A 72,089-nucleotide genomic window follows, 5' to 3' on the forward strand; every position below is an offset into this window, starting at 1 on the left:
ATTTGCTGAATGCATAAATGAATAAATGTCCTCTGGAGAGATGTACAGCATGTCTGACACATCTGTGATTTTTCTTCATCTTTTCTTCAACCATTTCCTTCAACTATTTCCAACAGGAGAGTGTTTGGCATTTCTCAGTATCCTTATTGTCCTTCTTTGCACTTTCTCAACTTCAACCCATCTAAGTGAACTGCTAAAGCATGAACTTGGAGAATAGTCTGACTAATGCTGGCTCCAGTGTGCCTTTTTCCATTCCCCACAGTATATGCTCAATGTCCAGCACTCTTATAGGAGCCCACTCCTGCCCCTGAACCAGTTTTTATTTTGGCCTGGGCAGGTTCTTGACTATTAAACCAAGTATCCAAGGTGAACCTTAGGCCTTTCCTAGTGGTCTAGCCAGGTAAAAGGCACCCATTAAACTTTTTCTGTCTTCCCTTCTTTTCTGGGAGAAGGAAAGAGATTACCTAAAGTCTTAGTGAAAGAAAACGGGGTTATAGTTGATGGGGGAGTTGGTGCAGGCAACTGGATCTTTCAATCTATAAACCAGCGTCTTTGTCAGTTTTGTTTCATGTCATGACTTCAGTGAATTTTCTTTCTTTGGCATGTTTACCACCAAAGTCAAATGTCGTTTTATCATTATTTATCCATTTACCCTCTTCTACCTCCCGGCACCCCACCCTGCCCCCTCTTTCCCTCTAGTAATGATCCTACTGTTGTCCATGTCTATGAGGTTCGGTTTTCTGTTTGTTTGTTTTGTTTTTGGCTTAATCCCTTTACTTTTTTACAGTGAGTTTTCTTGTAAGAACCCAAAAGTATCAGCATCGTTGCCCTCACATATTGGACCATATGTAAGGGGATAATGGGACAAGATGCTTGAATCTGGACGTGCTTTGAAAAATTCTGTATTATAGTGGACAAAAATGTTTGCAGAGTGTTCGTCAGGCTCCTCAGATGGGGGAAGTCAGACCCTGGCTCTCAGCACAAACTAAAAAACTGACAAAAAGCGGGATTCGATTGTTAAGATGCCAATCAGACACACAATTAGTTCTCTATTGCAACCTGGGTCTTCATTTTCTGTTGTTTTGGTTAGAGATTACTTCGATGAACTATGTGCGCCACTGGACACTCCGAACTCTGCTCGCTGAGTCAGGGTTATCACCTTGGCAGGTCCTCGAGACACTTGCTGGGCTGCATGGCCGCGCGGCGGGAGCGCGCTGTGGAGGCGTCCTCAGCGAGTGAAGAGGAGGAAGAAGGCGGCTTGGGAGAGTGCGAGGCATCACGGACGCGCGCCCGTGCGCCCGCGCGTCCCCGCACCCACACACCGCCCGTACTCCCGGGAAGTCTCGCGAGGCTGTAGCCGGCTGCTCCCGCTGCGGGTGGCTCTGGCTGTTGCTGTGGTTGCCTGAGTCGCTGCTGCTGCTGCTGCTGCTGCTGCTGCTGTGGCGGCGGCGGTACCGGTGGAGGTGTCGGTCCTTGGGCTGGTGTTGACATTGTGTTGTTACTGCTGACGGTAATGGCGGCGACCGCGAGGGCCGGGATCCCATCTCCTCTGTAGCCTGTGTCGAGACAGCCAAGAGCCAACTCCGCGGCCTCTGAGCCCACGGCAGCGACTCCCCTCAGCCTCCGCAGCCTCGCTGCCCGCATCCCGCCGCAGCCCCTAGAGTCAGGCCCCTTTGGGCAGGGGTCTCGGAGGTTCAGGATGGCGGATTTCGACGAGATCTATGAGGAGGAGGAGGACGAGGAGCGGGCCCTGGAGGAGCAGCTGCTCAAGTACTCGCCGGACCCAGTGGTCGTCCGCGGCTCCGGTCACGTCACCGTGTAAGGCCCGGAGGAGGGCGAGGGCGAGGACGGGAGGTGCAGGGCTCGGGGCGGGGTGGAGGGGGGTACATTACTCCTCGGGAGCCCCATTTTCCCGGTGTCCGTCTTGTGTCCGGGGCCTTCGGGAAAGTAGGCGACCAGGAAGTGAGAACTTGCTTTATTTTCACTTGTTTTGGCCTCCAAAGTGGGGACCTTCCTCCCCCACACCCCTTTCCGTGGGCCCTACAGGCCTGGGGCGGTGTGACGGGTCCCAGAAGGGAAGGTTTTTCGTTAGGGTCAGTCCTTCGGGACACCCCTTGAGCTTCGGGGTGGAAGTACACATTCACGAGGCCCCTCCCCCTTGTTTTCTCGTCCAGTTACCCTGTGCTTCTCTCTCCTCGTCTGGGCCTTTGAGCCTAGTGACATATGGCTTAGAGGCTAGGTCTGGGCCGTCGGAGACCCTTGTGACAATCGGTAATGACTGGTTCACTGTCATTGGGTCTGTGTATTTCACACAGACGCACAGGTCTTCCCAGTTTCTTGCAGAGTCAATTTCTGCAGAACTCCATAGTGCAAGTTCCCGTAACTGTGTACGGTGAAAATCTAGAGATGAACATAACATTTAAGATACACAGAACGATGTATGTGTGCAAATAATTAAAAAAAAATTTGTGTGATGGACGTATCGCTCAGGTCACTGAGAGTTCTCTGTCATGTTAAGTCCCTCTTTTGGGCATGAACTCTGGGATGGTTTCTTCATCGATAAGGATTCTTGTAAGTCTGATCAGCAGCATTTAAAAGTCCAGTATTATTTAGGCAGTAAGGAGTGAGAGCTTTCCGAATGGTCATGACTAGAAAGGAATGTGAGGACTTGAATCAAATAATGAGCTGGCCGGAAGCAGGAAGTTTTGTAATGTTTCTCAGAGAAGTCCAGAGTTTTATACAACGTGAACTGTTTATGCCCTTTTTTCTTTTTAGCTCTCTTGTTCAAATCATAGGTCAAACTTCTATGCTTGTCAGATATCTCCACCCTTCACATTTTCAATAAAATAAACGGGCTCGCAAATCTGAGACTAACAGTCTTCATTACATTTTGGGATAGGGCGACTGGGATGTGCAATGAATAACTTTTAGTGAAACGGTAAGACTTCCAATATAAGATTGCGGCAAAATCCTTGCATTTGTCAGTACATGATATGACTAGCCATATTGCTGTTTGGGTATGCTTATATAATGCTTTCATTTGTTTAGCCCCTGTTAGTTTATATAAAGGTGACTTAATAGGGTAAAAACACTGCACAGTCGCTCTCACAGCGCCATGAAAGACAATGGAATTTATCACCTGGATAACAGTTAGTGTTTTAACTGTCATCACCAACAGAATTAAGAACTATAACCAAATATCATGGATATGAAATCCTTATATTATTTCACAGAACTCTTTAGTCTGATAACCAGCCATTTAATTTTTATGTTGACTCGTAGGACATTTTTACATTGTTTTAAACCTAAGGAGTATGTGGGTCCTTAAAGAAGGGATTTTCAAACTTTTTCATGTCATCTGCCTACCCTTCCCCTGCATTACTCATGTAAAAAAAAAAGCTGGCAGAATTTTGTTATTTAAAAAGGTGCAGCCCTGGCTGGTGTTGCTTAGTGGATTGAGCACCAGCCTGCAAACCGAAGGGTTGGTGGTTCGATTCCCAGTCAGGGCACATGCCTGGGTTGTGAGCCAAGTTCCCAGTTGGGGGCGCACAAGAGGCAACCACACATTGGTGTTTCTCTCCCTCTCTTTCTCCCTCCCTTCCCCTTTCTAAAAATAAATAAATAAAATCTTTTAAAAAATGCAGCTGTAGTTATAATGTTTTCTCTTTAAATTTGTTTTTTATTTATTGATTTTAGGGGGAGGGGGAGAGAGAGACAGACAGACATAGGTTTGTTATTCCACTTATTTATGCAGTACACCCTTGGTGTTTTGAGACGATGCTTTAACCAACTGAGCTACCTGGCCAGGGCTGTTTTCTCTTTTAAAGGAAAAGAAAAACTAAGCACTTTGTTGGGTAAATGGAAAATACAATAGGCAAAGTGTTTAGAATCAAATAGATGACCAGTTAATTTGATTGTAGTTGGCTACTTAGAGACGTCAGCAAGGTGAGAGAGAATTACTAGTGGTTCTCGATCTTAGCTGCCCATTAGAGTCACCTACTGAGATTTTTTAAAAAATCCTACTTTTGCCCCAGGCTAGCCCAACTGAAAGCCAAGTATCAGAGTAAGGGCCCCAGACCTGGATAGTTTTTTTTTTTTAATTTCCACCAGTGATTTTTATGTGTAGTTAGGATTGCAAACCACTATTTCAGAGTAATATAAGGAGGAACTATCTGCCACCAGTACACAGTATTTCTTCCTACATTGGGAGTTCATATTTCTGTGATTTCCCTCAACCATTTCCTTCTCTTTCCTGTTACCTTGGTTTTAGGTTCTAGGTTGAAATCTAAAGTCTGCCAATTCTTGGGTAAATTATATATCTGCCTCTTCAGTTAAGTTAGGGATAGTTATAGTCTCTAACTTTTAAGATTATTAAGGATTAAATGAGTCAGTACTTGCAAATAATTCATCACATTGTGTGGTACTGTGCTCAGTAAACATTAACCTTTATTAATTCTCCACACATGCAGTGATCCACTTTGAGAAGCAAAAGTGTAAAACACAGTGCGAAGAAATCTGAACTGCCATTTTCAAGCCAACAGTGATTCACTTTAGTCTTATTTTTCCATTTCTAAAAATTTGTATGAGGTTAAATTAAGTGAAGTATTTTGATGCGATTTATTAAGAATATTCTGTGTTGAAAACCTAAGCTTGTTTTGTGGTGACATAGGTAAGTATAGTAATAATAATACAAAACTTTTTTTTACATCACTCTGTCTTGCATAATTCACAAGCACACTATGCCAACAGGTAGCCCAGATAGTACCTGTAAAGGTTTTTGAAATTAGTGCTTAAGGGCTAATATAACTGTTGAGCACATTCAGTTTTTCTTGCCTTTAAATATAAATGGGAAGAGCTATTAAACGTTATAGTAAGACTGGTTGAAATTATCACTGCCACTGGTCCCACCCCCTTCTGTAAAACTAAGGAGCAATCTTTTCTTATCAATTTGAAAGTAAATGATAGTGTTTACTGAATCTTCTGTAATCCAGATTAGTTGGAAAATCATTATGAGTTTTTCACAGACTTTTGAGTAGATCTTTATAGTTGAATATTTCTATTCTTCTTTAACATAATATTATAGCATTTTATTTTATTTATGGAGTCACTGTATTCTTAAAATACATGATTTGGTATATTATTATAGTGATGTGCAAAACTAAATTACTTTCCATTCTCTACTACACAGGCAGGTCTTGGTTAATTTTGGGACATAATCAGATTTTTGGGACATAAGAATATAAATAGTATAACTTGCCTGACAAAGTCTACTTTAATGTGGTTTTTACTACTGATATTATCATATTGACCCAAGTCAAGCTTATGCTTTGTAATTCCGTCATCATAACTGTTCTTTCTCAACTTTCTTCTGGATGAGTATAATAATTTTCTTCATTGTTAGAATTGCATGTAGCAATATGGAACAACATGGCAGTTCCAATAGGAAGAAATTTTGTGCAGAAGCATATTTTGAAAAAAATTATGTTTGAAGGAAGAGAGGGGAACGATAAGTTCCTGTTATTTTATAATATTTATATACATGTGATTTAAAAGGCTTGAGTTCTCACTTTACCTAAAGTAGGTTTCGTGTGTGTGTGTGTGTGTGTGTGTGTGTGTGTGTGGCACGAGAGGTATTTCTTATTATGAAATGAAGATGAGGAAAAAAGTGGTTAACTTATTAGGTAGTATTGGCAGGTAGATTAATATTTTAAAATTATGGAGTTCTTTACCACTCAAAATAAATTTGTATGAAACATAGTGATCATTTGTTGAAGACTTTGATTTTTCACAGTGATGATAGTGCTAAAGGATGTGTTATTCTAAAAATTAGAACTTAAAACTAGTTTTGGACCAGTATTTCCTAGCTAATCTGCAATTGTAATTGATACTATTTGCTCCTTTTTACTTCATGACCTCCTGTATCAGAATCATACTTGGAGCTTTTCTAATGTTTGATTTCTAACTTACGCCCTTTATAGAGCCATGTTATTTTGCTGAGGTTTGTTTCTAATGTTATTCTTTCCTAATTTCACTAAATTATCATGTCTTTTTATACTCAGTTCTGAGGTATAATCTTCCTACCCTTGCCACAGATAATTCCTCAGCCTTCACCGGTTTTTATCAATGGCTGTGGGACATCACTCTGTTTGCTTGTCTTCATCTCAGGTATGCTGTGGAAAATTGAAAGATTTAGAAATGTGACTTGAAATAAAAAGAAAAAATTGGGAACTATGTTGAAGTACGGTAGGATCTTTGCATAGGAGACATTACAAGAACACCTTAGTATTTATTGAGCTTTCTAATGGTAGAGTCAATAAAAAATTGTCTTGAAGTGTATCAGTATTTCAAGACTGCTACTAGATGCTATGAGTAGCACTGAGACCTGAATATGATTTTCCCAAATAACAGAATCACTTCAATTAAACAATTTTAGCTTCATAACTCCCACCTTCTTTGTCCCAACCAGCATAATATATAAGGCATATCTACTTTTTAAATATTAACCTTTTTGTTTTCAGATTTTTGAAGACCTTATATTTTTCCACAAGGCTGTGAAGTTGTTTGAGGTCAGGGATTGTACTTAATTGGTTTTTATTTCTTCACTACTTAATATGCTGTCTGCAGTACTATAGGTCCTGAAATGTTCTTTAAATATATGAAATGATTCCATACATCTTTGGATCTTGTCAGAATTGCCAAAGGAATAACTATTTCTTTGCTTCCTAATGAAGGCAAACAATATTTTACGTTAGAACTCTTATAAAATCACATTCAAAAGATAAATGGCTCCTCTTTTTTTTTTATAGTGGTAATTGTGCGGAAATTGTCAAATTAAGATAGACTTTATTTACTTAGAATTTTTCTTTGTTCTTATAATTTGAAAGGAAATTAGTTTGATTTGTAATATAGCATTGACTATACCTTTGATAATACAAAGAAAAAAATGCTAAACATTTTATTGGACCAACTACTAAAACTTCTTGAAAAAATGAATTATAGTAGTAAATTGTAGTTTCAAAATTTTGCTGTACATATTTGAATTTGAAATTTGCATGGTGTTAAGTGCAAACTCTTCATTGTTGGATTCCTGGCTACCAACAGATGTGAAGTTGACTAGTACTTAAAATTTTATGTGCCTAGCTAAGTGGAACACAGAGACTAAATGCTAAATTATATGAAATTAATTATGATAGTAAATAATCAAATACTACTATTATTCTAAAAAACACTACTTAAGTAATATTACTCCAGAGAATAATATTTTTAATTTGAGAGCTGCCCTTGAATTCTAATTTGAGTTTATATTCCTAACAGGTTAAAGGCTAGGATATTAAATCAATTATATACCCAGAATGGTATCTTAAGACTCTATGGTATCTTGTGTTTGGTTTAGCTTTTTAATCTATAAAACTAAGATTTCATTCTCAATAAAATTAAACTTTAACCATAGCAACAGATGCTCTTAGATAGCCTTACTCTATATCTTCTGTATAACATTTTTTGGTGACTTTTCATTATTTATTTTAGAACCCATTTATAAAATCAGATCTTATGCTAGTGTTTTCATGTTCATTCAGTCTAGCTTAATCCCAGTGCAGAATTTCTTAAAGTTGCCTGACTATCAGAATCACTAGGGCATTTAAAAAAATACACCTTTTAGGTTCTTATCCCAGATGTCCTCAGTGAGACTCTTTACAAGAGGAGCCTAGGAATTTTTATTATTAATAAGATCTTAAGTGATTCTCATATCAGACACATTTGGAAAGCAATGGACGGTCTTATGGAAAGAGCGCGGTCTTTGATATCAAGCAGATTGGTTTCAGTCTCAGATACTTCTTAACTGTAACCTAAGTATAACTACTAGCTTCTCTAAACATTAATTTTTTCTTTTGCAAAAGGGATAATATCTACCTCAGAGATTAAGTATGAAAGTAAGAAATAATTTATGTAATGATCTGGACCTGTAATAGGCATTTAGCAAATTTTATCACTTATTTTGATGTTTGTCCCTTCATGCATATTTTTTGGTTAATCTTTACTATTTTCTTGGAAATCAGTCCAAAAGGCGACAAACTCTCCTGCTTCAAAACAAGATTTTGAGCATAAATCAGAATTAACTGATTGAGTATAGGAAACATTTAATCAAAAGCAGATATTATCAGGTTGGTACTCTGTGATATTCTTAAGGTATTTTGGGGTTTGAGGATCTTCTGTAAATGTCACTTTCTTTTGAATTTTATATTTGTGGGCTTTTGCTTTCTGTTTACCTTCTTTTCTTTCTATATAATTCATCAGCTTTAGGTTGGAAATGAGGCAGCTACCCTTATTAGAACTATATATAAAGAGAAGTTGGTTCTGAGTGCTGAATTTAGGTGTTTGAATTTTAATACTTGGGTTTTAAGATATTTGTTTCCTAAGAGTACATTTTATTTAATCCTTCATTATCAGCCATCTTATCGATGTTTTCTGATAAGTAATTTAACAAATAATCATTAAATTTTATTGTAGGTAAATATGAGTATATAGTTATGAATGAAAGACACGTAATTCCTCTGCCCTCATGGAGTTTACCCTTAACAAACTGTGTCTGAGAAAATTGCTGTGAAGGAGACCAATAGAGTGCTGTGATTGAAAGTAATGTGATTAGGGAGAATGTCTCTGAGGAGGTAACGTTTAGAAAGAAGGTTAGACTCCTGGAGGACAGCAACATAAGCTTTGCTTGCCTGAGAAACTGAAAGGCTATGTCTGTACTGTGGCTAGAATATAGTGAACAAAAGGGATAGTGCCTTGAAATGAAGTTGGCAAGCTCAGTAGTGGCCAGAAAAGTTTATAGAGGATTTAGACTGAAACTGGGGAGAGTAGTTAGGCTATTGAAGCAGCCTAGATTGAGACATGATCGTGACCAGGTCTAGGGTGATGGTCTTTTTATTTACTTATTTTATTTTTTTTGTTTTTCAATTACAGTTGTCCCATTTTTTCCCCCACTGCTCCCCCCCACCCAGGGGGTGATGGTCTTTACATGAAGGGGGTATTAAAGTTTTGGCTATAAAGCCATGAAATGTCACAATGTCTCTCTATGAGGTATGGAAAAACATAGCAATGGCTACTTTTGCCATCTCATTCTTTAGTTGTGGTTATATTTGTTTGTTTGTTTTATTTTTGTTTTTGTTTTGGCTTTTTGGAGGGTGAGGTCAAAGAACTGTGGCTGCCCTCACTGTTGACTAAAGCCTGTCTTGATGACAAACCTGCATTTCCTGTTCTGCTGCTGCTGCAGGGCAGCTAGCATGCCTAGGAACCACATGTCCCTGAAGTGGAGAGGGGCTTTCCCACAACATCATAGATTTTGGAGTAAGGACCTTTGTAAAGTGGTACCCTTTAGCTACAAGATATGTGTTGTTTGACAGTGATGTGTTCATTAGATTCAGGGAAGATTGTGGGTTTTTTTTTTTACATCTTTACACTTAAAACTGAATTGCATACACTAGGGCTAAACTTTTCTCACAAAACCGAGGATGAAATTATTTTTTCCTAAGCTGTTTTTCATCCTACCATATAAAGTTTACTTAGGGTAGAGTTGGTTGGACTTTGGGGTAACCTATCATTGTTTTTGATTGATAAGAAGTGAATGTGTGTATTTAATTTGACAAGCGTGTATATATATACATGCTTCCTGCAAGAAGAGCTCCTTGTTTATTCTCTTTAATCTTGCATTGTGGTTACAACAGAGTCCTTGTTCAGTCCAATGAATGAGTTCCTATGTACCCAGCCTTTTTCTGTCCTTTCTAAACTATTCCATTATAAATGTTACTTAAAATTAATATTTTTGGTAGTCTATACTAGAAACCAGTTCAACTATATGTTACTTCATAAATAAACATAATTTATCATTGCTGGTAAGATTTATATGAATTTGAAGAATATTCTAAAATATATGTAAGTTAGATATACAAATTTTTTTTTTTTTTTTTAAGTCTGGTATAGATAATTTAAAATAGTTGACTTGGCCCAAGTGCTCATCAATAGATGAGTGGGTAAAAAGTTGTACATACATACAATGGAATGTTACTCAGCCATAAAAAAGAATAAAATCTTTCTATTTATGACAACATGGATGGACCTATAGGGTATTATGCTAAGTGAAATAAGTCAGACAGAGAAAGACAAATACCATATGATTTCACTTATCTGTGAAATCTAAAAAACAAAATAAAGGAACAAAATAGAAACAGACTCATGGATGTAGAAAACAAGCTGCTTTCTAGAGAGAAGGGGGTTGGGGGCCTGGGTAAAAAAGGTGAAGAGATTAAGAAGTAAAGACTGGTAGTTAGAAAGTCATCACAGGGATGTAAAGCACAGCATAGAGAATATAGTCAGTAGTAATACTGTAATAACTATATATGGTGTCAGGTGGGTACTTGAAATATCAAGGGAACCACTTTGTAAATTATGTAATTGTCTAACCATAATGCTATACACCTGAAACTATTATAAAATATTAAATGTCAACTGTAATTGAAAAATAAAGTAGTTGAGTTGGTTTCATTGAATCCCCATTATCAGAAGTAAATACTATAAAGTTTAATCAGTATACAGTTATATAACTTCACTGTTTAACAACGTATATAATCTATTAATACTTGAAAATACAATCTTAAGCATTGCTATTAATCTAACGCTAGTATATTATATTTAGAACTGTATAGTGATGAGGTTTATGATAGTGTGAATATACTACATGATTTAAATAATTAAGTCTGATTTCACTAGTTTATGAATGAGAGTATATTTTCACAGAGCCAGATGAACCCAAATGTTTGAGAATCTGGTCACACAGTTAAAATTTTTAGACTTATTCTGAGACTAATATGTATGTCTCTAACTCAAGGGGTTCTGTTTCTTCTGGGAAACACAGTACACTTTCAGTTCTAGCCTTTTCTCCTTGAGCTACCTTGATATTCAAATATATATTAAGGTAGCCTGATTTATTTAAAGCATGATTTCTGTGCATTAAAATTTTTAATTCTGTAGTTATAACTTCATGTCCTAAAATAGCTAAAAAGCTGATTCCATTGAGCTCATAGTTCAGCATTAGGAAATAAGTAGTTACCATCTGTAAAACCCATGTGTTCAGTGTGAGTCTGAAATTTCTAGTTTATGTATTCATAGTCTTGTCATATCTTAAGGAAGATAAAATTTTGTGAGTCTGTGGATTTATACAGGTTGAATGTCTCAGAATCCAAAATATCCACAACTGACTTCAAAATCTTCCCCCCAAATTGGTTTCAAAAGTAGCCTTCCCATTCTCAGGTGACAGCAGATCTGGCATCCTACTTGCTTAGATTAAAAAATATTTAACACAACCTTGATGTCCCCTCTTTCTCTTTCACTACATTCAGTCTGTCAAGAAATTAATCCATTGGCTCTATCTTGAAAATACATTCAAAATTCAACCACTTTTTACCATCTCCACTGCTGGTGTGAGTTGTCATTGTCTCTTTTGTGCCTCCCACTTAATATGATACTTTTCTTTTCCCTGCTTCCACCTTTTCTCAACCTTTACAGTACAACTGTCACAATGATCTTTTTAATATATAAGTCAGACCATGTTTCCCCAAAGCTCCCTGTCTTCAGAGTTAAAGTCCCCTTTGGTGGCCTGTAAGAGCCTAACTGATCTGGCCCATCATTACTTCTGACTTCTTTTCTACTCTTCCTTCATCTGTTTACCAGACTAACCACAGTAGCCTCCTTTCCATTTCCTGAATTCTTCTAGGCACACTCCTAGCTTTGGGCCTCTGCACTGGCTGGTTCTACTTTCTGGAGTATTCCTACCAGATTTTCCGATGACTGGCTTCTTCACCACTTTCTTCAAATCTTTCACAATTATTCTTCTTAATGAGTCCTACCCTTCTCTATTTAAAGTTAAAACTCGCTTACCTACTCCTTATTCTGTGCTTTTTTTCCATAGTGCTTCCTCTATCAGAATGTGAGATGTACCAAACTTGATAAAGGACACAAACTTCTGACTGCCTTCTCTTGCAAAGAGAAAAACTCAAATTTTTTTGACAAGAAGAAAGTTTTAAAACTTTCCTCCTGTTTTATAGCAGCTGCCTCACCTGTAAAATGTGAACACAGTGTACCCTTACTAATTTTTTTTTTCCTTAAAAACTTTGGGATGGTATTTTACCTTTGGGTCATATATGACCCTGAGAGGCCGGTTTTCTTACCTGAGGCAAATAAAAGCAGAGGGAGATTTGCTTTTCTAAGATAACATACCTAGTTGACACTGAACCATCATTAGAATTCGGGCATCCTATTTCTCCCTCGTGCTGCTCTTCCATCTCACCACAGTAACTGCTTTGTGCTTTTCAGCCTTTGTCTCACCTGCCTGGATTCGTGACCCAAATTGCTTGCCCATATAAGCTACAAACTCAAATATTATATGGCTTTCCTGAGCCCAGCACCTCTTTGTATAGCTTGTTTCCTTAATACCACCCCCTGACATTGAAGAGTTTGGCAAATCTTTGAGAGTTACCATTAGCCCATTTGATCATTGGCTGTTCTATTTGCTAAGCTGTTTCAAGATGGTATTTATGAAGTCATTGAAATCCAGACATTCTCTAATTTGTCAAGTTAATATTCCACATGATAATGCCCACTTTATTAGAAGTATAATAACCATAATAAAAACACAGCAGACATTTATGTTGTTTTATAATAATCAAAGCAGTTACAACATACGGGGTTTATGCCATGCACTGTTGGTGTTTTATGTGTATCAACTTACTTAATGAATTATGCCAGTTATTATCCCTGGTGTATAAGATAGGGAAACTGAGGCTCAGAAAAGGTAACTAACTTGCTCAAAGTGACATGTCTAGTAGATTGCAGTGTCAAGATTACATTCCAAGCAATCTGGCTCTAGAATATGCTTGCTTAATTGTTTCTTTTAAAAATACAAGAACCAAAAGCAACAAACTCAAGGAGAAAAACATTTTCATGCTTACAGAGAAAGTTATTAGAGGCATTGTTTTATAGTAGAATTGCCATGGGCTTGGTCATAAGAGAGTAAGGCCCAAGCCTGGATCCTACCTATACATTAGCTATCAGACCCAAGTTACTTGCCTTTTATGCATCGATTTCTTCATTTGTAAAATGAAATGTTTGGACCAAGGACCCCTTCTAGCGCTCAGATTCTGAGATTCTACTGTGATGGAATTGGAATTTTTTTCTCTTTAAAAATTTTTAAATAAATTATTAAAATTTTAATAATTAATTTTTAGAGAGGGGGAAGAGAGAGAAAGAGAAGAAGAGAAACATTGATGTGAGAGAGAACATAGATTGGTTGCCTCTCATGTGCACCTCAATCTGGGACTGAACCCTCAACCCAAGCATGTGCCCTGACTGGAATCAACCAACTGAGTCAGGGATTTTCTCTTTAATTTCTAAATTCTTTACAAAATATACTTAATATATACTTAAACTTTAAAAATCCTTAAAAATACTCTAAAATATACTTTGTTAGAATTATCTTGAAACCTAGACATGTCAATAGCACATATATTTCCTTGACCTGACTTACATATAAAAAGAAAACCCCTTTAATCATCTTTTTTTTTTTCAGGTTTAATCTTTTTCTTAATTATAATGAAAAACATAAAGATTATTAAAAATTTGGAAGTAGTACTTTCCAGTAAAGCAGAAAATAAACTATCTATAATCACCAATAGGTGATGGTCATTTAATATTTGTAATCCTAGTCCTTATTAAAATATTTTTCTAGAAATATTTAGCTTACAATAGTAATATATGTTATAGAAATTTTAGAAAACATGAAAATGTAAAAAATGAAGTATCACCCATATTGGCTGGGGTTAACATTTTGATGAATTAACTTTTTGATTTTCTTGATATGTATATGTTTTTATTAAAACGATTGAGACTATACTTACACAATATTCTGTATCCTACCTTTTTTGTTTAACATATTGGGAATATATGCCAATATCATTGTGGGTTCTTAGAAAGTATGAAATATTAGGCTCTTATTAGATTTCAAACAACAGAACCACCAAGGGAGCCTTAAGCAGTGGGAGTTTATTATAACAATGCGTAGATACTAAGAAGACGGGAAGCTTTGCCATTGTACAGCCAGGATTCAGGGAGACTGATGATGAAATTATCCTGTCAGTTTTCTTAGCAGTATGTGTCCTTTGCTCCCTGGTCTAGTATTCTGTCACAGTGACTTACCTACTTTCAATTCCAGCTTCTGTTGCAGTGTGAACTGGCGGACCACTTTTTCTTTCTATTTTTCTGCCTACCATTGGCTTCAGCTTAGTCTTGATTGCTACTTATTTATGGCTTTACTGTATCTTGGCTTCGGTTAAATTTCATGTTACCAACTGTTCTTATTTTATACCTCAAAAAAGAGTGTCAGGTTGAATTAGTTAATGTCCAAGTTGCGTAGGGCTTTTGGCCCCTGCCATCCCATATGCTGCTGTTCTTGAGCAGATGCCCATTTGTGTTCTGATTTGCCAGAGCATAAAGAGCTACTGGTCAGGCACTCAGAGTAGCAGGTTATTCTATACTACACGTTGTTTTGAGCTATGTAGTATCCTTTTAGATTGATGTATTATGATTAATTGAATACAAGTGTAGGACATTTTTAAACTTTCAATGCTAAAAATAGCATTGAAACTCAGAAGCAAAGAAAATAATCACAGAGCAAAACATGTTGAAACAGTCAAGATTCTTGCAGGTCGGCATTTAAAGGGCAAAATTCACCGTGGGCTCAAAATACATTTTAATTTAAAATGATAATGCATTAGTGAATTCTAAGAGATATTAATATGAGGCATACAAGGAACATAGAAGAAATAAAAATGGAAGTAAAAAGGACTGGGCTTGAACTATAGAAAAGGTTGAAATGTGGTCAGGAAAACTATTGATTGGTGAATCCAAATCTCCCTGTTATGATAAAACACCTAGTTAATACTAAATAAAAGATACAAATGGGAAAAAATTATGATGATGTGTATTAATAAAAATACATTTAAAGTATTCACTTAGCAACTACTTACTATAAATCTGCTGATAAAAGATCCTATTTTAAGAAACAACAAATGAAATGAACTATTTTTAATATTCCCTTGCCAAAATTGCACTGCAGAATACTTGATCCTTCATTAACATATCTGTGGCACTGTAATTTTTTTCTTTGGATACCTTTCTAGAAGTAAAATTATGGGGTCAAAGGGTATGAATTTTTTTTAAGACTATATACTATTGAATTATACCCTTGAAGACTATCATTTTGTAAGTTTTTTTCTTTACTGTTAAGATAATGGTATATGTACTCTTTTGTATTATCTTTTTACTTAACAATACATGTACTTTTCATGTTACTTACAAACTTCATTTTTAATGATTGTCTAATATTCTGTTATACAGAGATACTATAATTTACTGAATAGTCAAATAATGTTTTTTATTTTTCTATCATTTCAGGGAACTTGTTTATGCATATATTTTTATTTACATTTGAGATTATTTTTTAGGGTAGATTACTAAAAGAAAATTAGTGACAAAGGTATAAATATTATTAATGTCAAGTTGATTTTTGGAATAGTAATAATTTATAGTTTCACTGACAGTACATAATATTTTTCATCTTAAGATGTTATTATCAACATAAAGTAAGTGTTTTATTTTACTTAGTCTTTGTAGATAACAATTATAATATCACCCACCTCGAATCATATTGTTACAGAAACAGGGGAGTCCAAAAACAAACCCCAGAGTTTTCGGCTGGGAGATAGGCAGCAGGAAGCAGCTTTCAGGATGCCCTTGCATGCCTGGAGCTAGTGGCTGGATACATTGTTGGAAAGATCCTCTTCACTTCCAAGACTCAGGAAGATGGGAGGGATCTTGGACTGTAGGCTGGTACGGAAGAAGCAGACAGAGCCTACATAGGGTTCTGGGAATGGTCAGAACTGTTTGCAACACCCACTGCGTGAGAGGATGCAGGGGAGAGAGGAGGCAGGAAGGAAGAGAGAAGGAGCTGCGGACATTTTGGGCTGGCTCTGGCTCTAGGAGGCTCTCTCTCTCAGGCTCTCTCTAGCCCTCACGCCCTCACTCTCTGGCTCTTGTGGGCTCCCTCCATCTGGCTTGGAGCAGGGGTCTCCAGGCTGCTTTAAGAAGAGGCTCTTGCCAGGCTGCTTGGAGAAGGAGAGGAGATCCATGCGGTTTGCAGGAAGAAGGCAGTTTACAAGGAGGCTGAGAATCCAGGCGGTCCTGCATTGAGAGCTGGAGGGCACCACAGCACAGAAAAGACCTCTCCAATCAGACCTGAGTGATTGGCAGCTACTGGTAAAGCTGAACTGTGCCTAGGAAGTAGGGAAACGGTGCTTCTGACTTTCTTAAGACTGGCCAGGGCTGGGAGGGGGAGGCAGGACTTTGTGTAAATAAACAATTCTTTTCCTTTTCACCAAACTCTGGTATTCAGAGTTATAATTCTGGCGGCGGGCAATCGAACCCGTAACTAAACAGCCCGTGGGTTCTGTTTCAATCGGAGCAGCCCAGGGGTTCTGTTACAATATCTGTTAAAATTAAGTGCTACTTTCAACTATGTGGATTAAATAATGTTAGGCTATTAGGTTTGAAAAGAGTTCACTTTCCTATCCTGTTGCTCTTCTTTCAAGCATATCAAATCATCATTTTATAAAATGAAACTTGGCCTTTCTAGTACTGTCCAGGGCTAATTGTAATTTGACTTAGAAAAAAGTAAATTATTTTTATTAGATTTTGTTACTTTAAACTTTAAAGTTCTTAATGGATAAAGAGAGTATAATGTTCCTAAGTTAAACTGAAACATGTATCTCCCCAAATGGAACTAAGTAGTATCAAAACTAAATAACTAATGTCATATTAAAACCATTAAAGGTAACATTTTGTAGTTAATTTTAACAAACTTATGGCTTTTCTTGTCCATTTAATGATATAAGATGGTCTTATAAAACTTTTATCTGGCAGTATTGCTTTGGTTGACGTAGAATTTTTTTCAAAAGGCTTTAGCAGAAATGAAAGACATGGCAAAGGAGCTATTTGCTATGTCTATAAGACATTCCCCACTTTGCTACTTAATCTCTTTGCTAGGAAAAAGCATGGTGTATGGAGGAGAACTTGCTGAAAAGAACTGTTTTCCATTATTGCTGAGAGCAGTCTAATCAGTATAGAAATGTTGATTAAAGTAGTAGTAGTTTGACTAATGAATGGGAGGTGAGATTAAAGATAGTGAGTTTAGAAGACTCTTTGAAGACATTGGATGAGGAAGGAAAAGAGATGGATGCCATCTCAGGCTTGGTAGACTTAGGGAGGTTTGTAGGCTATGTTAAGGAGCCAGAAGAGAGGGGGAGAGTACAATGGATTGCAAAAGAAACTGGAGGATTTGCAACCAGGAGTAAATGGCTAGCTTTGGGAAGCTTGCCTTCATTGAAGAAGATGGTAAAGATGCTGAAGACATGGGTAAATCTAAAAATGAAAGGGAGAAAAGGCCCACGGTTATGTTCAGTGTTTTTTTCCCCTTCACTCTGGTTGGAATGAAAGACTTTGGTTATCTGCAAAAAATGTGGGTTGTGAGGATAAGGTTGAGCACATAAAAGAGCGACAACTATGGAGTATGGACATGGAGCTGACTAAGAATGATAAAGATGAGTATAATGTTAATCTAAATGAAGTTAGATAATATATTTATTATAGGTGATTTTTCTGTTGTGGCCCCAGGAAGTGGGAATTGAAGAAAGTCAACATTTCAATTGAATTGGAATGACAAGAGACATCCCAGAGATGCAGAAAATAAAGGGTGTTTGTTGGAGTATGGTCAACTATTGACTGTGTAGTTCTGACACATAGGAAGGGAGTCTTAGGGAGTTGATACAGAGTGGAAAAGCAAGGAGTAGTGGTAAGCAGTGGGAAACAAGCAGAGATGAAGAAACCAGTTTGGTAAGGGTGGGAGATGTGAAATGAATGATGGTAGTGGTGAGAGGGGGAATTTTACAGTTAAGAATTTTAGAGGTGTTACAGTTCCCAGTGATGGCAATACCAGACTGTTTCACAGTGAATGGGTTGCCTAATTAAATAGAGGTGAATTTCCTCAGAATAGATGAAGTCAAGTGACCACTTAGGTTCTGCTGCTGAGTACTGAACTAGTTGGGATGAAGACAAGAATCACGGTAGAGAGAAAAACTGACGTGTCTGTGACCTTAGAGTATGAAGGTGTGCAGAAAAGAGTTAATAGCAGGCTTGAGATGACTATTCTTAGAAAGGCTTACTTGCAGTATTGGCTCTTGGTTGGTGTCTGGGAACTTGGAATTTGGGAGGGTTCTCAGTATTCCAGAGTTGATAAGAATAGCTCACTGTGCCTAAACTCTACAATGTGGTTTATGCTGAGCACCTGCTTTCCTTCCGGGAGTCTGGAATTTTGGTATACAGTATGCTAAGTGGAGGGCGCCTATGTGACCAAAGCCTTGGACACTGAGTAATGAGCTTTCTGGTTAGACAGCATTGTATACATGTCTTCAAAACTAATTACTGGAGAAATTAAGCACATCCTGTGTGTCTTCACTGAGAAGAGACCCTTGCAAGCTTGCTTCTGGTTTCTTCTGGACTTTGCCCTATGTTTCTTTTTTCTTTTGCTGCTTTTGCTTTGTTTCCTTCTGCTGTAATAAATCTAGCTGTGAGTACAACAGTATGTTGAATCCTGTAAGTCCTCCTAGTCAATTGTAGAACCTGAGGTTGGTCTTGTGGACCCCCAGCCCAGAGGGAGTGACCTGTAAGGCTAAAAATAACAGCTGGGACTTGGGGAAATGTGGTCTAATCAGAATTCATGGACATCAGAGGAAGAGAGAACAAGGAAGAGTTAGTGAAATTAAACACTTTTTCTGGTTTGGAAATTGATTAATTTATTCAGCAAATTTCTTTTTAGTATTTATATTTGGTATTGGGCCAGATATTTGAGGTATAAAGATAATTATGATGCCATACCTACCCATAAGCCACTCACTGTTTGTCAGGGTAGGGAGTTAGACTTGTTAACATAATTATAATAAGATACGATAAAGACTGTACAAGAGTGAATATAATCAAGTATTATGGGAACATGGAAGATGGACTTCAGGGAATGAACTATAATTGAGGGTTTATAAGGAAAGAGTGTCATTTCAACAGAATTTTTGGTTAAAGTGAAAAAATTTTTAAGAGATATAAAGAGGTATCTAATTAACAGATAAATAGGTTAAGGGGTCCACAGTTAAATATTAAAAGGGGTTTGGCAGGGGAAGGATCCTGTTAGGAAAGGGAGATTCTGAATTGGATGAAGGTGAGAGTGCAGGGTGACGGATTAGAGTGGCGTACACTTTGAGTTATGGTTATAGATTGCAGGAAGGAGGTGGCAGTGAAAAGGCAATAGGTAGGATATGAGTAAAACAAGCCTCTTTTCAAGGTGCCACTTAGATTTAGGTGTAAAGTTACAGTCCCTTTGCAAAGCTCTGCCACATATATAACATGAATTTTTTTTCCCATTACCATTTATCCCCCTTATACTACAACCCCATCCCCACAGTCACCACACTGTTGTCCATGTGTCCTTCCTTTTTTGCTCCATCTCGCCCCCCTTCATGAACTTTGAAATTACCTCAAGTTATATAAAAATAAAAATTTGTCTTGTACATGCTTTCTTTAAAAAAATTATCAAGGTGATGTAAGACTTTTTTTGTAGGGCCTTGTGGTCATGAAGTTTTACATAGAAGGCGCTTAATAGTCATGATGTGAAAGACTTCTCTTTTCTGCAAATACCAGTACACTTGTAACCTTGTATTAATAATCTGTAAGAGCAAAATATATTAAGTTTAATGCATTTTATCTTTTTGTCATATTTGCCATTCTTCGAAAATAGTTTATATATTTTATCAATTCTAAAACCATGAATATTTTAACCATGATTCAAGAAAAGCTCTTTTAGGTAATAAGAACAGATGTAGATATAGCACATGTTTACATTTTCTTTTATACTATCTAATGGATTGGGAATTAATGGATATTGAATAATAAATAAAACAGTTGTTGGTAGCACTTTGCCAATCCAAAGTTTCTTTTTTAATTTATCTCCCTCTTCTACTTCCCCTTTCCCACACTCCCCTGTATTTTCCCTTCTTCACCTTTATTACTTTTATATACAAAGATACCTATTATAATTCATAGCCTTTGCTTATGTCTACTCAAAGCTAGGGAAAAAAGCTGTCTATTAAAATAATATGCTTTGGAGTTAGTTTTTAAAGTATAGGTAGTAGCTCAAATTAAATGAACCATTTTTTCCTTTTGTTTATATAGTGCTGGTTAATATTCAGCCATATTTATTTATTTGTTTATTTATTTAGAACTAAGGCTTATTTCAAGGAGAACAACATACAGCGTCTATTGTCAATAATATAATTCCAGCTCTCAGAGGAAAATTAGAATTTTGAAAAATTTGTATCTGCTATGGTGAACTTGAGAGCTTCTAAAACTTAAAGACCTTTTGATGAGATCAGTGATTATATTAATGAATATGATAATTCCTATATCATAAAAAGAAGTGTGTCAGCATTCGACAAATGTACGAAGTTACAAAATCAGGTCTGGGTAAAAACAATTCATTCAAAATAAAGAGATGCCAATGAATTTTAATTTAGCAGAGTATTAAAAGTTCATCAATAGAGTTTCAGTTTCCTTCTTGCAAAGAACCGTAAGAGACTTCCACTTGTCAAGTTTTGGTATAGTGTCAAAGAAAAATATAGACAATTTTTCAACTATATATCTGGCAAGGCCCAATTTTGTTCATAAATATCAACCAAAAGGAACATATCACAGATAGAATGCAGGAAGAGATGTGAGAATTCATCTGTGTTCCATTGTTAGACATTAAAAAGATATGTGAAAATGTAAAATACTTTCCTTAGTGTAGATTTTTGATGAAAAATAGGTATTTTGCATAAAAATGTTATGTTTGTAAGCATATAATGTGCTTTATGAATAAAATTTTAAAATGTTTTAGATGTCTTAGTTCTCATGTCTAACCCAAACCAGTTGGTCAATATAAACCACATAAACTTAAAAGGTCATTGAGGTCCTCAAGGATTTAAAGAGTCAAGAGGTCCTGACACCAAATGCTTAAACACTCCTGCAGGAGAGTACTATATTCCAAATGGAGGTGAGGAAAGGGTGCCTGGTTCTCATTGCCCATTCTGCTTGTAGTCATGAAGTACTTCATTTGAATATTAAGTCTTGTTTAGAGATTTTTAAAAGAGAAAGCAAAGTTGTTGTTGGAGTTCATTCCTGTGGACTGGAGAGACTTCAAGGCCTTCAAGAGCAGCATCTTCTTGACCCCTCTTCCAGGGATTCTGTGTAGCTGGTGGGGAACAGAAGCAAGGGGGAATGGAAATATCATAAGCACCAAACCAAGTTAGTGGTTGCTGGAAAAGCTGAGCACTCCTGTCTAGTGTGAATCATGTTACTGGTAATTTTTCCTGGGACATTATTTTGGGGGTGAGATGAAGGAAGAGGAAGAATTACTATTTGTTCCCAAGACACAACTTAACAAAATGTATTACTGAAGGGGAACTGTCAGAAGAATGTTCTTGGAACCAGTTCTTACTTGGAGAAATAACTAACTACTAGCCTGACTTAAAAGCTCTGCCTACGGGAACAGCAGGGCAGTTAGCTCGTAGTGCTCCCTGGGCAAAGCATCAACACGCAGCCCCTCAGCCAATAAGGAAGTATCCAGGCTGTGAAAAGAAAGGAAATTAGGGTTTAAACTCATACTGGACTGCTCTTTCCACCTTAACATATTACCTAGCAAACTATAGGTATTTGATAAAATAATTTAATCTATTTTCAATATTTAATCCTGGGGCTCTAAGGAACACATTTCTCTTTGGGAGACTTGGAAGTATCTGATTGTTGCTTTTCTAAACAAATTTTAAAAACCAGTTGGAAGGAGGTTAATTGCAATAGCAAACCTGGTTGAAATGGAAACTATGAATTGAAGGAGAAAACCTCCAGACAGGGAGATAAGGTGAAAAAAGGAAATTTATAATTCAGGAGGCTGAATTCTCAAACATTTGTTGAATGGCATCTAAAGACCTCATTGAATGCTATCAGCAAGCACCTCATACCTCTTCCTCATGGGGGGACCTTTAATGTTGGAGGTGAGTTATCTGTAGGAGCTTTATCGAGTACAACCACATTGCTCTGAGGCCCCCGCATAGACAGAAAATAGATTTAGCTCAGTCTCCCAATCTTAGAAAGAGTGCATTAAACAATACTGGTTGCCATTTGACAAGGATGTTTAGTGTGAAAAGAACTTGGGCTTGGACCTAGGTAGTTGTTTTGTACTCTTCCATAAATAGTATTCATTGTTTTTGAAGATAGATTAATGTTATTTCAATGTTGCTGTCAAATATTATATCATAGTACTTAAAATGATTATGAAATGGTCCCAGATGGCCATCACTGCATGTAGGAAGTCTACATCATGATACAAACAACAATAACCTGAAGTGGTTTTTTTAATTTGTTTTTTTAATTGTTAGCTTTTTAAAAATTTATTTGTTTATTTACTTATTTATTTTTAGAGAGAGGGGAAAGGAGAAAGAGAGGGAGAGAAACATCACTGTGTGGTTGCCTCTCACTCGCGCCCCCAACTGGGGATCTGACATGCAACCTAGTCATGTGCCCTGACTGGGAATCGAACCAGCGACACTTGGCTCGCAGGCCGACGCTCAATCCACTGAGCCACAGCAGCCAGGGTTAACCTAAAGTGTTTTATTTGACTTGTACAGTGTTTTAAAATAGGAAATATTGCCTAGAAATCTCCTCTTGGAAAAAGAAAATTTTACGATCTGTCACAGGTGAGTCTGCATTCTAGATTGACAGTAATCAACTGGATCTGATGTCTCCAGGACTCAACAAAAGTCATCATATCTAAGAATCTCAATTTTTATTTCCAGGGTGATCTGCTATTGTCAAGGTGTCTGAGTATGTTATTCTTTCCTAATAACTTAGGTAAAGAAATAGTCATATGCCCAAGCAATTCTCATGATCTTAGCAGACATTTAAACCCTTAAAGATATTAAAATGCACTACCTTGGTTTCACTTCTTTGGGGGCATATATAGCAAATGTCTTAAAATTTGAAAGTTTAAGTACCCAGGTCAGCTACCACATTGTTCCAGGTATTTTTAGCATTCTCTGACTGTAACAGCATGCAGATTTCAGAAAGTACTAATTAATCAGTTTGCATTTTTAGACATGTTACTGGTATATTGAGTGTTAACAAACGCTCTTAACCTAATGAGTAATTGAATAGAGATTTTAGCTTTCTGTTATTTAGTTGGAAGAACCTTAATTTTGACCAAATTGAACAATGTATTGTTTTTATTAATATTTGGCTTGCAGAGAAATCCCAAAGAAGTCATTCTCAGCCTCTTATTATAGAATTTCTGATTCATTTGCTAAAACTGCTTGTTACTTTTCATAAATTGTTGATAGCTGTGTTTTTGTGTCTCAGACTTCCATTGTTATTCTGTATATGAAGTTGCTGTCCATTTACTTGACCCTTGATTAATTTAAATGGTCTATTTTGTACTGCAATGACATGCAATAACATATTTTTCTCCTTTTTAAAATAGATTTGGACTGAGCAACAAATTTGAATCAGAATTCCCTTCTTCATTAACTGGAAAAGTGAGTGTCTGTTAATTATTTATACAACTCAAAACTAAACTTTTCCTAACAAATTAGGAAAAAATTTATGCTAATGATATGTTTATTGACATTAATATTACAATGTTGTTTTTTTCTTACACTTTTTTCTTTAGGTAGCTCCTGAAGAATTTAAAGCCAGCATCAACAGAGTTAACAGTTGTCTTAAGAAGAACCTTCCTGTTAATGTACGTTGGCTACTTTGTGGCTGCCTTTGTTGCTGCTGCACGTTAGGTTGCAGTATGTGGCCAGTTATTTGTCTCAGTAAAAGAGTAAGTTGAATTATATATTTTAATTTAAATTTAGAAGTTGACAAGCAAGTCTTGCATTTATCTATTTTATTTTCTGTATTGAATGAGTGACATTATCCTGAACACTACAAAAATAATCAGATCTAATAGAAGAGTGATTAGTTAAATTCTGTTATGTTTATATGTTGTTTTTATTAAATAGCCATCTAATTATACTTACCATTTTTATGTCATACCTGAGAGTAGACTAGAATACAGCATTCTCTATACACATATATACATATTCATGGTGGTATAGGATAGTGATCTAGTGCTGGGTTTAGCTGTACCACTTATCTCTGTGACCTTAGGCATGTTTCCTAACCTCTTTAAACACTTGTTGACATGTCTGTAAAATGGCAGTATTCATCTGCCTATTTAAATAGGATTGTTGCAAGAATAAAATAAAATAGCATTTGTAAAGCTCTTAGCTAAATAGGTCAAACTAAGTGTCTTTTCTTTTTTTTAAGTGTATTTTATTATGTTGTTACAGTAGTCTCAATTATTTTTCCCTTTGCTTCCGTCCACCCAATACCCACCCCCCTTCCCTCCAGCAATCCCACCTGCCTTATTTCATGTCCATGGGTCCTGCATATAAGTTCTTTGGCTTCACCCTTTCCTGTATTATTCTTAACTTCCCCCTGTCTATTTTGTACCAACCAATTATGCTTCTTAATCCCTGCACCTTTTCCTCATTTCTGCCCCTCCCCCCTTCCAGCTGATAACCCTCGAAATGATCCCCATGCTAATGACTCTGTTCCTATTCTCGTTTGCTTAGTTGGATTTTGTTTTTATTTTTTAGATTCAGTTGTTGATAGTTGTGATTTTGTTGTCATTTTAATGTTCATAGTTTTGACCTCCTTTTTCTTAAGTAAGTTCCTTTGAAATTGCATATAATAGTGGCTTGGTGATGATGAACTCCTTTAGCTTTACCTTGTCTGGGAAGCCCTTCATCTGCCCTTCCATTCTAAATGATAGCATTGCTGGATAGAGTAATCTTGGTTGTAGGTCCTTGCTTTTCATCACCTTGAATACTTATTGCCAGTCCCTTCTTGCCTGCAAAGTTTCTTTTGAGAAGTCAGCTGATAGTTTTATAGGCACCCCTTTATAGGTAACTCTCTGTTTTTTTCTTTTGCTGCTTTTAAGATTCTCTCTTAATCTTGAACCTTTGGCATTTTAATTATGCTGTGTCTTGGTGTGGTCCTCCTTGGGTCTAGCTTGTTTGGGACTCTGTGCGTTCGGGACTTGTGTCCATTTCCTTTGCCAAATTTGGGGAGTTTTCCTTCATTATTTTTTTACATAAGTTTTCAGTTTCTTGCTCTTCCTCTTCTCTTTTTGGCACCCCTATGATTTGGATGTTGGCACATTTAAAGTTGTTCCAGAGCTTCCTAAGCCTCTCCTCATTTTTTTCAATTCTTGTTTTCTCATTCTGTACTAGTTGACTGTTTTTTTCTTCGTTGTGTTCGAAATCATTGATTTGAACCCCGGTTTCCTTCCCTTCACCATTGGTTTTGTGTGGATTTTCCCTCATTTCATTTAGCATAGCCTTCACTTTTTCTCTTATGCGTCTGCCATACTTAAGCATATCTGTCAAGCACATCTGTGAGCATCTTTATCACCAGTGTTTTGAACTCTACATCTGTTAGGTTGCCTAGCTCCTCATTGCTTAGTTCTCCCACTGGAACCTTGATCTGCTCCCTCTTTTGGGCCATACTTCTCTCTCCTTATCTTGACAGGCTCCTGTGTTTGTTTGCCTCTGTGTCTTAGGTAGAGCTCTCTCACCTGTTACGTAGTAAGGGGCAGAGCCTTAGGTATTCGTCAGTACAGGGCAATCTGTTTCACCATGTTGTGGCACTGTGTGGGGGGGAGGGGTCTGAGAGGGAACAATGCCTCTTGCTCAGTACTTGCCCCTTTTCCAGGCACTTCTCCCACTTTGTATGGGACTGGCGCCTCTCTAGCTGTTGCGCTGGCTGTCGTTCCCAGAGTGGGTGGGTCTGCAGATATTCTAGGACCATGGTGGCCCCTTAAACAAGCAGACTCTGCTGAGAGGCCAGCAGTTTCTGCCTCCTCCCCAACCCTCATTGGTTGCACAGTCAGGAGCAGTGAGGCTTTTATTTTCCCAGGCGCTAGGACTGTGAGCTGTGCGGTCTGGTCTGGTGCTGGGTGTCCCCAGGTGTCCCTCTTGACTTTTTTAAATGTGTGCTTTCTGCCAGTCTGCTGCTGCCGCCACCACACCCTCTCCTTTCTGCCCTGGCTCCACCCCTCCTACCTGTCTGGATGAGTATTTCTTCTTTATATCTTTATTTGTTGGACTTCTATACAGCTCGATTTTCTGGAACTTCTGGTTGTCTCTAGTTTTGAGGTAGTTGTATTCCTTCTTACTTGTGGAGGGAGATGCAGCGTGTCTGTCTATGCCTCCATCTTGGCTGGAAGTCACATATATTTGTTTTAATAGAAACTTTAAAATGAGTAAAGTTATACTCTTGTAGGCTGATCATAATTGGCTTATGAAAGTACCAGTTTTTGATGCCATTTCTTTTTCTTTTTAAATCATCACTTGAGGGTATATTTATTAATTTTAGAGAGAGGAAAGTGGTGGGAGGGAGGAGCGGCAGAGAGAAGAGGGAGACAGAAACATCAATGTGAGAGAGAAATCTCAATTTATTGCCTCTCATACCTGCCTTGACCAGGGATTGAACCTGCAACCTAGATATGTGCCCTGACCGGGAATTGAATTCACAACTTTCTTGGTATATTGGATGATGTTCCAACTAACCGAGCAAGCCAGTCAGGGTTTAGCTGCCATTTCTTTATGTTGTGAGTGTTCCATTTGCTGGAAGTTACTTACTCATTAATTTATTTGATATTTCTGAAGCTGCAATGTGGACTTGGTACTGCTTTAGATGCCATTTAGAAGACAGATGCTGTTTAGAGGTTATGAGGTTCCTATTATGGACTTAAAAGATTCATAAAAAGCATTGATATCTTTACAAATAGTGTTAAGTGCTTGGAAGACAGTAAAACAGGAAACCTCAGCCTTTGAGTAGATTCTTTTTAAGAGCCTCAGGAGCTTACAAGTGAATAAAATGAATCAGCTTCATAAACAGATTTTGACATTTATTTTTGTATACCTTTGTGTATATTTTGCTTCTTGAATGTGCCTTAATTGTAGTATTATAGTTTAAAAAATTGATGTCCAAGTAAGTGAATTCTCTATGACTTGTATGTGCTTTCAGCCTGGCTCATTTTTTGAGAAAACAAGTGTTATAATTTTACTATATGCTGTGTTAGTATTTTGTTTCATTTTGGTTTGTTTTGGTTTCCATCCTAAAGTAACTATTAGTTTTAGTCATCTGAGATTTTGCACATATATATTATATCCCAACATTAGTGACCTTATAGACTTTGTTTCTATATGCTCTCAGGCATATCCCTTCTCACTGAAGAACCCTAAATTTTAGACCCATATACCAACTTCTTAATCTTATTAGTTGTTTTATGTCCTTTTTAGTGCTTTAATCTCTCCTTTACATATGATGATTAGTGTTGTGTAGCCTTCTAAAAGTGCTCTTTATGTGGATTTTTAATAAATAGTGTATATTTCTATTCCCCATAGACTCATTCACTTAGGTGTGGTAAGTATAGGTAAATAGGCTACAACATGTGGTCGCTGGGACCTGCACTTTGGTGCTGAAAAGACCTGGTTTGGAAAGGAGCAGTTACTCTGAGTGATTGATCAATTCATTCTCTCTAAACCTCAGTTTTTACTTCTCTGAAATGGAATGAATATCTTCCTTGCAGTGTTGTCTTAAGACTTAGAACAAGTGCATGTAGAATACTTAGTATATATTTTGCCTATAGTAGGTGCTTAGTTAATGGCAGTTGCTATTATTATAATTTTAGTATTATTCTTCCCAGTATCTGTCTTACTAACTACTTTATCCCCAGTGTCTCTCACAGTGCCTTGCATCTACTTTGTGTTCACTAAATATTTGTTGAATGAATTGTACTCTTTAGCTTTTGAAATCCTTGAGTAGTAAGATGGTAACATTTCAGAAGATGTAGCCCTTACTATTCAAAACAGGATTCCTAAGTAAATAAAAGCATCTTGTCTTTTAGAGCAGCAGTTTTCAACTGATGTACTACAAGAATTTATAAAACATGCAGTACCTGACTATTTAGTCAGGGACACTGACCTCTTTTCCCTTAGATTGTCAAGTTAAAAAAATGACAACAGCTAACACAACAGTAGTCATTTGATGTGAATCAAAATTATACCCCCCTTTTTTTTTTGTCAGATTGGCAAAAAATATAATATTTTTGGTATGCCACAAAATTTTAGTAATTAGCTTTTGTGCCATGAGATGAAAAAGGTTGAAAATTGCTGTTTTGGGGTAAGTGGGAAACTTTTTTTTCTGCAGGGGCAATGTGATAGAGTAAAAGTATAGTAAATCACTATTTGAAGCTGGGCGATCTCGAGAGAGTCACTAAAACCCCCCTGAGCCTAGAGACTTCTTCCCCTACCCTTTTCTTTTTCTTTTAATCTGAGAAAAGGAGAGGCTGACTGACATCTCAGGCAGTTAGTTTCCAGCTCTGAAAATCTCTAATCCTTTGAAAACTGAGCTGTGTAGGTACACAAAACATCTCTATTTCCAAACTTTAGGTAAAGAAGTTCTCAATGTTGATTTTAATGCCAAACCTAAAGAATTAACATTTTAATAATGTGTTTTCATGTAGGTATTTTAGTTGTTTTGGGGGCTTCTCTGAGGGTTTTTTTCTTAAAGGTAATTGCTATTTAACTTTTGAAACTTGGATGAAAAGGGCCTATATCCAGTCTGACTGCATTTCTTTTGCTTTTTAGTTATAGTTTGCTTAGATTTTTTTCCTGGATCTCTCTTCTCTCAATCTCAAGTTTAGTTATTCAATAATTGTGAATTAGTTTGTTTGGGGTATAGTAGAATCCAAATGAGAGAGGTCAGTAGTAGAGTGTTTTTTCCTAATATTTTTACTCTTTCTTGTAACTTGTGTATTTCCTCTTAAGAGAGATTGAGAATGCTGTGTAATGCGTTAATGCAATGTGGGAGGGAGTGGGATTCTCATTGAAGGTAGAGTTGGGTTTTCTAAATCTAATCCCAGGTATTTAGGTTGTGGTTTCTTGCCCCTTCCTCAGTATCTCCCATATTATAAAATGTAGGGTAAAGAAATAGGTTTAACCTCTTTGAAATCTTATTTCAATTGCTTTATAAAAGGGGTCTCTTGTAAAAGATTTCTCATAACCAGAGTAACATATTTATTACTATTTCATTTTAACCCTTTGAGTGCCACATGTAATTCGAAATTTGGATCAACATGAGAAAAAATGAGGTACATGAGGTATAAAAAAGAAGAGAACAAAACATAAAATACAAATTATTCCATTGTTATTTACATTTATAGCTATCTAAAAAAGAGTCGCTGGGAGCGCGACACTGGCACTTCTGGGAAAATTTGTCAGCGTCACTCACAGCAACGTTGGCACTTGAAGGGTTAAAGAATATTTGAGGCTTGAAATTTAGAAAATTGATTCTTACACAAATGAAATAAATTACAGTGATTAGTGTGAATGACACTGATAATTTGTTTTTTTGTTGTTGTTGTTTTATTTTATTTTATTAATGTATTTTTTTATCCTTACCTGAGGACATGCTTATTGATTTTAGAGAGAGGGAAAGGGTTGGAGGGAGAGAGGGAGAGAAACATCAATCAGTTGACTCTTGGACGTGCCCCAATTGGGGACCTAACCCACAACCCAGGCATGTGCCCTGACCGGGAACTGAACCCACGACCTTCTGGTTTATGGGATGATGCTCCAACCAGCTGAGCCACACCAGCCAGGGCCTGACAAATTTGTTTTTGGTTGGAAAAAAATGTTACTAAATTCTCACCATAAAAGAAGATAGTCAAAAGGATATATACACTTTGAGCCTTAAATGTGCAGAGGTGGCACTGGGACTTGAAACATATGTCAGACTCCTTTGAAAATGTGCTTTGCCAAGAGCTAGCTGAAATTCAGTTCTCTCTGAATATTTAGAAGGTAGTATTGTTGTGGTGGTTTTTAGAAAGGTTTGCCTAGCTTCTTCAGTGTTCACTCTACTCTCAATCCAATTAGTTCTTTATTTAAGATACTGTATTTTTCAACTCTAAAATATCCATTTGATATTCTATATTTTAGAATGTAATTTATAGAGTCCAATTCTCTTCTGAAATTCTTTTCACCCATATTGTTAATCTTTTTTCTCTGTTTTTATCAAACATATAAATCATAGTTAATTTAATGTCCTGTCAGCTGACACTGATACCTGGATTATCTGTGGGTCTCTCCCTGTGGGGTTTTTTCTTTTGATTATTGGCCACATTTTCCTGCCCCTTAAACTTTTAAAAAACTTTTTCGCTAGATATTACACACAAAATGAAGTGGAAGCCCCAGATGAAATCTACCACAATCAAGGGTCTCATCTTTTCTGTATTAAAGAGAGAGCATAAGGGGAGTGGTCACTTCGGTATAGTAAGAGATTGAGCTTGGTTGGGCTGGGTTGCAAGTTTAGTAAGAATTCAGTTCACCTCTGGTCTTTGTCTCCTCTACCCTAAAAGTTGTACCCTTATCCTATTTTGAGTTTGGCTTTTTAACCTTGCATTCCAAGCAGGCTCAAGGGTCTTGAGGCGGAGACCAGTCCTGTTTGATGCAGATCCTCCTCCCCCTAGCAGAATTTTGTCTCCTAAACAATGATAGACTGTGACTAATTTTTCTCTGCTTTTCTGGCTTGATCCCCCACCCTTCCATGCTGCCTCAGAACTCAGTAATGTCTAGAGAAAACTGACTGCATTTTAGGGCACAACTTAATTTTCAACCCATTGAGCCAGCCTCCCCAACCTGCAGAAACTATTGATTTCCCTTTTCTTCCCCACACAGAATCAACAAAGAAAGAAAATGGCCAGTAATCATCGTATGATTTAGGAAGGGCTCTTTCCTTTTTTGGATTTTATTGCATCTGATCCTTGTTGCTTCTGGAATTTTCTGATGTTTTTAAAATAATGTGGGTTTTCTTCTCCTTTAATTTATCCATTTCTATTTGTAGTGGGAGTGTTGGCTTGACACTACCTACTACATTCTACCTAGGAGTATGTCTCCAATTACCTTTACTTTATGTGAAGAATTATGCTGTTTTTTGCATGGTTGGTGGGAAAATGATGTGATTTTTTCTATTTTGTTTTTTAAAGTTTTGTTTGAAACTTCACATTTAAAATTGTATTATCAGTACATTTTGTAGGGATATTGTATTCATTTTATGTTTGTGTCTTGAAGGATTTATAAATTGATGTCACTTAATTAAGATGCAAGTAAAAATAATTTAATTACTGATTGAAAGTGAGAAGAGCATTGTGTTTAAAGTTTGGAGATTTGAATTTGACTCCTTTTATTACCCTACCTGGTTTTGTGACACTGAGAAAACCATTTAACTTCTGGAAGCCTGTGTACTTAATCTATAAAATAGAAATACACCTTAAGTCTTATGTTATTGCATGAGGCAAGATATAACCAAATAAAATGCATTTTGGGTAAATCTCATTGAGACTGCAGAATAGAGTGGAATGGTTAATCCCAGACCTTAGAATCACAGAATATTAGAGCTGGAAAAAATTTAGTTCTAGAGTATATTTTGCTTTTCAAATTTTAGAATAAATTTGATTGTTCAAGGAGGACAGATTAGTTAGTTGTTCAACAAGATACATATTCTTTACAAATTCATAGCTCTGTAGTGTAATGGAATGAACATGAGGTTGAGGACCATACAGTCCTGGCTTTAAATCCTACCTCCACTATTTTGAAGTGTAGCTTTAAGTTTCTTAACCCCTCTTAAGCTGTAATTATATGTAAAATGAAAGTAGTACAAGCTGCTTTATAGGTTTGTTGTGAAGATTAAATAAGGTAACAAAGGAAAGACACCTGGCATGGGGTCGGATCAAAAGTGAGGATCAACAGATACTGTTCCTTTACCCCTTTCTGTTTTTCCAGTTGTCCATTATAATCAATCAGTAGGTGGTTACCCCCCTCCTGTTTATTTTAACCAGTGATTCTTCCTTTTGTAATTATGTATTAATAGTTTTTCAAAATCCCTAATAGTAATACTTTTGATTGTGTTAGCTGAAATTCATTTGTCTTATGAACATTTTTTATAATTGTCTTCTGTCAGTTGAAACTCAGTTTTAGTTTTTTGAGATGTTACCAGTATTTTCTGAAATTTTATCAGAGATCAGTGGATAACCCCCTTAAAATTGTGTGCAACATTTTATATTTGTGCATATGTGGCTTTTTCATCATTCATAAAGTACTAAGAGTAACCTAAAAAAGTTAAAAACCAGTAGCCTAGGTCATAAACTCTTTATGAAATTGTATTTTAGCATACCTTATTTAAGATTAGTATGTATAAATCACTGCTTAGTACTAAGGGGGTTTTTTGAGATACAAAATGTTTAGCTTATATTCATCAAAACTATTACTTTTAACAAACTACTAAAAGGGTTATTCCAATGATACTTCAGTGGATGTTTTAGTTTATCTAGGTTATTTAAAAGTTAATGTTCACATAAAATTTTTAAGTCTTTTTGATTACTCTAGGTTTGTTTTTATTTATTTTTAATTAAATTTATTGGGGTGACTTTGGTAAGATTATATAGGTTTCAAGTGTACGTTTCTATGATACATGATCTGTATATTGCATTGTGTGCCCACCACCCAGATTAACTCATCTTCTGTCATCATATATTTGGCCTCCTTCTCCTTTACTACCTTTCAACCCTCTTCCCTCTGGTAACCACCATACTGTTGTGTGTATCTGACCCACATATGAGTGAAATCATATGGTTCTTAGCTTCTTCTGACTGAATGATTTCACTGAGCCTAATATTCTCATGGTCCATCCATGTTGTCACAAATGGCAGTATTTCATCTTTTCTTATGGCTGAATAGTATTCCATTGTATATATATATATCACATCTTCTTCATCCCATCATCTGTCAAAGGACACTTTGGTTGTTCCATGTCTTGGCCACCATGAATAATGCAGCAATGAACGTAGGGGTGTATATGACGAGGACTCTCTGGAAAAATTTCAACCATTATTAATATAATGAGAACTGTTTGTGTGACATCAATGTAACCTGGCAGCCAAGGAGAGTGGACTGGAATGTGCATGTGTGAACAATGACAACTTCACTGTACTAGTCAGTGGGGGAGGTTGACGCCATTGAGTGAGTGTGTGTACTTTGCAGCTGTCATATTCAAAATGACTAGTGAGTAGAGCAATGAATCTGCATCAGATTTTGTGCTGAGCTTGAACGTTCCCCTGTGGAAACTATTCAGATGATTCAGAAGGCTTTTGGGTACGATGCAATGAGTGCAGTGCAAATAAAAGCGTGGCACAAATGCTTTAATCCACGTTCTGGAAGGCCTGCAACAAACAGAACACCTGAGAATTAATGTTAAATGTGTAGGGGCTGCAATTAACAAATATCGGCGACTGACAGCGCAAGAACTAGAAGCTGATCTGGGGATTCCAAAACCTACTGCATCTGAGATTTTGATTCAGGTTCTTGGCAAGAAACGTGTGTGGCAAAATTTGTTCTGTGGCTTCTGCTACCAGAGCAGAAGGAACATCGTGTTGCGATTGCTAATGACTTGATTCAAACCGCTACCAATGAACCAGAGTTTCCCAAGAAGATCATAACCTGAGATGAATGGTGGGCTTACGGCTACGGTCTGGAAATGAAGGCCCAGTCATCACAATGGAAGTCACCTGATTCTCCACGCCCAAAGAAGGTGCGGCAAAGTCACAGCAAGATCAAGATCATGTTAACTGAGTTTTTTGATTGGGAAGGTGTTGTCCATCACGAGTACACCCCTCTAAGCCAAACAATTAAGGAGTACACCTCAATGTTCCTTGTTGGCTGAGAGATGCATTGCGACAAAAAACAGCTGCAGCTTTGGGCAACTGGTGATTGGCAGCTTCATCATGACAATGCACCTGCTCATGCATCATGTCTTGTGCAGGGATTTTTTGTGAAACATCAAATCACCCAGTTGACTCAGCCCTACTACAGCCCAGATTTGGTGCCCTGCAACTTCTGGCTTTTCTCAAGACTAAAATCACCTTTGAAGGGGAGGAGTGATTTCAGACTGTTGATGAGATTCAGGAAAATACAACGGAGCAGCTGACGGCAATTGGGAGAACTGTGTGAGGTCCCAAGGTACCTACTTTGAGGGGACTGAGGCATCATTGTCCCATGTACAATGTTTCTTGTATCTTGTATCTTCTTCAATAAATGTCATTTTTCATAGTAGATGGCTGGATACCTTCTGGGCAGGCCTTGTGTATCTTTGTGAATAAATCTTTTCGAGTGTTTCAGGTAGATACACAAAAGAGGGATTGCTGGATCATACAGTAACTATTCTTAATGTTTTTAAAAGATTTTATTTATTTATTTTTATAGAGAGGGGAAGGGAGGAAGAAAGAGGGGGAGAGAAACATTTGATGTGCAAGAGAAATATCGTTTTGTTGCCTTTTACTTGCCTCCAACCTGGGAGCTGGCTTCCAACCTAGGCATGTGCCCTGACTGGGAGTCTAACTGGTGACCTTTTGGTTTGCAGAACGATGCCCAATCCACTGAGCCGCACCATCAGGGCTATTCTTAATTTTTTGAGGAATCGCCATACTGTTTTTTATAGTGGCTGTACCAGTTTACATTCCCACCATCTGTGAATGAAGGTTTTTTTTTCCCACAACTTCTCTAACACTTTTACCTGTCTTGTTGATAGTAGCCATTCGAACAAGTGTGAGGTGTCAGTCATTTAATTGTAGTTTTGACTTGCATTTCCCTAATAGCTAGTGAAGTTGAGCATATGTTGGCCATTTGTATGTTTTCTTGGGAAAAGTGTCTGTTCAGGTCCTCTGCCCACTTTTTAATTGGATTGTTTGGTGTTGAGTTGTGTGAGTTCTTTATATATTTTGGATATTAGCCCCTTGTGGGAAGTGTTGTTTTCAAATATCATCTCCCGTTCAGTTGGTTGCCTTTTTGGTTTGTTGGTTTCTTCTGCTGTGCAGAAGCTCTTTAGTTTGATGTAGTCCCATTTATTTATTTTTGCCTTTACTTCACTTGCCTTTGGGATCAAATTCATAAAATTTTCTCTGAGACCAAAGTTTATAAGTTTAGTGCCTTGTTTTCTTCTATGTAATTTAGTATTTCAGATCTTATATTTAGGTCTTTGATCCATTTTGAATTAATTTTTGTACATGGGGATAAACTGTAATCTGGTTTCATTCTTTTGCATGTGGCTTTCCAATTTTCCCACCACCATTTATTGAAGACATTTTCTTTTCTCCGTTGTGTGTTTGGTTCTTAAAACGAGCCATTAAATACAGGGAAATTTGTTTAGAAATCCTTCTGAGTAATCTGATCATATTGTAGTTTATCTTTTCTGAGTTCAGATTTTTTATGTATTATAATACTGAAACTGAGATATACCATTTAATTTTCTACACATCACTGAAATATAAGATTTATTATAATCCAGAATACAAGTGCATCAAGTAATTTTCTCTTAAGTTAAAATAATTTATTTAAAATTTTACATGGTTTTCTTCTAATGCCTTATAACGAAGAACATTTGTTTCACTTATCTTAGTAATTTGAATTTGTACAGATGTCCAAAGATAAGTATAATTCTTTTTTGAAAAATACTTAAATGTTAAAAAAAGAAGATTATGAATACATTCAAAGCATTACTCTTGTTAAAGCTTAATGTGTTATAATTTGGGAACTTAAATTTAAAATGTTTTAAATAAGAAATTGAACATTTGAAATTGCACTTCGACATTCTGTGATGTTATAAATAAATCCTATCAAATAAAATTTAAGTTTAAATAACTTAACTTTTATAGTTATTAGTGAGATATTTTATTTATACATTTTGTTAACATCCCTTAGCATCTTAATGTTCTAAAAACTGGTAAGAATGCTATTTGGGAGGGCCAGTTTTAGAGAAATTTTGTTATGGCTTCCACATTTTTTTTCCCTTTAGCTTTATGTACTTCAAAATCCATGATATTTCCATTGATTTTATAGGCAACTTTAGAATACCGTATCTTTGAAAAACCACTTTCAAATGATTGATTGTAAATAAATGAATTATTGGTAATGAGTATACTATAAGTACTAGTGATAATAAAGTAGGGGAGTAATACATTTCAAGATTTTCTGAAAGATTCCTTCCCTGAAAGACTTATTTATGTCTAATTGCACATAATCTGTTGATAGGGAGTAATATTTATTTTTTAGAAGGTTTTGAAGTTCAGGAAAAATTACAAAAATGCTTCATAATAAATCAAATTTGTACTTTTGGGAAACTTATTTTCAATTGTAACTTACTATTTCTAAGTGATTCATGTGTATTTTATGGGGTATGCCATACCTAATATTAATTATTGATTATTATTTAATTAGCTACTTTGTGAATTATCTAGGCCATTTACTTCTCTTGCAGTCTTCACATTTTGAATTATTTTCCACAATTCTACCAAAAACTTAAAAAGAACCAGAAGCAATAGAAATTGAAGCCAAAATTACTATACTTCTGCTACTACTTGTTATTCAAGTTTAATCTGTTTAGTAATTGAAATGATGTTTTGAATCTCTATTAACTGTTTACTTTAACATTGGTTAATGGCTATATTAGAACTAGTTCACCAGGGTGACAAATATAATTAGCAATGTGTTGAAGAAATATGTGAAGAAAATTAAAGTGAGTTCTGAGATGAGGGAGATTGGTGGGGGCCATATTGTTTCAGACCAGGTTAGTGATATGATACATTCTCATGAAAAAACTTGTTTTCCTTACATGGTGTGAGTTGGTGGTCTTTGTCCTTTTAATTAAGGATAATAATTCATGATAAAATTAGATTTCTTGTTGATTATCTTATGCAGAAGGAGTGAGAATTGGTTAATAACCACTAACCTGTCCTCTCACCCCTAGAGTGTGAGCACTGAAAAGGATTAAGGCCCACTGTAGGGAAGCTTGCACTAAAGCTTGCACTGCCCTTTCCTCTGTTCTTTCAGTTAAATAGATTTTTAGTTCCCATGACTATCAATCTGGTGCTTTTCACAAGCACCAAATTCTTTAAAAAAAAATTAAAATGACTTTATTTTTAGAAATACACTGGCCTAGAATACTGCAAGATGATTTTTTTGTATGTCATGTTGACAGACTCAATACATATTTTTTCTCATGAATATTAGTTTGCTCTAATTTATGCTGAATTCAGTGGTCGATATAAACTTTTAAAAATCAAGGACAGATTTTTATATGCTTAGGTTTGCTTACCCAGTAGTAATTATAGAGTTTGGGCAGCGTTGAATAATTAGAAAGAGTTATCTGACAACCCTGTGGACACAAACTCTTAACCTTAATTTCTTGAATACTGCAATTATAAGGTGCTTTTATTTCATGTCCCCAGGCTTTTAAATGGCTTTTATAAATGCTGAAGTGTCATATCTTTTTCAGTCTGCCAAATTGGTATTGAATTTAATCTTGAAAATATATTTTGATTTTGTTAACTAAAAGTAATTCCAGAATATTAAACGCTCTTAGTAGTTAAAGCTTTTTTTTTTTCTTTTTTCATTTAATTTGAGCTTTTGTTGGTACTAACAAATAATTTGTGGCAGTTTCTTTCTTTCTTTCTCTCTCTCTCTCTCTCCTTTCTTAATGACTGCTAGAATCTATATACATGTCACCTTAGTGTGCTAGAAATGTTCCACTCAGATCAAGGATTTCTTTCTGGTTTTGTATGTTCTCACCTGCTCCTCACTGTAAATCATTGAAATGTCAAGTGTAATGATTAATTAAGCTGCACGTGCAAGTGTATTTTTTTTCACCTGTCAAGCAGGGAAGAGGTTTTATAGCAAGATTAGATGGTGCTGATTCACAGCTTTTACTTCAGACTGTCAGTAAGTAGAAATATTTTATAATTAGATGCTTAATCAGAATATGGCATACCAGGGTTTATTTGGTTTTGAATCCTTAAGTATTCTAAGATACAATTATTATACCAAACCTTATCATTAATTGCTAATTAGTGGCAAAGAGTAAATTCAGAATTCTTACATAAATATTTTGGAATTTAAGGTTCATAATTTAAAGTTTATAATTACCTTTTATTAAAATATTGGTAGTTGATTTAAGTTACTTAAATATTTTAAAGTTTTTAAAATTGTGTGTGTGTGTGTGTGTATCATATGCACCATGAGATCCATCTGTAATGAGATTCACTCTTATTATAATATAGCATGGGTTTAAATTTGTATGAATTGATGATGGTGGTAACAACACCTTTTTCTTTGAGTAATGAAATTTTATAGAATTTAATATAAAGCTTTTAATTTTTATACTTTAATCTAAAGCAAGACTGGGAAAACTTGTTCTTTCCACCCTAGTTCTTTCACCGCCAGTCCCCTCAACTCTTAAACCATCAGTAAAAGCAAAACCTCAAATTGTGTAGTAATCTTAATCTATTATTAAAAGGTCCTAGAAAGGAAGATTACAAGGTAGATTCAGAGTTTGAATCGGTTTTGCCATTGGTTTAGCAGCGGGTGGGCAGGCAGATGCCTGCTCAGAGTAGAACCTATTGCCATTTTTCACCATTGATAGAGTAGCCTTTCAGAGTCAATGAGCTCTGTCAATGTGAGCTTGTCAAGGCTACAACTTCATAGACCTGAGAGGCGGTTTGAGAGGTCAGCCCTTTTCAGGTTTGCTGTGATGCAAATGAACTTTAATGCTTAAACAACTATTGGAATTTTTATGTCTGCTCCTTGTTCTTTTTTCTTCACAAAGTCATTGACGAGACATTCAGTGCTTTTTAAATTGGAAGTTGCATTGTGCTAAAGACCTAGTACAGATTTACGGAGGGCTGAAAGCAGTTAGATCATGTTCTTTTCATGGTGCGATTAGAATCAAATCGATTTCCCTACAGCCTTCAGCATTCAGATGGCAATTTTAACAAAGCTTGGGGGCTAGACAAGGGACAAAACGACTGAACTGAATGTTAATTACACTCTGCAGCCTTATTTTCTTTTGATTTGGAGCTGACTGGCAACTAAATTAACAAAAAGTGTGACCATAACTGCTGCCCTATTTTCATTTAAAAGGAGAACTGCCTCTAAAAGGCTATCTTTACAAAGAAACAAGTGAGGTCTGCTGATCATTGTTAACAAGGGCACTTTTTTTCCTTTAAAATTCTTGCCCAAAAACCTGTTCAAAAAAATAATGTATTAAATTAGTCATCTGCGTATTATTATCTAGAGAGCTGTTTGGTTTTCTGGTTTTTATGACATAAGCTTGGAAAGTGTAAGGCAGTAAGGGTAGTTCACTGGTAGTTAAGAATTATAGTTGGCACCTATGAGATTGTGGTGTGTCTTTAGTACATTCAACATGCTGGAAGGTAATATGGTAACTAGATAATAGAAGATACTATTTTATTATGTAATATTAAACATTTTAAAAGCAGTTTGATCCTAACAGTTTCTCACCTAGCTCATCCTTGTTTGATATGCAGTTTTTCACATTTGATTGTTAGTACTTACTTAGCTGTGCCACATTAATAGTGCTGGATGCCTTTTTCCTTCCCTTGTGAGGAAGCTGCAGCTGCACCAAGTTGCATTTGATTCTCGTGGCAGCACTGTCTTTTGCACCTGCAGCTGTATCAGTATCATCCTAACACCTGGCATCATGAATTATCCTCTACTTTATTCATACTCCCAAGCAAGAAACATTTCATGCTTGCTGCGTAGCATATATTGCAGAAATCAAGTGTTCTTAAACATAAATTTCTCAGTTCATTCCTTTAACAGTGTTGAATTAAGAGTTGATTTTATTGTTATTCTTATTGATTTAAATACAATTTTGACCTGTTTCAATACTTACATGTTATTTAAGTATTGCAAAGATATTTTTGAAATAAATGGGGATTTAAATTTGTATCATTTGGTACATAACGGCTTTTTAGACTTTGATAGTTTTAAATCAGAGGCTATTAAGTTTGAAACATTGAGAAAAGGATACAGTGCTAAAAAAAACAAAACCATATCTTTATTAAACTAGAGTACTATTTGTATTCAGGAGACTATTTAGTGCTAGACTGTTGATAGTGTATAGGCCACCTTATATTCAGTCACTGTCTTTTACCTCTCTCCTTTTCACGCAAAAAGCAGCTGCAAAACAGTTTTTCTAAAACCAGTCAAGAGTAAAGTTTTTTCTCATTTGTCTTCCAGACACGAAGATCGATTGAGAAGTTATTAGAATGGGAAAACAATAGGTTATACCACAAGGTGAGTACCACAGGGAGCAGCTTCGTACTGTTGGGGTCTGAATTGCACAGTATGGAAACAGATGCTTTTGTTGAACTAAAAATATGAAAGGTGGACAAATGGGTTAGTCTGTGTGCTGCAATAAAATAGAGCTCATTTTTCTTCTTTTACTCTCCTTCTTGTCTAGCTGTGCTTGCACTGGAGACTGAGCAAAAGGAAATGTGAAACGAATAACATGATGGAATATGTAAGTTAAAGGGCTGTTTTGTGAGTTTCTCTATTAAATGATCATTTATTTTGCTTCTGATCTTATTCTTTCCATGATTATTAATCAGCAAAGGTGTCAGGAGCTTAATCTCCTGAGTGCAAAGATTTTCTACGGTTCACAGATGCATGGTTTCATGTGCAAGACTGATTTATAAAGTTATGAATGACTTGAAAACAAGGCTTCACTGTGTTCTGAAAAATAATAAATTAATTGCCAAGATAAAATAGCCTGAACATGTGTTGATGGAGTGTGAAATTTTAGATGCTGTATAAAGAATAACCACAACTTTGGTTACGCAGCAAGTCAGATATGGCTTTTTTATATAATGCTAATCAAGTTTCCAAGTGTGGAAGAAAACCTTTCAGCCAAGCCATTGGAGCTTAAGAAACCTTTAGCCTTTATAAATTTTAACTACCCATACCTCAGTGGCCTTTAAATAATCTTTTAAAGTGTTATTAGAATATTATTTTATGAAAATTACCCTTAAAGTAAGTAGATGAGATTTTGCCTATCCCGTATTTATTCTTTAAAAGATATTTAAGTTGTCACATATATACAGTGAATTTTAGAACTTATTTAGTATATCTAATTTACTTACTCCTTAATTTATACGAACAATTTTTCTCCTTTTGAGAAATTCAGAATACTAAAGAAAATTATGAGTTTTTATTTATTTTGTCTTGGGCTTGGATATTTTATTTTAAATATAGAAAGATTATTATGTTAAATGAAAAAGATCTAAGGAAGAATGAATTGAACTTAAAGTCATAGCCTTTGTGAAGTACCTGGTACATCATTTCTGACAAATTCTATTCTTTGAAACAATTTAACCGTCATAGATTGTGTGTGTGTGTGTGTGTGTGTGTGTGTGTAAAAGATTGATTAAAACAGTGCTTAATTAAATGGTTGGAAATTGTCATAAAATCATGCTGCCTTGTAGTATTTATTCTTTTTTTTTTCATTATCATACAGTCAAATCCCATTTCTAACCTTGAACCTAAAAGACATATTAAAAATGTCTCTTTTTTCATAGAGTAGGTCTATATTCAGTGAACCAAATCATGTCAAGTATATCATTATCCTTTATAACAAACGTGTTTATGAAGATGAGAAAGACACTTGATACTTTATAATACTAATAAAAAAGCACATTCAAATAACTTGTTTTGAGATTGAACTATGAAAATGCTAGTCTTATGTTTTTATCATAGATGATAAGGAAGTTTAGGTATTATATTTTGGTGAGAGGGATGGATATGTAGGAGATTTAACACATTTTTGAAAAAAATATTTGTTTTATTTATAAACCAAAACACTAAGCTTAAAACACTGAGACTTTATTTATTTTTGGACATTTCTAAATTTACAGTTGAAAGGAAAACATAAAAGTTATTCCCAATGCTATTATTTTCAGATGACGCTATATGAATGTCATTCACCTTTTCCATGAATGTCATTCATTCATACCATATATTCATTATATTCATGTGAAATATTTTTTAAACTTAAAATAATTTAGTAAACTTCCAAAATATCATGAGCTCTGTGCTTTGTTTGTAAAATGGTTTCCTTTAATTTATTATGAATTTTTTAGATAATTAAACTCCACTATTAAAACCATTATATTTTTTATACTATCATAGAAGATATTCAGAAGAGTAGTAAAAATTTTTTAATCAATTAATTGAGTAGTATTTAAAATTTTTTTCTCAGTATGTATATTTGTGATAGTTAAATGGAGGAATAACAATTTAAAAAACTTCTTAACAAATAATTTTAAAAAGTTAAGTTAGCAAATAACCTAGTGAGAAGAGTATTCTTCCTAATTAATTAAGTCATTTTTACCATGTATTTCTCTTTGAACAAAACTTCTTTTTAACTTATAGATATTCATTTTTTAGTTAAAGGAAAATAATTCTCTTTGATTATATTGTGAATATTGGAGACAATCTAGAAAAAAACCAACTTGACATCAACTTTTCTTTTATTCATATATGGTAGAATAGTATGATTTAGAAGGAATGAGACAAGTGGCCAATTTCTATGCATTTCTTCTAGAGGAATAGAGTTCATAGGGTATATTCTTTAAGAAATAATAATGCAAATATAGCCAAAATAGCCTTTATTTTTCATTATGTAGTATACACTGTAAAATGTAATGCCTACACTCAAGAGCTGGAACTGTATAGACTGTTTGATTGAGGGCATGTTTGAAATATAGGAGTATTTATTGAATGTTGACTCATAAGTTGTTTAAACATTTAATCATCAAGTTTTAGATATAGTTTCTAGAAAAAAAAATAAGTTCACCAAACTTGGAAATGTTTAATACAAATATTTTTTTTGTTTGTTTAGCACCTATTCTATACAGAGTTGGAACAAGGGAAAGGATTGATTGAAAATTAACACAGTTTCAGTTTGGAATAAAAATTATCTCTGGCCAACTTGTATCTTTCTGTGTTGTTGATTTTCCTTTAGGTTTTTTAAAAAGGTCCTTTGGAACAAATTTTAACTTTAAGTTTGCTAACTTAAGAAGAAAAGAACTTTAAAAAAATTAAGAGATAAAGAATCAGTTAAAATGAGAGCAATTCTAGAACCTATAGACCCATAGAATTGGGTTAGATAAATGGCTGGAAAGCTAAAGAAATAAATATTGGGTTAGCTGCAGCCACATAGTACAATAGAAAAAACAAGGCTTTGCAGTTAAGACAGACCTTTGTTCAAATAGTGACTCCACAATCCATGTGTTACCCTTCTCAGATCATCAATTTCCTCATGTGTAAGAAGAGGATGATAATACTTGCCTCATTGAAAAGTTGTTGGTATTAAATAAATCTGTATAGTATGAAACACTTGTAGTTATTTCTTAATAAATACTAGTTCTGTGTTCTCATTTATTCATGCATGTATTCCCCTGTGTGTCAGAGGCACTGTCAAAGTTGTTTCAAGTGATGGAATATAACTGAAGTTTTGTTAAGATAAAAATCTATTTAAATCTTTTTAAAACTTTTTTTTTTCTCTTTCCTTCTACAGGTCATCCTCATAGAATTTTTACCAAAGACGCCGATTTTTCGACCAGATTAGCATTTACTTTATTTATAGAGACTTTCCAAGTATGTTGTCTTTCCAATGGTGCCTTGCTTGGTGCTCTTCTGGTGGTGACATAACATTGGTTCTACAGAATTGTGTGGTGTTTTTTTTTTCTTTCTGTTTTTGTTTTTGTTTTTGTTTTTAAATAACCGCATGTTCTAAGTGTGCATTTTTGTCAAACTTTGCAACAGTTATTTCATACAGATGTTTAATACTTAAGTTATTGTGCTCTTTTCTGTTATGTATTCTGATTTTCAAGGATTACTTTTTTGTATTATCAAAAAAATACATTTGAACTTAGCATAAAAAGTGGCCAGCCTTTTATTTTATCACCAATGTACACACAGTTATTTATTTATTGATTCCTCAATATAGAAAAACACCTTTGTAAGACTCTATCAATTCTAGCAAGCACACTCTTTGTATTATTTTTCTTCCTTTTTAAACTTAACAGTTATCATTTTAAATTAGTAAGTTTTCTTTGAATAGCTTTTTGGAATTTAACATATCCTTTTTATAAATTTCTAATGCTTTGTTTACAGCAGAAATATCTGTAATGTTACGAAGATCTATAAAAAAGTTTTGAAAGGATTTCTGTCTTCAAAGGTAGCAAGGCAGGATTAAATTATTTTTATTAGAATAGACAAATCTGTGAATGGTATGCATGCATTTAATGGTTACTAGAGCTCAGGATCATAAAATATTAGTAACATTACAATCTATATATTTTTTATCAAGATGATGATAATGGCCTTATTTGGGTTATTTTTTATTGTTTATCAATTCTCATATACAAAAGTATGGAAATACTCCTTTAAAAAAATGTCTAAGGAAAGTATTTGTCCCAGTCTAACACAGTTGTAGAAAACTTTTCTAAAAAGTTTTTGAAGGAAAGCAAAAATTCTAGAATTAAAAGTAAGCTGGTGTTTAGTACCCCATTTATATTTAGGACAGATTATTACTAAGAAATGGCAGACATATTTAGTACTGTTTTTATCTGTTAGTTTGCTTATGGTCCAGTTATATGTACTTTTATGATTGAGACTATGACATTTAAGATTGAATCAGATCAGCTTGTTTATTTCAAATATATACAAACATACACATTTTCTTTCTCCTTTTGGTTATACATATGTCCATGCATTTTAAAACTTCCCGAATGGCCTATGTGTAAATTTTTGTTTTTATAAACCTGAAATTATACAAATTTTAATGTGTCAAGAACTTGTTCCATACAGCTGTGGTATCGAGCAATAATGTGAAGAACTTTTGAAATTTATATATAAACTATGCTTAATAATTTGTATTAAGACTTGGTACCACTATATACAATACCTTTTCCCTTGTATTAAATTTTTTAAATACCAGTTTCATTAATTTATATACCTGTATTTTTAAAAAGTGTCTCTTTGTACTTCTCCAAAGTATTGTAATTCTATATAAATTTGAATAGTTGAATGCCAATATTTTATATTCTATATCCTATATCGGACATTAGGAACTATCTTTAAAACTGGGATTTCTTTTTTTTTTCTTTTTCTTTTTGTATGAGAGTTATTTGTTTTCATTGCCCCCTAAAGGTAGCTTGAATTTATAAAACATTCTTTCTCTGAAGAGCTCACAGTACAAAGAATCCAGACACTTCTAGATTGAGGCTGGCCACCTTAAAGTAGTGCAATAAAAAGGTAATGCTGTTCCAAAACTCTAGTAGTCCTCTGGTTCCAGCGTGGAAAACTGTTGTGTGGAGAATGCTAACTCTACCTCAGTATTCAGAAAGAGCAGAAAACTTACTGTGTAGATTACACAACACAATGTTTCATATCTAAAATTTTATAAATTTGTAGAGCATCATATTGATTGGCTTTATAAGAAGAACTATTCTTTTTAAAGATACCCTTTTTTTCCTGTTTTTAGTCTTCTGTAAATTATAATTTTTAATTATGTCCTTAAGAATATTTTAACAGTAAGATAATTTCATAGCTGATAGTATTAAGTGTAGGATTTTTAAAAGCTTTTCTAATGTTATTGAGAGGTGTGTCAATAGCTTAAAGATTCCTTAGAAATGTGCACTCTTATATTTATAATGTATATATAGAAAAGAACCATGAATGCTTAATATGTGGCATTAATCATAAGCCAGTTATGCATTGAGCAGTTAGATTTCTGTGCTTTGGTTTTCATTAGTAGCCCGCAGTATAACCCCTCTCACTTAGCCGTTCTTGAATCATGAATGTAAGTACCCATGTTACTAGAAATTAGAAATATTTAAAACAATGATTGTTCTCCTATTCCTGTTTTCTGACTTAAAAGTTTGTGAAATGTGAACAATGGGTACTTTTACAACTGGCCAAGGAAAGGTATTATTGGCAGAAAATTTAATATGTAGATTTTATATAGGCTAAATGAATAACTTAGGATGTTTGTTTATACATTACTGGCATTTTACAATCAGTCTGCCATTCCTGTGTAGAAACTTTTTTTTTTTAAATCAAATAATGTACTTTGAAAACCCTGTTCTATATTCATACATGATTTTTGTGTATCCAAAACCTAATGAGTATACTAAAACTTAAGTGACATATTAGCTTCTAAGGTAGATATTGCCTCACCCTCAAAGAGGGTCACCTTACCTTTATAAAACGGCCATTAGATGCTTTATTAACATTCTTTAATGACTAGGTGTTATTCATTTAAAATAAACATTAATTTAGACCTAAAATCAAGAGGTGTTTAAACCTGGAATAATAGTAAACAATGATTTTATTTTCTTACTATAAAAACTAGTTTTGTAATTGAATAATTTTAAATCAAGAAAAACCACAACTTTCTCTATGGTTGTGTTTTCAGTGTTAATTATACAGACCTTCTGATTGCTTCTTTATGTCAATAGACACAGGCCAACTGTATAAAACTTTGACAACATTTCATATCAATTTTTGCTTATAAAAGATATTAAATAGTAACATGTACAGCTGGACCCACAGTTGCATGGGTTCACTATACTAGTTTTATATTATGTATAGACTGTTTCAAATTGCTTCACAATTATAACATTTAGCTGCATTCCTGATTTTCACTATAAATATTTGTTTTGGCTCAGCTGTTGGCCAGTTGTACTAAATCAAAAGTCCAATGTGTTTAAAACTGTCTTTAGCTGAATTCCACACCTAGTCCTGGACCCTCTTCCCTCCTATCCTACTGAAGCACTGTGGGTCCTTTTGCTGCCCTCTTGATGTCTGCAGTCTTCACTCAGGGACTAGTTCGGAACTGCCTTTCTATCTTCCTTCCTCAAAGCTCTAAGTAAGAATGTTAATTCTTTTGTATTCATGGCTAGGTGTTTAAAAGGCCAGTTAAAATGAGTAAGTTGCATTAAGTGATGAAGAGCTGACACTTTCAATTCTGCTAAGATGGTACTTAACATTTTTAAAATGGAGTTACTTAACCTAATTTCCCAGTTCGGTGCAGTGGTGTAATAGGCATTTTCTTTTTCAACAGGTCCTATCTGTACAGACCTTCCAGGGAGGGAATAATTGGATCATTGCTAATGGGGTTTTTCAAACCACCATTTTTGAAGAAAGCTGATTTATATCTAGTATTAGGGTGGAAAGAATAGACTGAAGGCCACTCCTAAACCAAACTATTAATTATTCCATAATCGTTTGTACCCTTTAAAAAGATAAGTAACTCATTGTTAGTCATATTTCAGTGTACTTGTTTCCACAATAGGGAGCAATATCCTCTTCCTCCCATGGTAAACTGAAACAGCAGAGGTTGTTTATATCCTTAATAGACAGTTCTGAAAACAGAAATTCAGAATGCTAATCCTGATTTTTAATTCATTTCTGTGTTCTGCAAGATCATCGAGTTACTTGGCCTCTTTGCTTTTGTTTTCATTTCCACAAAAGGAAGATACTATGACTACCTCATATTTTTTAATCACTTATTTTGCTGTTATTTATTACATCCTAAATAAAAGTAAGTAGTTAGAGATTTACTACTAAGGATTGAGTAGCTTTTTTGACTTATTTACAGAGTCAGCAAAAACGTTAGTTACTTTCAGATTTTGCATTTAAAATTAAAGCATTAGAATGAGTGATCCCTATATGTACCTGTAGTAATGCTTTGCATGATTAAAAGTCAGGTAGACATCAAATATAACACTGGAGAAAAGTTTTTTTCTAGTAATACCTTTTAAAGTATAGTTTCATCTCAGATACTTAAGCAAAATCATGCCTTTAAAAAAAATTTCTCTACTTCATAAACATGGTGCTTTTTCTGAATTTGAGAGTTGGTTTCTTTTTTCTTTTTATGAAAAACATATTACATTCCTAGCTCCTTATCTCAGAAATATTTCAATTAACTACTCACACCAGGCATTCTTAATTTTGGCAGATAAGCTATCTATTCCTTATTTTTGTTTGTATTTTTTTTTCTTTTTTAAGAAACAGTGTTAACCAGCTTTCAGGAGAACATAAGTAACAGGCCATTGTTTTGACTACTCCTTTATCGGACCATAATGTACCTTCAAACTGCATATTTTTCTCTCCTTATTATCTATCTTACTGGTTCTCAATTTTGTTTTCCATTAGACTTAAAATGTTCTTGAAGGAAACTGTAAATAATTTATTCCCTCAAACTTTTGTACTAAATAAAAAGCCACCTCCTTTCTCTTTTAGTAGCAGCTTATTTAATTTTAGGTAGTTACAGCAGTCCCATTGCATTACTGTGAAGTCTTCATAAACAGGAGTTTGTTTTAACTGAAATATCAAAACCCTGTTAAACCCTGTTAAAATCTCCATTTATTTTTACTTTTATAGGAGCCAGTGACACTTTGCCCTCTCAGAATAGTTTAGTATTGTGAAACTGGCAGTGGAAGCAAGATAGACATGATTGGAAAGCAGTATGCTAAAATCTACTGGCTGAGAGAAACACCTGCATTGTCATCCTGCCTGTTCTTTGGTTTACAAGTCGGAAAGTTATACAGTGGACAGGAATTGGACACAGCTTTATGCTTTCTTTCATTACATTCTTTATGTATTACAAAGGAAATTTTTTTTCTTTTTTTTTAAAGAAAAATATTCTAGATAGAGTTCTCCTCTGCTATCATGTCTTTTGTGAAGATAGCGGGAGGCTACCTTGAATAAAATATTCTATTTTTATAATTTGTGTGATAAATAATTTAAAAACACTAAATAAATGATTATAGGAATTTATTCCTATGTCTCTAGTGAGCATGAAATAGTTTTCAAGTATAATTCATCAGGAACTTTTGATTGGTAAACAATTTTGTGGACCCAAGACCAGGGTCTCTGTTATACCTTCAGGTAATTCTAGTTACATTCAGCTAAGTCTAGTAACATTTAAAAAATGAAACTAACTTTGGTAAAATATGCACTTGAAATTTAAAGATGTGTATTACTATTTTTTAATTATTAAGAAATTAAAGCCATTGCCAAACATATAAATCTTTTTATGTTAAAAAGATTTTTTTTGGTTAGATGAAAAATTTGTTGACTTTCATAATTGTGAAGAAGTATGTAGATGGGTTCTATTTAAGGTGTCTTGGGTTTTGACTTTATGTTGATTATTGTATATTTAGTCTTATAAAATTGTCTTCATTGACAGAATTTTTGTAGTAAACAAATGGAGACCTGATTTGAACTTTGTTCACATGCTTCTAGTTGAGTTTTTGTTGTTTTTAAGTGAGTCTTGTAACACACAATTTCAGCACATGATTTCACGCTCAGAACTAAAATATGGGCTAATTCACAGCATTTGGTCTTTAAATAAAAATTTAAGCCAATTTAGGTGAACTTGGAAAAGAGTCTGGAACTTAAAGATTGATTACTTAAAAGGAAATGGACCAAACTAATAATGGCTGTTGAAATGACCACATGAATGAATACACACACATACTTCTTCTGTAGACATGACCTGTACAAATATCCGGTAATAAAATAATTGGCATGGATATGAGTTTAGGAACTATGTGCAATAAACTTAAAATCGTATGTGTTCATGAACTTGCATTATAGTTGGAGAAAAGACTAGGAAAAAATACAACTTATGTAATTAATTTTTTTTCTCCCAAAGGTCTTTTTTAAGTTGTCCCTAAATTTTAAAAGCCAGTATAGCTTATACATAGGATTCTTGATTATTCTACTTAGGTTTAGCATTGGTTTAAGCTTCCAAGGGGAGACAGAAATAATTCAAATTACCACCCTGTAAATATACATATTTAACAGAATTTAAGTAAAGTTTAATCTGTTGCATTGTATCAAATGACTGTTCATCATACACACTTTTATTTTTTCATTTTACTTGATTGACTCAGATTTTAGTGCAGACCTTATTTAAGAAATAGTTTCATATATATAGAAAGAAATGTGCGCGTGCATATATACACAGATACATATAAGATAAAGTAATTGTAACTCAGTTTACTAAGGCATCTCTTTTGCACTAGGTAGTAAGGATGCTTTTACTTCCATTACCTGGATTGGTTTAGTTAAAATGTGAAATGAAATTGATTCTATTTTAAACATTTAAAAACAAAGAGGGAAATTTTGTGTTTTGGGGTTGTTTCCTTCAGTCATCTCAATGTTGTAGTTTTAAAATAACTAATTCCTTATTTTCTGAATTTGTCTTTTTATTTACTTTTTTTCTCATCCTACCAAGACAGATGTGAGAATTCTCAGCAGTGTATTAAGTTTCCTTTTTCACAAATGGAGACCTAAGCAAAAATGCCATTGCTGCTTGCTGTATGTAGTTACTGTCTTAGAATCTATTGCTGAAAGCCTAAGAGATAGCCCAACCTTTTGTACCTACAGACTTAGGTATTGTTAGATAGCCATTCAGTTTTCATTGCATTGTATATGAGATGAACATTTCTTGAGACGTTTTTGTTTGCTATAACTAAAGAAATCAAGGAAAAAAGAAAAACCCTCAAAAAACAAAACAAACAAAAAACACCCTGTAACTCGGGAAGCATGCAGGGTGTTGTAATTTCAGTTTGCAAAGCGGTGTGATACAATGTTGCTGAGCCAAAAGCACACGATAGATTTAATGTAGCCAATTGTGTACTTTTGAAAAAAAGAGTAACTGTTCCCTGTGAGTTAATTTTGGATTTTTTCAAAATCTCTCTTTTAGGCTTTGTGCTGGATTCTTCCAGACAAATGCGTATTCCATGTGGGCCACTGTTCTGCTAAATGCTCTCAGTTCTCCTTTTGCAATCAAGATTATGTTGCTAAGGAGATTTTGCTTTTATTGGTGCCATTGATTTGTGTTAATACGTTTTGAATACCTCTCCGTATTCTTCTGTAGACAAGGCCAAAAGAAAAACTTCCCTGAGTTTCCCAATTTACATTACAAATGGAGCGGTGGTGTAATGAAGCCGATATAAAGTGGGCAGTTGAAAGGGAACTAAAGAAGGGCACTCAAGTGAGAAATGAAGAAATGTGCCGATGTAGTCTGTGGGCTGCCTTTGCTCCAGCTGCAGGAACTGGCTCTGGCCAGAGGTAGAGTGAGTGAGCACCTCCCTCTGCAGAGACCACCCACTTTTTAGAGCCCAAGCTGGCACACCATAGATTACCTCATGGACTAATAGAGGACCATTAAAAAGTGAGGAACTTTCTGCGGTGGCAAAGAGATGTTTCTATCTAGGCCCAAAATCTCTTTTTGAGTCCTTCCTAGCGTGTGTCTTAAGACTGGACACTGTATCGTATGACTTTAGTTGTCCTTTAAAGAAGTACTATGGATCATTCAGTTCTTTAGTTGTAAGGACTAGCATATTTAAATATTTTTATTGGTATGTTCTAGGTAGGAAGGGTGTTAACTAGATGAAACTGGAGGTTTTAGTTATATGCTCCTGACTTTATATCATATTCTAGATTTGAAAGACTCTGCTCTTACTATGAAACTCATATATTCGGACTGAGTAGAAGGCCGACTAGGCATGTCTGGAACCAGTGGCGTGTTTTGCTTAGGTTACAGTATCTGACGGTGCTAAGGTGCACCTCTGTGGCACAGTAATAGCCCTTTGGTGGTTTACATAGTCAGACATGCTGGTGTCAGTGCATATTCTTTTGTTTTGTTCTGTTTTTTAATCAGAGCACAAATACTGCACTGATGTAACTTGAAGAAATTTTAGACATTTAAAATTAGAAATGTCAAAAATAATATAAACTGAAGAAAATAGCTACACAAGTCAGAGGAAATTAAAATACTGATCACAAGGGAGGCAATCTCAAGTATTAAATGAACAACCTTGCACTATTTGGAGATGAAAAATGAGTATTTCTGTTAAAACATTTAATTACTTCAGCAAATAAAAGTCCAAATGATCAGTTCTTTAACATTGAATGATCTGGTCAAGAAGCAGAAATCACAGAGGCATTCTGCTATCACTGGGAAATATGAAAGTTCTTTTAAAAATCTGTAAAGAAAATCCTTAATTCCTGTAATTATACAATAGTATCTTTTCAGCTGATTTTTTCCCCCTAGAAGATGCTTGTCAACTGTGCTTCATGGATAAAATCCCAATTTCCAGACTAAATGTGTTAATTTTTATCTCATGTCCTGAAATTTGGGGTTACATGTAGTTCTGGGTGGTTTTTTTTTTTTTTTTTCCCCCTGTAATATCTTAAAAGCTTTTAAATAAAAAATCCCCAGCTTAAAGGCTGAACTTGAAAAGTATAGGGATGAATTTTCATTTCAGTCTGGTATTTGGCTCTATTTGTCAATGGCTTTTATATTAATGATACCATTCTTTTATGGTATAATTCTGAAGTTAAGAAATATAAGAATGGGAAAAAGGCTAAGAATTAATTACAGGTGAAAGGTAATGAGAAACAAAGTACTTTTATGGGCTATATTGAGAGTTTCTTTTTTTCCAAATTAGAAATGATCTATTGAAACTTGCTTTTAAGTTACTTTAACATTCTTAACACTTGGAAAGACTGATCTGAAGGGGGGAGTTCTTGTACATAAAACAAGCAGTATAGTTTTATTTTGAGCAACAAGAAACATGTAACAAACACTCCTATGAAATTATTTTCTAAAAATAAGTAAAATATATCAGTAACATTTATAAAGAGCCAGTTTTTCATAGTCTTCTGTTTGTAACATACTAACTGCTTTGTGCTGGAAGATGGTTTCGTATAAGATTCCAAGTGTAAGGAATCAACCACCCTGCCCTGATTATCTGACCAATGTTTCTTCTTTATATTGCTTAAAGCAAAAGTAAGCTAGGTAACTTAAAATGCATGGCATGTTTTTAGACTGTCAAAACCATCAACAATTAGGATGCACTGGGAAAGAGAGCTTTGAAGAAAATATGTGTGTAGAAAAGCACATACTTCTTTCCAATTCTGTCAGCATTGGGTATTGCTCTTTAACCATAGTCCACATCCACTTAAAACAAGGTGGAATCTCTGGAATCTCAGAGCTAGAAGAAACGCCAGAGGTGTCCAGTGAACATGTGCATTAGAATCAACTGGGGTGTTTTTTGTTTTTTTCAAATACACATAACTACTCCCCCCCCCCATTAGAATTAGAGAGGGAAGGAGAGCATGTATATTTTGAAAAAAATTCCAGTTATTTCCTGCAATAAATACTATAAATAAAATTTTCCATTTTGCACAGCTCGCAATTTTTTAAAATCCTAAAAGTAATTGTTTGCAATTCAGAAAGCATTATCAAAATTGACTGTAATTGAAAGAGTATCAACTATGCCTAAATCACCTACAGGCAAATTATTACACCAATAAGTAAATAAATGCTTATCTCTACAAGTGATGAAATTTTCAGTTCGATCTACTGCCAAACCTGAGAACTGTGAATTAGACATTAAATTATTTATTGCTGGTCTGTGTGAAAACATTTAGAATGGCTGGCAGCCTACCAGACCCTGAGTTAAACATTCTACAGCCTGACTAGACTGCGGGGTAGCCAACTTCACATCAGATTAAACACATTCTCTTAATGATGAATAGCTTGGAACTCAAAAACTGTATTTCGTTAGCAAAAGCAAGGGATGTGTTGTTCTCTAAATTAAAATTTTCTGTTTTACTGACACCATCTGATTGTGATTGTCAAATGTATTTTCTTTGATAGTGGTGAGATGGAAGAGAAATTGGCAATAAGGGACTTTTGGTACTAATAAAAAAATTTTAAAAAGGATTCCAACAAGGTTGGACACAATGCAGCTTAGAGATGAACATTCATGAATTTTGTATTGAAAAAATTTACATTTCATTAACATTTTAAATTACAAATGCAGGTCTACAAATACTGATTTGTGTGTGTTTTCTCATTGCATTTTTCCAAGCAAACAAGTGAATAACATAATGTTAACTATATTCTGTTTTCTCGTCATTAATTTCCCTTTTCATTTTAAAGTATAAGCTAATTGTAATGTATAATAACATTAATGTCAGTGAACTCTGCTTTACATTACATTGTAGATATATGTACGTACACTTCGTGTAATGTTTCCTCATATGATAAATCCTTCGGAATAATGAAGGCTTCTGTGAGCACCATTGCTCAACTAAGGTAGTAAACCAGTTCTTCACAGACTTGCCATTCTAGTTCTGCATCCACATGGATAGAAATTAACCATCTTGATACTGAGTGAAAATATAAAAATGTAATATTTGATGATTAACATTCACAAGAGGTTAGGATAGAACTATTCAACTCCAGCTTGCCATTCTTTCAAACATGTTATACTTTGGGAAGTTCTGGGAAGTGGCAATGAACTTGAAAGGATTGTGGAGGAAATAGCGTCTGACTAATGTAATGAATTGAAAGTCTATGATCAAGGGAGCTGGCTGGCCAGCAGGCTGCCAGTTGAGGTTAATTGACAAGCAGGTGCCTGAGAAATGACAAGGAAGGTCCTAGTTTTGGTTATTGGCATCAGTAATAGTGACATGGCTTTAGATCATAATTGAAGAACATGTTTTCTGGGAGTAAAATCATTTATCCTTTGAGTTTAAAGTGTGTTAATTATTTAATTGTAGAAAGTTGCGTCTAAAATAGTATTTACTGACTGAAAGCCTTTTTACCAGAATCTCTTATTTAAGAACTTGGAGTGGATCTTCTGTGAGAAGAAAGCACCAGTCAGGTTCACAGGAAAGTGGGGGAAATGGCCCCTGCCCCAGTGCCACACAACTCAGTCAGTGACACCCCCTGAGCCTGCCCAGACCTCTACACTGGGCCAAGGCTGCTGACTCCTCAGCAGGGTGCAAGCTTCCCACAGTATGGTGACAGGGAGTCCATAGGGTGGGGTAGTAAGTTATTTTTGTTATGAAATAATTCAAAGTGTTGGCAAGAGGCTGAAAGTCAGTAGTAGTCCTGCCTTGGAATAACATTTAGATTTTAGAATTTGGATTTTATTTTTATGTTTTGATAAAATGGTTCTTACTCTTTCTTCAACAAGAGAAAGTTTAAAGCTTTGAACTTTTTGAAACTGCTAGATATAATTGTTAAAGTGTAAAAAACAAATCCCATAGAAACAAAGAGAATGTCAAATATCATTTAAACAAGATAGAATTTATTACTATAGCATATCTGTTTACTTATAAAATTGCCTTTCATAGATAGCTTTCTCAAAAATAAAAGGGGAAGACAAATTCTAAAAATTTATTATTATTTCAATGTCACTGTAAGCATGTGTTTCTTTGACTCCAGTTTCATTCTTAACAGTTTAAAAATAGGTGATTAGATTATCCTTTTTCCTGAACCAATAAGGAATCCAGCTCAATTTTTAAAATCTTTTAAAAGCTGTTCTGTTAATACTATTTTTTATTCATATGATTGTCTATTACATTTAAGTAGATAAAAGAAGTTGCCTCTTAAATTATCTCATACTAGCTATATGACTATTCTTGTTATGTCCAACTACATTTTTAGCTTTAAAGAATACTTTTGTCGACTATTTTTTCCATCAATTAAAAATTTTAAAGGTACAAGAGTAGTTGCTAGTTTCCAACCTCTTTAGTTTCCACAGACTAATCACTCTACTGTTTTTTTGCTTAGTTTTTGTTATTAATATTTATTTTCCTATTAGTTGTCAAGGAGAGTGTCCCCAAATCAGGTAACAGTAGCCTGGAATAGCAGATGAAGACTTTCTCAAAAAATATGTCATAGTTTACTTCCAGAAATAACAGCTTAAACCCAAAAAAGACCTGTTGAACTTCTATTCCTGGGTGAGAAAAAAAAAATCCAGTTAATAAGTTATCTTCCAATCCACAACAGATTTTAGGTAATTAGTCTGAAAACCGGTTGTCCATCATCATGGCTAATGCTGAGTTTGCTAAGTGGTTACTGTAGATTTGAGTGCCAGGTAACAAGAGCTAGAAATACGGTACCAATGAAATGGAGGTATTTGAATTGTTCTGCTTAGTAGAGTCATATTTTAAATTGATTTGGTGAAGGAAGGGTTCAAAGAATGTGTGTTAGGCTTGGCCCATTCAAGGGAAATAACCTTTCTCTCCTGAAGAGCTGAGACTAGAGGAATAAGCATGTAATGTGGTCTGATAAGTGCCAATAATCAACATATAGTGAGTCTGCGAAGGAGCAATAAAATTTGTATTGAGCAGAACGGTCAATGAGGAGTTCATTTTGAGGGATCAGTTGAAACAATGGGCATGTGCAAAGGCAAAGAGTTTATAAATACGTTGCATTTAAAAATGGGCTCTGCATGACTGAAAGTAGGGAAAGATGATCTGGTACATAGTAGTTATCTGTTAAATTAGTCAATTATGAGGAAGCATCAAGATATAAAACCTGGAAAGGGAAGGGGCATGTGTATCATGCTGCAATTTTAACTCTAACCTGATGCTATTAAAGAGTTTATCTTTTTAATTTAATTTAATTTTAATATATATTTTTTATTTAGTTTTAGAGAGAGGAGAAGGGAGGGAGAAAGAGGGAGAGAAACATCAGTTGGTTGCCTCTCACACTCCCCCAATCCAGGACTGGCCCACAGCCCAGGCATGTGCCCCGACCAGGAATCAAACCCACCACCTTTTGGTTTGTAGGACTATGCCCAACCCACTGATCCACACCAGTCAGGGCTAAAGAATTTTTAGAAAGTGAGTGGACCTGATCATATCTGCCATGGATAAAACTTATTCTGAGCCTGAAATAAGCCAAAATAAACAAGTCCTAATGTTAGTCTGTTTTAACCTGTAAAACTAACAAGTCGTAATTCCTTAGTTAAAGAACCCACTGTTGCCCTGGCTGCTGTGGCTCAGTGGACTGAGCGTCGGCTTGCGAGCCAAGTGTCGCTGGTTCGATTCCCAGTCAGGGCACATGACTAGGTTGCACGTCAGGTCCCCAGTTGGGGGCGTGAGTGAGAGGCAACCACACAGTGATGTTTCTCTCCCTCTCTCCTTTCCCCTCTTTCTAAAAAAAAATAAATAAATTACTTTAAAAATAAATAAATAAAAAGAACCCACTGTTTTAGCAATAAGACCAACTAATACGTATAATGGAAGGAATAGAGGTGTAGAAAAATGGCTTTTACTGTTGTTTAACTGAAATACTAAGCTTCTGACAATTCTGGATAATTATTTGAGACATTATCAAGGAATCTCTGGAGTCAAACATGGAGTCTAATCTGGCTTTGCCATTTTCTACCTGTATAACCTTGGAAATATTACTTAACAGCTCTGTGCCTCTATTTCGTCTTTGTAAAATAGATTTATAATAGCATCTGTTTCAAGAAATAGATGTGTGGGTTAAAGAACACAATGCATATGTTCTGGCCACATAACTGGACACTGCTAGGAACACATGAGGAGCTGAATAAAACTGGGTTCCTTGCTTGTTGAAATTAGAGCACACGCAGTGGGGAATGATGGGGTGTTTACATCAGCAGAAGGTTTTACTATAGCATTTAGGCTCGTATTAGGTGCTTTGGAGGAGTTCAAGGAAGCAAGAGTTTGCTCTGGATTTAGATTCTCTCAAGAAGTAATTTTACGGTTGGGTATCTTAATGGAGCTTGTTAGAAGGTGGGAAGAATGAAGCAAAGTTAAAGCTGTAAGTGGTAAAGAAGGCAGCAGTAACTAGAATTAGGTGGGAGAAGGGGATGTTTGGTATTTTGTACTTTGCACTGTGACTTTGTGTTTGTACTTAGACGAAATTATGAAGAAGTCTTGTCTGTTTGTCTCATCTGAGCCACAGAGTGACATTGCCTGATATTGGTGTCCTGGGAAGTTTAAGTTTACGTTCAACAGGAGAACACCAAGGCCTCGCGCTGATAGTAACAAGGCAGCTCAGGGATGCCAGGGCTACTTTTCTCCTCATTACTGAGCACAATGCCTCGTCTGACATTAAAACTTAAAACCTATTTCCCAAGGAACTGTAATATTGAACTCAATTCTCAAGTGCATTCTAACCCTAGCATATGGGACAGTTTGGTCTATATTTGAGATTAACATAATGGTGTTCTAACCTTATTGGCCAACATCTTCTCACTCCTTTTTTGTGTGAATAGATTTTTCTTATCTTTTATACTTTTACTTTGAGTTAGTATTTTCATACTCAAAATAGGTAAATTAGAATGTTAAACTTCTAACAACAGATTTTTTTGAACATTTTTACAAAAGTTTAACTAATTGACAGTTTAAATTTTGATTATCCCAACATCTTCATTATAGGTAAGTATAACACTGATTAAAATTTATAGTATTTATCATGACCGAACTTAAATGTTTGTTATAAGTGTAGTCTTTTTGTGTAATGTCTGTATTCCCTGCTGCTGTACCATGAAAACCAGGTCCCTGCAAGCCTTGTTATTTCAATCCTGGCACTTATTAATGAAAAAATGGATCTTGAATAACTGAAGGAAGAAGAGAAAATAAATTGTGCTTGGAAAGTGGAACTGAAACTAACATCTATATCAAGTGGTTACTCAGTGCCAAGTGCTGTCTTTGGCACGTTACAAAGTTGTAATGAAATCCCGGACGTAAAGGGTAGTATCTATCCTGCAAAGGAAGCTTTGACTTAAGCTGAGGTTAAGTAACTTGCTCTTCTAGGAAATGATAAAACTCATTTCCATATCTGTGTCATTCATCAAACATTTAATAAACGCTCATTTTGTATTGCAGTGGGAATTCAACTTATCAAAGCCTGCAATTAGCACTTGCTATTTTGTAATTTCTTCAGCTGCGTCTACTCTCCCTCTGTCACAGTCACCTGGAAGCTCCAGCTTGTTTTAACACAGCTGTCCCTTGCTCTGTGCTTGCACCTAACAGCTGAATGGGGTTGGAGGAAACCTCCAATTGGTACTAATTTCATTTTTCGTTTATTACTACTAATAAGTACTATCCAAAGATTTTACTACACATCATGGGTCAAAAGTAGGTTTACAGTTGTGAGTACACAAAACAGTTTATTCTTTTATTATTATTTATTACTTATTGTATTTCCATTCGAACAACAGTAAACCTGCTTTTGCCACACACCCCCTCAACGCCTGTATAAATGTCGTGTTTGTTCTTTCACTCTCCAGAATTACTTTGTCATACCCTCACTTCTCTCTTCAAATGTCCACCACCTTCTCTTACTACTGGACCTTTCCATTAACATACAATCACTCTCTTTTCCTTCCGTCTTTAAACAAAATAAAACCCTCCTTGGATCTCACATGCCCTTCTGCTGTGTCTCACACCTCAAAGAAAGCTGCTCAAAATTGTCTTCACATTCCAGCTTACTTCTATTGACCCTTACTAGATCTCGGTTATCCTCTCCCTGAAGCTGCTCTTGTCAAGATTACCAGACACCCTCACTTTGCCAGATCAGTAGTCATGTTCTGTGTTACCCAAAGTATTTACTCAGTTGGCCATTTCATCTCTGTCATACCACCTCTCGTCTTGGCTTTTCTGACAGTATGCTCTTCAGTTTCCTGCTCCTTGTTCCCCTTGACTCTTGAACGTTACAGTGCGCCAGGGCTCAGGTCTGGACTTCAGCTCCTCTCCTTTCTGACCCAATTTCATCTAATCCATGGTTCAGATACTGTAAATAGGCACATTCATATGTCAGCCCTGACCTTTTTACTGAGCTATTCATTTTGATACCTAGGTGCCAACTTAACATTTCTCTACTTGAATAGCAAATAGACATTTCACACTTAAAATGGTTAAAGCAGGCCTCTTGGTTTGCTCCCTGTGAAAACTGTTCTTTCTTCATTCTTTCTCACCTCAGGGCATGGCACCTCCTTCCACTTTGATAGTCAAGACAAAAAACTAGGAGTTGTCTTTTCCCTATTCACTGAGGCCCCTTTGAGGCCTTTCACTCATTGTTGCCTCTGCTAGAATGTCTTAACTCCTCTTGTCATTCAGGTCTCAGCACCAATGTCCCTGTATCAGTGAAACCTCCAACCACCCAGTCTGAACCCCTCTGCCCAGTCAGGATCTTACTTTATTTTCTTGATTATACTTCTTACTATCTGCACTTATTTTATTCATATATTTATCACTTGACATATCTTCTATTACAATATCCATCCCATGAAATTGGGGGCCTTGTCTGGCCATTTTAATTCCCAACACTATTCCCAGCATCATGAACATTCCCTGACACATGATAAGTGCTCAATAAAAATTTGTTAAGTACATAAATTTTGTAGGTATGTTTGCTTTAACAAAGCACTGGTTTATCCTGCAACTTTGACCCTGGGAAAATGTGCCTTGTTTTTCCCATGCCCTGTGTGCCCACTGCTTAATTATCTCATTCCTCACTTTGAGAAACATCCCACTCCTTTCACCTGCACTAGCCCTGTTAAAAATTTAGTCTCCAAAGCCCCTTCAGAATGAAAAGGACGATAGTATCTTTGAATAAACATTAGTGAAGAAGCTCATCGATACGTTATCAATATTATGCCAAAACAAAAAATAGAGACACTATCGTACAAATCTCTCACACACTGGAGTATTTGGGTTGACCCTTGATTTAAATAAATGAGTGTACTTCCCTGATGTGGCCTATAAAAGTAATACATTATTATGGGATGTGAAGAGAAATGAGACAAAGGGTTGAGTATACTTTGGGAGTATGATATGTTAACATCTGATAGGTCATGATTTTAGACCACACACTGTCTTATGAGGGAAAACAAAGAGAAGAACAGCAGCATAAACATTTCTACCCTTTTTGTGTTTGTCTAAAATTGAGTTAAGAAGATAGGCCCAAGAGAGCAATACTCTTTTTCCAACCAAAATTAATTTGTTTTTTTCCCCTGAATGTGACAATGCAACTTAATTTTAATTAATCCAAGTTTATCTCCTAATGTAAGAGTGTGTGTGTGTGTGTGTGTGTGTGTGTGTGTGTGTGCTGAGTAAACTTTACTGAGCGTTTAGAAGTGGAAAGTAGAGTATGTTTACTATTCTTACTTGCCTCACTTTTTTTCCCTTATTCAAAATTTGTTTTTAAATGTAGAAACTCTTCATGTATCCTAAGGTAGTTGATCTTAGGAAACAGACCACTCATGGGCTAAATAAAAGATTAGCAGTTCCTGAGTTAAGGGTTGTCTCAATCTAATCTATTAACCATGCTCACTTCGCTGTTAATTTTTACTAGGTCTCTGCTTCTTCCTTGCTTGTAAACGGGAATAGTGTTCTAGTCAGTATTGTTAGGGTACAAAACAAAATGATACCCTGGCAGATGAGGAAAACAAAAATATATATAGTCATTTGCACTTAATCATTATCTATAAACAAATGATGTTGAGAAAATCAGGAATTTTATTATGTGTTCAAAACAATGAAATAGTTTTTGCCAAAGAGGTTGGGAATGAGGTCATTCCAGAAAAAAAAAAAAGAAAAAAGAAAAGAAAAGAAACAGACATTAACAATAAGTCATGAGATTGTAATTACAACAAAACTTTTTTTCTTAAAATATGTCTGGAAGATAAACCTGTTTTTCTTCTTTCCTCTATTACTTGCCCATTATTAATGAATTAGACTATACCAAAAGTAAATTTAAAATAATCATGAGTGTCATTTTTACTTACCACTTTAGTTCAAGAATAGTGGAATTACCATTGATTGTGAAAACCAAGTCCTACTTGCTAACTCCAAACTAGGTGGTCAGAGCTGGATGGGACCCGATTAGCCTGTGGCCTGGGCTTTAGCCATCTCTCCCAACACCAGTGGCGCCTTGTTGTTCTGTGAAGCTAGTTTGATGAGCTCTAATCCTTACTTTGCCCTCATTTCTGCAAACCCAGCTCCTGTGGTAGCTAACACTGCCCCTGTCAATCAGTCTGCAGTAGTGACTGCCTCTAGGGCTCTCTGCTGTGTGCCCCGTCCACCGGGCCCTGGGAGAACCACCACAGAATACAGGCCATTTCCGGCTCTGCTGAGGGTAAATCAGACTCAGAGGGAAGGCTTGGGTAGGAGGGCTTATCACAGCACAGGAAGGCTTTAACATTCTCTCCTTCATTTATAATGAACAATATTTGCAGTATCCTTGCTTTCCTACAATAGAATGTTCCCTGACAAGTAATACAAACTCTGAAGAATGAATTTGAGGGTAAAGGGACTCCCCCTGCTGCCACCTTCATTTTAACTAGGGACAGGGTTGTAGTGCATGGCTGGCAGGCAGAGGATGTGTTGACTCCCTTTACTTTTTTATTTTTTATTTTTTATAAATGTACATTAAAAAATTATTTATTTTTAGAGAGAGGGGAAAGGAGAAAGAGAGGGAGAGAAACATCACTGTGTGATTGCCTCTCATGCGCCCAACTGGGGACCTGACGTGCATCCTAGTCACGTCCTCTGACTGGGGATCGAACCAGTAACACTTGGCTCACAGGCCGTCGCTCAATCCACTGAGACACAGCAGCCAGGGCCTCCTTTACTTTTTTGCACTACAATTTAAAAAGAACAGATAGAATGGAACAAGTGAGCCAGATCAAATTATTTTTAAAAAATCAACTTAGAGTTCTTGAAAACAAGGAAACACTGGGAGGAGATGGGGCTCAAGGGTGGGGGGACATAACAGCAAAGTGGTGACACCTGTTTCTGTAGAGCAACAACCAGGGCCATAATAAGTGTGGGACCCTTCTTCCTGGAAATGCCCACCCTGTGGAGCAAGGCAGTGCAACTCCGGCTCCACTACTGAAATGCAAGGTGTGAGTGAGGTAGGCTTCAGTGAAGCAGCAGGGAGCTTTTCTGCAGATTCTGGACATTGGCCTCTCCTGTCACCTCCCAGGCTCCGCGTCCCTCTTTCCTGAAAGCCCACCATGTGTGAAGAGAGAGCAAAGAGGAAGGAGAGGGAGCCAGAGCGAAGGGCCTTCCCTAAATATCTGGTGGTGGTATTGTCCTTAGCTCACCAAGAGAACTCTGCACAATGTGACTCCTATTAGCAATTAGAACAAGTGCCTATTGTTTAGGCTTAAACAGCGCTAAGTGTTTCTTCTAGAGATAATTAATTTAATTAAAATAGTCCCTGAAGCCAAACTGAGCTTCATATTGAGCATTACCTACATTCCTCCCAAATTCCAGCGCAAGGCTATTCAGCACAAGCAAGCCACCAGGCATGTAACTCAGTAGACGCACTGAGCCTGTCCCTGAGGAATTGCTTTTTCACTCCCCTTGGGTTGGAAGCCCCAGCACAGGGGCTAGACAGGAGGCTCTTCCTAGCCTGAGGAGAGTGCCATTAGTTCTGATGAAGTCAAAGAAAAGATCATCTTTAATCTGTTGATTTAGATCCAAAAATGATGGGGTAGTTCTCAGTTCCTGGTGATTTAAGGGAGAAATTTGGCTTACTGACTGCATCCAAATGGACAGTCCTGGGTATAGCCTCGGTACGCTGGTGCTCAATAAATATACATTGAATAAATGAGTGGATAAATGAATAAAAACCAATTCCTTTCATTGGCTTTTCAGCCTGTTGTCTTCTGGAGTAAGGAAGTAAATTGAGTAGCATGCAGTCTTTGATCAAAACTACCAAAGTGTCATGTGCTCCAAGAGGACATAGTAAGACACTATGGCACTGATTGATGGTTTTTTTTATGGTGGATACAATTCAACATGTTTATTCCAAACCCTGAGGCAGGCACAAGGTAAGAGGCTACATGATATGGCCGTTTAGCAAGCAGACTGTAAAGTCAAAGACTGGGTTCCTAACTGTCCCCGTTTCTTGTGTTATGACCATGGGTTCATTTTTAAACCCCTCTCTGCCTCGTTTCTTCATATATAAAATAAGGGTAACATAAAAGCTAACATTAGGTCTGGTGAGAGTGAGAGGAGAAACAACAGGAGAACAGGCCATGAGTTTAAAGCAGCGGTTCTCAACCTGTGGGTTGCGACCCCTTTGGGGGTCGAATGACCCTTTCACAGGGGTCGCCTAAGACCACTGGAAAACACATATGTAATTACATATTGTTTTTGTGATTAATCACTATGCTTTAATTATGTTCAATTTGTAACAATGAAAATAAATCCTGCATATCAGATATTTACATTATGATTCATAACAGTTGTAAAATTACAGTTATGGAGTAGCAACAAAAATAATTTTATGGTTGGGGGTCACCACAACATGAGGAACTGTATTAAAGGGTCACGGTGTTAGGGAGGTTGAGAACCACTGGTTTTAAGGATTTATCGGGTCAGCTGCAACAGGCAGTCTGAGACCCTAAGGTGTCAGCCCTGAACAATAGTAAGGCAGGAGTTTTTAAAGGGAGCAGGGAGTTGACTAGGGTCGGGGGTTGGGTGGGGCGGGCATTGGAGGGAATCTCTGCAGATGGCTCTGATGAAGGAGGGGGAGTTGATTCTGAGAAGAGAGAAGCTAAATTCCTGTCTGCAGATAAGCATACCTTTGAAGGACACAGGCAGTCACTGGGCCAGCAGTTACCACAGGGCAGCAGATTTATTGGGAATTAGGCAGTCCTTGACACCAGCAGTTACTGTGGTGGCTTGCTAAAACCAGACCTGGATTCCCAGAACCCAGGTCTTATGCCTCAGACCTAACGCATAAGGTTACTGTGAAGTTTAAGTAAAATATCCATTCAGTATGTACTGAATGCTTTCTGTGTGCCCGGTGTTGCTCTATTTGTGTGGGATACAGCAGTTAACAGAATAAAGATCCTTGTCTATGATGCTTCTAGTCTAGCAAGAGTAGGGGGATAGGAAGCAAGAAAAAACCCATGCATGTAATAAAATAAATATATAATATGTTGGAAGTTCCATATGCTAAGAAAAATAGTAGTGCAGGGTAAGAATTCCAAAGGCCGAATCAGGTGGTATGGGAGGGTGGTAATGGGTTGTAATTTTATATAGAGTGGACAAGGGTAGGCAATGCAGGCCCCATTGATAAGGTGACACTTGAACAAAGATTTGAAGTTGTTAAGGGGGTAAGCCATTTGCAGAGACAGAATGTTCTCAGCAAAGGGAACAGCCAGTACAAAGGCCAGAGGGCAGGAGTATACCAGACATGCTTGAGAGCAAAGAGCAAAGAAGCTAATGTGTCTTGGAGGCAGAGAAGTAACTGCAGAACAGGTTGTATAGGACCTTGAGGCTATTGTCAGAACCAGAAGTGAACCAGGAAGCCTGCCTGACCAGATAGATCACTGGTCGGGTGGCGGGGGGGAGAGTAGGGGTGACGAAGGGAGAAATAATAGCAGGGTTGTGTGCTGATTATTCAGTTGTGTGAATGATACAGTTGAGTGAATACTGATGATGCAAGAAAGGAGAAAACAATTGCTAAAAGGATGTGCTTGAGTGGGTGAGAGGAATAGGCTCTCGGTGGACTCACAGGGAGACCTCTGGCAAGAGGCAAAATGACAGGGACTGTGGGTGGAGTCGCTGGGCGGTGGGTAGATGTGGTTGTGGAAGGTTTCATCTGGTTCTGTCCAATTTTTTAGAGAGGTAGAAAGTGAAGTCAGCAGCTGAGAGGAAGCAGAGAGAAGAAAGTATGAACTTGTTCTCTGGGGGAACAGGACAGTAAATGGACCAAGGCAGCGTTAAGAGCCTACTTAAGGGTTAATGACCATGAACTCAGAAAGAGGTCAGTGAGCACAGTTGCTTTTCACCAGACAGATGCAACTGTTCTGGTACAAAGAGTAGGGTTTTGCCAAGGCTGTGGTCTCGCTAAGTAAATGTGACAGAGTGGCAAGGGATTTCAGGGGTTCTGAAGTGAGTAATTGCAACATGATCATGTAAGCCTGGTAAGGGCAGAAGATGGGCGGCAAGTAAAAATGGGGGAAGGACCAGTGAATTGGAGATCCGTGGCTTAGAAGGATTGGCAGAATTGGGGTCCTGGAAAGAGTGCGCTGGAAAGACAGGAGGTGGAGTCAGAGTAGAATGTGCCAAATTAAGATTACAGAAATGGATCTAAAATCTTAGGACAGTATCTGGTGAAAGGAAATAGTTAATAATTAATAGCTATTGTTAGGAGTTCATAATACTTTATCTGAAAGCTTTGAGACCAGATATGTTTTATAATTCAGAATTCCTTCAGATTATAGAAAGTCCATGCAGGGCATTTATATCTCTACTGAGGTACTGGGAAACTTTCCATAATCAAACACATTAGTATTTCTTCAGCACAGTGTACGAATGTTCATGTTAAGTGGGACACATAGCTTGTGTAGGCTGATAGTAAGTTTGGCACTAAACTTAAAAGAAACTAACAACTTTGTAAGAACCTTTGCGATTACAGAATTGCAGACAAAAGAAGGTGAACTTCAACTGATATTTTGACTAAGCGTTTTGAATGTAGGGGAAACCAATTCATTTCTCTATTTCAGTATATTTCTTTTTCAGTATAAAAAGAAAGGCATTGAGATTGAAATTTTTCTGAGCTACTTTCAAGCTCACCATTTTATGATTCCTTGATACCCTTTCCTGGACATTAAAAATAAAAATCTTGTTTTGCTTTACTAATAAGTTCTCCATAAGGCAATTAATTAGGTAAGGAGGCTGGGCCTAAATTTTATATTAACAAATGAACTTATTTTTGGTTGATTATTATAGTCCTGTTTAAACTCATGGTGATATCAGAAGAATTTAGAAACCTCCCATATGCAAGGAAAATATAAGCCAATTATAGGCAATGGAGCATCTATCAAATTTGGTGAAACCTCTCAGGTCAGATAAGTTAGAAGGAGGTCAGGTTGAATTCATACAAAGTTTTGATGAAAGTACTTACGAAACACTGCATTGTGTAATTCAATTCAACTTTATTTTTAGAATGGCTGAATGTTTCCCAGGAGAGATTAAGCCACAAGGTGCTTTGATGATAGCATGAGGCTGATTTTTAATTTAATTCATCACACATTTGCATATAGTGTACTTTCAAAATACTGAAGGAAAAAAAATTGTGTCCTTGAAGTAGAGTCAGTACATTCCCTGCTTCAGTTGCTCCCTTCATCATCTTAGCAAACCTTGCCTTCATGGGTAAATGTCAGCCCGGCTTTGTCCAGTTATCACGTGCACCTCAGGGACACTTTCCAAGATGGAATTTGCTTTCTGGAATTGAGCAAAATTGTAAAGAATGCAGCAAAACAATAAATACCAAGGAATGGAATGTTTTGCATTCTATTTCTTTTTTGTAAGTAATGATAAGACAGGCCTGTTCTATTAAAAGGAAGAAAGAGAGGAAGAAGGAAAGAAAGAAAAAAAGAAAGAATGAAAGGAAGAAAGAAAGAACGAAAGGAAGAAAGGAAGAAAGAAAGAAAGAAAGAAAGAAAGAAAGAAAGAAAGAAAGAAAGAAAGAAAGAAAGAAAGAAGAAAGAAAGAAGAAAGAAAGAAAGAAAGAAAGAAAGAAAGAAAGAAAGAAAGAAAGAAGAAAGAAAGAAAGAAAGAAAGAAAGAAGAAGGAAGGAAGGAAGGAAGGAAGGAAGGAAGGAAGGAAGGAAGGAAGGAAGGAAGGAAGGAAGGAAGGAAGGAAGGAAGGAAGGAAGGAAGGAAGGAAGGAAGGAAGGAAGGAAGGAAGGAAGGAAGGAAGGAAGGAAGGAAGGAAGGAAGGAAGGAAGGAAGGAAGGAAGAAGAAAGAAAGAAAGAAAGAAAGAAAGAAAGAAAGAAGAAAGAAAGAAAGAAAAGAAAGGAGACAGGGACGTCCTCACCGGCTTCAGCCCAGATTGAGCCACTGTATCCTGTCCTCTCTTTTACATTGTTTCTTAGGTTAAGCACCGTGAGTTCATAGCAGCATGTGACTTCAGATTTCTCTGTGTGCAGGAATGAAGTCACTGATAAGCACAGCTGAGGCTCCCTCTTTGACTGAAGAGTCCAGCCATGATGTCTCATCAGCTAGGATCATTATTTATGTGAATGGGGGAACAACGATATAGATGCTTCACAGAGTAGCCTAGAGCTTTGCTACTCAAAGTGTGATTCCTGGCAACTAGCATGAGCATCACCTGGGAGTTTATATGAAATTCAGGCTGTCAGATGCTGCTCCAGAGCACATAAAGCAGAATCTGCATTTTAACAAAACCCTCAGATTTTTAGGCACATTAAAATTCAGGAAAGGCTGTCTTGCAAAGTAAAAGGAGAACCAGAACCCGAACCCCACCTACAGATGACTAGAAAGATAGCCGAAAGGGCGGTCTTAAAGGGGTACTGGAACCCAGAGAGGAAGCAGGTAAGGCAGTCAGTCCAAGGGTTGGAGCAGGGCAGCGGGAAATCAAGAGACATGTGAGTTATACCAGGTTTAGAGCTGGAACTCAGGAACAAGCAGGATCACTATCAGTTTTGGAGCACAAATATGGGTTTAGTGGGTCCTGGCTTTGAGCTCAGAAAAGGCTTACAGGGAGACATCCTTGGAATTCAGATCTTGTCTGTTATCTCTTGTTGCTTAACAAACCGTCCCATGTTTTAGTGATTTAAAACAGCAACTATGTATTTACTCATGACTCTATGTGTAGGCAAAATAGGCAGGCTTCAGCTAGGATGGGTCATTTCTGCTCAAGTGGTGTTGGCCAGGCTCACTAATTCCCCACGTGGTAGATCAACTTGCGGGATGGTTGGTCCCAGGTGGCCTCTCTGGACTCATGTTTGGTTTGGCTGGAAAAACTGGGTTAACTGGGCTTCTTTCTCCACAAAATCTCAAGTTGGCAGTGTTACAAAAGGACAAAAGCAGAAGCTGCACAAACATTTTGAGATCAAAACTTGAAAGTCACTTTGTTACATTCTATCAAAGTTAGTCACAAGACCAGTCTGGTGGAATGCGCTTCAAAAACTATCTGAGCAGCTACCATATTTTGCATGTACTAGCTCCTTGACCTACTTAACCTTCCTGATACTTAGCCTGCCTGAGCCCCTGTTTCCTCTTCCTTTAAAATGTAAATAATGATAGCTTTTTCATAGGCTTGCATTATATGAGACACAAAGCTCTTGTGAGTGGCATGTAATTACCACACAATAAATGATAACTATTATTATTAATAGTTACTGCTGAAATTTGTGTCCTCTCCCTGTATAGCCTTCTTTTCAGCGCTGCATAGGGAATACTTTTAAAAATGATTAAAGCATTAGATTCTCAGTGCCAGCCTTGAAAATAGGTGCAGGAAAAAAGATACAGTGTGTGTGGGGGTGGGTGGGGGGAGAATTAATATGAATGAGTGAGCTGAGGACCAATGATGTATAAAAGGAAAGGCCTTTAGTGAGGGAAAACTAGTGTTTGCTGTGCATAATTTATAGAGATTGACCCTACGCTCTAATTCCATCAACTATTCAAACTCTTTCTAGTCAGCATGTGGTTTGGGGACCAGGAGCATCAGCATGGCCCACAGTTGTTAGTAATGAAGAATCTTGGTCCTCAGCCCAGACCTAGTGCATCAGCATCTGCACTCAAATGGAATCCTAGGTGATTCATATGCACACTGAAGTTTGAGAGGCAATGTCATCTTAAAGAGAGCCACTTTCCACTCACTTGGTCTGCTGTGCCTGAACTTGGATGAGCTCTTTGGGAACAAACTAAACTACTGATATTTGAGATGGACCTGATGGGACAAGGGAAAGAGCAATGTCAGTCCTCCCTCATCTTGTGAGTTGAGGCGGGTCACTTGAGGGACAACAGTTTGGTGTGGGGACATCACTTTGATCAAGTGTGAGTCAGAGCCGAAGAGAGAGATGCAGAATTTTATAGGATGTCATTTAGATATTCATAAGAGTTGTGACCTGGTCAGACTGGAAGAATAAGAAGAGCATTCCGAATAGAACCAGGCATACATAAATTATTCTAGCCAATAAAGTGGTGAGCAAGCAGGTGGGATCTGGATTGCCAGCTAGCCCAGGTAATGATATACTGTAGCTTGAAACCTGGAGAGACCAACATCCTCAAGAGAGTTCATTATGTTGTTGGTCATTGTCACAGAAGAATAAAATCTCATGCCTCGGCCCAAAACCTCTGGCCAGTATGAATGCTCATTGCACTAACATAGTGACCTACACTTGTTTGGGATGATGTAACTGTCTTCCTAATTTTTTATCCTGTTAGGATTTAGAGTTAAATAGAGAGATGGTGAAGTAAGTCAGATCCACAGGGTTAGCATTTTTGTGTAAGTTCTGGGAAAGATTTTTATAACCTTGAGGATAATGTGTGTTGTGTGGTATTTCAAATATTTGTAAGGGAGGACTGAACTCGTTAAGAGAATTGTCTCTATTTAGAGAGTCTAATTTGTAACTTTTTGTTAAAATGTAAATGACACCTTTAATACACCCTTTGACCAAGTTTCTAAATCATTTTGGAATGCTTAAGAGGACTTGAAATTTAATAGTTACATTTTGCTAGTCATGTAAAAACTCAAGTATATTTTGCTTGTTAGAAGCATTTGAAATGCTACAAAAGATTCAAAGATTAAATATATAATGGAGCTTGGAATTTTTAATGGAATTTAATTCTTTGAGTATGTAAATGGAACTATTTAGGAGAATTTAGTTCCTGCAGCTTTAGTTGACAAACTTTAATCCCTTTGAAACTGATGGTCAAGATTTACTCAATTTATAAATAGAATAATAAAGTTTCTGTGTTGAACTTTAAGGTTTAAGGAAAATTAGGTTTTAGAATTAGTTAAAATGTGTTCCTCTTGTAAGTGTTATATTAATTTAAAAACTATTTGCAAATAGCTTTCATTATGCTCTAAAGCTCCCATTAACACACCAAAAACTCCTGTTGACATTAATTATTCAAATGATCTCCAATCCGCTCAGGGAGAGCATTTTGAAGCCAAGGACATTTGTTGTTGTTGCTGTTGTTGCCTGTGGGGCGTTCCTCTTGCACTAAAACTTTCAAAGGCATAACCTTCAGGTTCACTGGTGAAATAGTTCCATGTATACCGTCTGTAGGTAACTGGCCAAGAGACCACACAAGCGGCTTCTAGGGTGGCTCTCCCACAGTCATTGCCATCACTGAGCATTTCTCTAAAGTCCCCTCTGCTTCATGCCCAGAAACCCATGACAGGCAGAGGAGAAGAGCCACGAGATGAACCAAGAGGCTGAAATTCTTTAATGATTCTAATGATCTGTTGCACTGATTGGGACCACACAGTTTGCTCACTTTCTGTGGATCTAAAAGTCGTTAAAAGCAGCAGGAGGTTACAATTAGTTTCAGGTTGTGCATTTGTTCTTTTAAACAATGCCATCGAATGCCTAGTGTGTGCAACACACTGTTCCGGGTATGTAGGTGGGAAGCACAAAATGGTTCAGGATGTGATTCCTCCCCTGAAAGAGCTAAATATCTAATGCCAGGGACATCCTGATTCCAAGACAACAATACACGGTTGAACATATTGGCTCATGAGAGAAGAAGAGATGAAATGCCGAGGTTCTGATAAGGGAAGTGTTACTCACAGGGGAACTTCGGGCAAAGGAGCACTTAAGGGGGCCTTGAAATATGAGCCTCTGGTTTGGAGGTGAGGCGGGCAGAGTGATGAAAGGAAGTCCTTCCAGTAGAGAGAAGAGTATAAGCAAATTCAAATACAACCTGAAACAATAAACCAAGTACTTCAGCAGCTCTCTTCCCTGTCCTCCCACTCTTAACCACAGAGAATGGCGGTTTGTACCAGGAGTACGAGGTCCTCGGCTTCCCCAGGGCTCCTGATGCACCACCCTCGCGTCCTCCGACTTCTCTCTCTCTGCTGGTTCCCCCCCTGCAGCTCATATGCAGGCACATTAAAAAAAAAAAAAAAAAAAAAAAGTCCTCCCTTAATTCCGTATCTTCTTGTGGGTTATTTGTTTCTTTGCCTCATATCACAGTCTTCTTTTCCTCTTTTTATATTTTTTCTATCGCAGTCTTTTTCAAAAA

At 36.2% G+C, this 72,089-nt stretch overlaps 1 protein-coding gene across 2 annotated transcripts; it reads left to right on the forward strand.

The window, feature by feature from the left end:
- Positions 1–1,326: 1,326 nt before the first annotated feature.
- CHIC2 (cysteine rich hydrophobic domain 2) lies at positions 1,327–45,200 on the forward strand. Of its 2 annotated transcripts, none has more exons than XM_090268166.1 (6): positions 1,327–1,818; positions 23,720–23,774; positions 23,909–23,980; positions 40,440–40,496; positions 40,663–40,722; positions 43,777–45,200. In XM_090268166.1, the coding sequence occupies exons 1-6, from the start codon at positions 1,700–1,702 to the stop codon at positions 43,825–43,827; spliced, it is 414 nt and encodes a 137-aa protein (XP_090124292.1). In that variant the 5' UTR covers positions 1,327–1,699; the 3' UTR covers positions 43,828–45,200. The 2 variants fall into 2 exon arrangements, with proteins under 2 accessions (XP_090124292.1, XP_090124291.1); XM_090268165.1 differs by having other exon boundaries at positions 1,329–1,818; positions 23,909–24,064.
- Positions 45,201–72,089: the final 26,889 nt, after the last annotated feature.

The sequence above is a fragment of the Furipterus horrens genome, unplaced genomic scaffold, assembly GCF_987537825.1.
Source record: "Furipterus horrens unplaced genomic scaffold, mFurHor1.1.pri manual_scaffold_2, whole genome shotgun sequence".
Lineage (NCBI taxonomy): Eukaryota > Metazoa > Chordata > Mammalia > Chiroptera > Furipteridae > Furipterus > Furipterus horrens.

Bases quoted from the DNA above. Each gene is read 5' to 3' on its own strand.
- CHIC2 (XM_090268165.1), top strand. From the start codon at position 1,700: ATGGCGGATTTCGACGAGATCTATGAGGAGGAGGAGGACGAGGAGCGG. The intron at 23,775-23,908 runs GTGAGTGTCTGT...TTTTTTCTTTAG, and splicing joins CTTCTTCATTAACTGGAAAA to GTAGCTCCTGAAGAATTTAA. The intron at 24,065-40,439 runs GTAAGTTGAATT...TTTGTCTTCCAG, and splicing joins TTATTTGTCTCAGTAAAAGA to ACACGAAGATCGATTGAGAA.